This window comes from Ochotona curzoniae, unplaced genomic scaffold, assembly GCF_017591425.1.
Source record: "Ochotona curzoniae isolate NIBS_2020 unplaced genomic scaffold, NIBS_Ocur_1.0 patch273, whole genome shotgun sequence".
NCBI classification, from domain to species: domain Eukaryota; kingdom Metazoa; phylum Chordata; class Mammalia; order Lagomorpha; family Ochotonidae; genus Ochotona; species Ochotona curzoniae.
The window spans coordinates 12943-85031 of record NW_024466832.1 but is presented as its reverse complement, the minus strand read 5'-3'; the positions used below and the strand labels follow the sequence as shown (position 1 = coordinate 85031).

The 72089-nt window shown below is 47.8% G+C and overlaps 1 long non-coding RNA gene and 1 pseudogene across 3 annotated transcripts; one reads left to right on the top strand and one right to left on the bottom strand.

Annotated features, from left to right (window-relative positions):
- Positions 1-15249: 15249 nt before the first annotated feature.
- On the top strand, positions 15250-15702 carry LOC121166971 (annotated as a pseudogene).
- Positions 15703-15810: 108 nt separating this feature from the next.
- LOC121166972 lies at positions 15811-30342 on the bottom strand. Of its 3 annotated transcripts, none has more exons than XR_005885519.1 (6): positions 30148-30342; positions 26220-26348; positions 23555-23576; positions 23379-23467; positions 18065-18190; positions 15811-15904 (listed from the first exon to the last, which is right to left on the bottom strand). It is a non-coding gene; the product is annotated as an uncharacterized LOC121166972 (long non-coding RNA). The 3 variants fall into 3 exon arrangements; XR_005885518.1 differs by lacking the exons at positions 15811-15904; positions 18065-18190 and adding exons at positions 20494-20522; positions 21011-21118; XR_005885520.1 differs by lacking the exon at positions 15811-15904 and having other exon boundaries at positions 17912-18190.
- Between the last annotated feature and the right edge of the window lie 41747 nt (positions 30343-72089).

Sequence of the window (72089 nt, the reverse complement as noted above, 5' to 3'; positions counted from 1 at the left end):
TATTCGACTTCCTTTCATGGGGCCTCACGGAGATGGGGGGCCCACGAGGCAGTTCATCTCCGGCCCCCTTGGCTCCCGTGACCCAGCAGGACCCAGGGGAACACAGGCAGCACCTCAGGGGCTTCCACACCAATGGCTGACAGACAGCACCAGGGAGGGCTCTTGGCAAGGCACAGCGCCAAAGCCTCTGGAGACCTGGAGGGCCTGACCAGAGCAGAGTTGGAGTGCAGGGGCACAATGGAGCCTTCCTGGAACACCACCAGCCTTCCACAGCCCAGCCCGCCGCCACCTCCTCAGGCAGCTGGGCACCACTATATTCCACTCAGGCATGGCCAGCCACGTGCCACGGCCACGGCCATGCACACAAACACATACACTTACCCGCAGTCCACCTTGGTGCATCCTGTCTCAAATGTCAGTAGTTGGTCATCGTGGCCCTGTGGCCCATCAGAGGCTGCAGGGCTGTCCACTGTGAAGCAAGGTAGCGTCAGTGAGACCCAAGCACGCCAGAGTCCACAGCAAGCTAGCCCCAGCAGCCACAGAAGGCCCATGCCTGCAGCTCATGCCACAGCCCATGTGGGCAGCTGCCCCGCACACTGCAGGACCTGGCATGCATGGCTGGACGCATGTCCTCTGGGAGATGGCAGTGCCATCTCTCCCTTCCCTCCCTCCATCCACAGTGGGCATGGTGCTGGACATTCCACTAATCTGCAGTTTTGGCAAACTGGCTAGTGCTCTTGGTGTACACACACAGGCCCTGCAACTGGGCCTGTCGCATGTTGGGCTTGAAGCTTTTCTCATGCACAGGTCCACCGTTCAATCACAAGCCCATAACTATGGCCACACCTGCTCCTGGCCAAGGTCGGGAATCCAGCTCCATATCGCCCAGGGAACTAGCCTTGCCTCATGACCACCTTCCAGCCAGGCAATGCACCCTGGAGCTCAGGGCAAAAGGGGCCATGGGAGAGGCTGAGGGATTTGGGAACAAGTCCAAGCCACCACCAGCACCAAGAATGCCCACCTGGCCTCACCACAGGCTCAGGTCATGTCCTGGGGCTCTGGACATGCCAGGAGCCACGCGTGAACAGCCCTGGGGCCGAGTACACCACCCACATCATCCATGACATGACTCACCTTCCACCGGCTCGGCGGAGCTCAGTGCTGCCTGCACACCTATTCCAAGGTTGGTGACAATGGTCATGGGGGCGGCTGGTGGGGCCCAGCCATCCCCGACTGGCATAGCAATAGACGCACAGGCGTTTGGTGGCGTGCTGTCTTCTACAGACCTGGGCCGGAGGAGACAAGACAGGGGAGAAGTGAGCTGAGTGCTGCTGGGCCTCAGGGCAGGACTGAGGGCCTGCGTCCTCAGGAGCCACCACTGCTGGCGCTCGGCCTCCCTCTTGGGCCCAAGGACACAGGGTCATGGGGGAAGACAGCTTGGTAGTGGCAACCCATCCCAACTGGGGGCCGCAGCAATGCATGCTTGGCACCAGGGCACCCAGCACCTGTGGCTGAAAGCTAAGGAAAGGGCCCGGGGACCTCTGGGGGTCATGGTCCAGGCAGGTGGTGTCTAGACTGCGTGGGGACATGCAGGAGGTTGGTTCTGCAGCAGATGACCCCATCTCATCGCCCGCTCTAAGCCCTGCTCTCTCACACTTGGATTCAATCAGGGTTGGGCTAGAAGCAAGCCCATGCATGCTGGTCAACACCAAGGGGCTGGTATGCTAGGCCTGGGACACTTCCATGAGCCTGGCTATGGTGGCCCCCAGCACCAAACATGCCACAGGCTGCCCTGTCCACCTTTCTCTCTGTTTGGCGTCTGTCCCAGACGCTGGCCGCACCAGCTGCCGCAACAACAACACATATCCTACACCCAAACTTTGCCAAGCACCAATACGGAGACCACAAAGAGGTATTCGACTTCCTTTCATGGGGCCTCACGGAGATGGGGGGCCCACGAGGCAGTTCATCTCCGGCCCCCTTGGCTCCCGTGACCCAGCAGGACCCAGGGGAACACAGGCAGCACCTCAGGGGCTTCCACACCAATGGCTGACAGACAGCACCAGGGAGGGCTCTTGGCAAGGCACAGCGCCAAAGCCTCTGGAGACCTGGAGGGCCTGACCAGAGCAGAGTTGGAGTGCAGGGGCACAATGGAGCCCTCAGCCTTGCCCAGCCCGGCACACCTCCTCAGGCAGCTGGGCACCACTATATTCCACTCAGGCATGGCCAGCCACGTGCCACGGCCACGGCCATGCACACAAACACATACACTTACCCGCAGTCCACCTTGGTGCAGCATGTCTCAAATGTCAGTAGTTGGTCATCGTGGCCCTGTGGCCCATCAGAGGCTGCAGGGCTGTCCACTGTGAAGCAAGGTAGCGTCAGTGAGACCCAAGCACGCCAGAGTCCACAGCAAGCTAGCCCCAGCAGCCACAGAAGGCCCATGCCTGCAGCTCATGCCACAGCCCATGTGGGCAGCTGCCCCGCACACTGCAGGACCTGGCATGCATGGCTGGACGCATGTCCTCTGGGAGATGGCAGTGCCATCTCTCCCTTCCCTCCCTCCATCCACAGTGGGCATGGTGCTGGACATTCCACTAATCTGCAGTTTTGGCAAACTGGCTAGTGCTCTTGGTGTACACACACAGGCCCTGCAACTGGGCCTGTCGCATGTTGGGCTTGAAGCTTTTCTCATGCACAGGTCCACCGTTCAATCACAAGCCCATAACTATGGCCACACCTGCTCCTGGCCAAGGTCGGGAATCCAGCTCCATATCGCCCAGGGAACTAGCCTTGCCTCATGACCACCTTCCAGCCAGGCAATGCACCCTGGAGCTCAGGGCAAAAGGGGCCATGGGAGAGGCTGAGGGATTTGGGAACAAGTCCAAGCCACCACCAGCACCAAGAATGCCCACCTGGCCTCACCACAGGCTCAGGTCATGTCCTGGGGCTCTGGACATGCCAGGAGCCACGCGTGAACAGCCCTGGGGCCGAGTACACCACCCACATCATCCATGACATGACTCACCTTCCACCGGCTCGGCGGAGCTCAGTGCTGCCTGCACACCTATTCCAAGGTTGGTGACAATGGTCATGGGGGCGGCTGGTGGGGCCCAGCCATCCCCGACTGGCATAGCAATAGACGCACAGGCGTTTGGTGGCGTGCTGTCTTCTACAGACCTGGGCCGGAGGAGACAAGACAGGGGAGAAGTGAGCTGAGTGCTGCTGGGCCTCAGGGCAGGACTGAGGGCCTGCGTCCTCAGGAGCCACCACTGCTGGCGCTCGGCCTCCCTCTTGGGCCCAAGGACACAGGGTCATGGGGGAAGACAGCTTGGTAGTGGCAACCCATCCCAACTGGGGGCCGCAGCAATGCATGCTTGGCACCAGGGCACCCAGCACCTGTGGCTGAAAGCTAAGGAAAGGGCCCGGGGACCTCTGGGGGTCATGGTCCAGGCAGGTGGTGTCTAGACTGCGTGGGGACATGCAGGAGGTTGGTTCTGCAGCAGATGACCCCATCTCATCGCCCGCTCTAAGCCCTGCTCTCTCACACTTGGATTCAATCAGGGTTGGGCTAGAAGCAAGCCCATGCATGCTGGTCAACACCAAGGGGCTGGTATGCTAGGCCTGGGACACTTCCATGAGCCTGGCTATGGTGGCCCCCAGCACCAAACATGCCACAGGCTGCCCTGTCCACCTTTCTCTCTGTTTGGCGTCTGTCCCAGACGCTGGCCGCACCAGCTGCCGCAACAACAACACATATCCTACACCCAAACTTTGCCAAGCACCAATACGGAGACCACAAAGAGGTATTCGACTTCCTTTCATGGGGCCTCACGGAGATGGGGGGCCCACGAGGCAGTTCATCTCCGGCCCCCTTGGCTCCCGTGACCCAGCAGGACCCAGGGGAACACAGGCAGCACCTCAGGGGCTTCCACACCAATGGCTGACAGACAGCACCAGGGAGGGCTCTTGGCAAGGCACAGCGCCAAAGCCTCTGGAGACCTGGAGGGCCTGACCAGAGCAGAGTTGGAGTGCAGGGGCACAATGGAGCCCTCAGGCTCCTGGCACACCTCCTCAGGCAGCTGGGCACCACTATATTCCACTCAGGCATGGCCAGCCACGTGCCACGGCCACGGCCATGCACACAAACACATACACTTACCCGCAGTCCACCTTGGTGCAGCATGTCTCAAATGTCAGTAGTTGGTCATCGTGGCCCTGTGGCCCATCAGAGGCTGCAGGGCTGTCCACTGTGAAGCAAGGTAGCGTCAGTGAGACCCAAGCACGCCAGAGTCCACAGCAAGCTAGCCCCAGCAGCCACAGAAGGCCCATGCCTGCAGCTCATGCCACAGCCCATGTGGGCAGCTGCCCCGCACACTGCAGGACCTGGCATGCATGGCTGGACGCATGTCCTCTGGGAGATGGCAGTGCCATCTCTCCCTTCCCTCCCTCCATCCACAGTGGGCATGGTGCTGGACATTCCACTAATCTGCAGTTTTGGCAAACTGGCTAGTGCTCTTGGTGTACACACACAGGCCCTGCAACTGGGCCTGTCGCATGTTGGGCTTGAAGCTTTTCTCATGCACAGGTCCACCGTTCAATCACAAGCCCATAACTATGGCCACACCTGCTCCTGGCCAAGGTCGGGAATCCAGCTCCATATCGCCCAGGGAACTAGCCTTGCCTCATGACCACCTTCCAGCCAGGCAATGCACCCTGGAGCTCAGGGCAAAAGGGGCCATGGGAGAGGCTGAGGGATTTGGGAACAAGTCCAAGCCACCACCAGCACCAAGAATGCCCACCTGGCCTCACCACAGGCTCAGGTCATGTCCTGGGGCTCTGGACATGCCAGGAGCCACGCGTGAACAGCCCTGGGGCCGAGTACACCACCCACATCATCCATGACATGACTCACCTTCCACCGGCTCGGCGGAGCTCAGTGCTGCCTGCACACCTATTCCAAGGTTGGTGACAATGGTCATGGGGGCGGCTGGTGGGGCCCAGCCATCCCCGACTGGCATAGCAATAGACGCACAGGCGTTTGGTGGCGTGCTGTCTTCTACAGACCTGGGCCGGAGGAGACAAGACAGGGGAGAAGTGAGCTGAGTGCTGCTGGGCCTCAGGGCAGGACTGAGGGCCTGCGTCCTCAGGAGCCACCACTGCTGGCGCTCGGCCTCCCTCTTGGGCCCAAGGACACAGGGTCATGGGGGAAGACAGCTTGGTAGTGGCAACCCATCCCAACTGGGGGCCGCAGCAATGCATGCTTGGCACCAGGGCACCCAGCACCTGTGGCTGAAAGCTAAGGAAAGGGCCCGGGGACCTCTGGGGGTCATGGTCCAGGCAGGTGGTGTCTAGACTGCGTGGGGACATGCAGGAGGTTGGTTCTGCAGCAGATGACCCCATCTCATCGCCCGCTCTAAGCCCTGCTCTCTCACACTTGGATTCAATCAGGGTTGGGCTAGAAGCAAGCCCATGCATGCTGGTCAACACCAAGGGGCTGGTATGCTAGGCCTGGGACACTTCCATGAGCCTGGCTATGGTGGCCCCCAGCACCAAACATGCCACAGGCTGCCCTGTCCACCTTTCTCTCTGTTTGGCGTCTGTCCCAGACGCTGGCCGCACCAGCTGCCGCAACAACAACACATATCCTACACCCAAACTTTGCCAAGCACCAATACGGAGACCACAAAGAGGTATTCGACTTCCTTTCATGGGGCCTCACGGAGATGGGGGGCCCACGAGGCAGTTCATCTCCGGCCCCCTTGGCTCCCGTGACCCAGCAGGACCCAGGGGAACACAGGCAGCACCTCAGGGGCTTCCACACCAATGGCTGACAGACAGCACCAGGGAGGGCTCTTGGCAAGGCACAGCGCCAAAGCCTCTGGAGACCTGGAGGGCCTGACCAGAGCAGAGTTGGAGTGCAGGGGCACAATGGAGCCCTCAGGCTCCTGGCACACCTCCTCAGGCAGCTGGGCACCACTATATTCCACTCAGGCATGGCCAGCCACGTGCCACGGCCACGGCCATGCACACAAACACATACACTTACCCGCAGTCCACCTTGGTGCAGCATGTCTCAAATGTCAGTAGTTGGTCATCGTGGCCCTGTGGCCCATCAGAGGCTGCAGGGCTGTCCACTGTGAAGCAAGGTAGCGTCAGTGAGACCCAAGCACGCCAGAGTCCACAGCAAGCTAGCCCCAGCAGCCACAGAAGGCCCATGCCTGCAGCTCATGCCACAGCCCATGTGGGCAGCTGCCCCGCACACTGCAGGACCTGGCATGCATGGCTGGCTGCATGGCCTCTGAGAGCCGGCAGTGCAATCTCTCCCCTCCCTCCCTGCATCCACAGTGGGCATGGTGCTGGACACTCCACCCATCTGCAGTTTTGGCAAACTGGCTAGCGCTCCTGGGCTACACACACAGGCCCTGCAACTGGGGCCCGTCGCATGGTGGGCTTGAAGCTTTTCTCATGCACAGGTCCACCGTTCAATCACAAGCCCATGACTATGGCCACACCTGCTCCTGGCCAAGGTCGGGAATCCAGCTCCATATCGCCCAGGGAACTAGCCTTGCCTCATGACCACCTTCCAGCCAGGCAATGCACCCTGGAGCTCAGGGCAAAAGGGGCCATGGGAGAGGCTGAGGGATTTGGGAACAAGTCCCAGCCACCACCAGCACCAAGAATGCCCACCTGGCCTCACCACAGGCTCAGGTCATGTCCTGGGGCTCCGGACATGCCAGGAGCCACGCGTGAACAGCCCTGGGGCCGAGCACAACTCCCATAGCATCCATGACATGACTCACCTTTTTGGTCACTTCTCTCTAAATTCACCATACTGCAACATGTCTCAGTTCAGCCCAGAGCCAACATCCTTGCCCTACGAGTTTTTTCTTATTTTCCACTTGATACACTGCACCCCACCCCTCGATCAATCTTTCAGCAGTAACATTATCTATATCTGAGCCCAGGGACAACTGCACTGGATCAACCACACTCAGTCGGTGTGAGAATAGCACAGATCGATGAAAATTAAAACCTGCTAATTTCAAGCTGACCATCTCCTTCCACATAGCATCAGCTTCATAGGGCACAGCCTTCCATGTATTACATGCCAGCAAGGTTCCTCCTCAACAAGTGCAAGCATTCATTCTCCTTAAAAAACATCTACACTTCCTATTTAGGAACTCCCAGTTTTGTCCATGGGATACGTAGTGTCTTCAGATGACATAGTTTGAACTCTCTTTCTATCTAACAGAATGCATAATATCCATTAAGTAAACTGATCAACCACGATACTAACGTCCACCATCAGGAGCACTAGCTGCTCTGCTTTTAATCCTGCTCTCTGCTTATACCCTGGGAAAAACAGCAGGGCCTGGTCCAGGTCCTTTGCATGCTGCACAGACATACCAAACTCAGAGGAAGCTCCTGGATCGAGGTATCAGAACAACCCAGCTTTTGTGGAGTGAAGTCGAGGATGCAAGATTGCCTCCCTGTCACTCCTGGTCTCTCTATAACTCTACTTTTCCATAAACCATCAAGTAATCTCAAAAACAAGAAAACAAAACAGACAAAAATATCCCAAATCACAGAAATCAGCAGACCTTCCACCCCCGCGTCTCCTCTCTATAACCCTGCCCTTCCAGGAAAGATAAAATAACCTTAACGAAATACTCTCTTCCTCAAATATTCCAGGGCTTGTCCAACGATACAGAGTATTAAGGTGCCTTATATGATTGCTAACCAACATCCCCTCTTCAAAAACAATCCATCTTTCTCTTGCTATTTCCTCTGATGTGCAGCTACCCAAGAAAGTCACAAGATTTGGGAATCATGAGGCCAAACATGATCAAGGCAGTCTTTGCAGAAGTAGGCTGTATGAAAAATATATGTGGTATTCAGAAAAGTCATTTCAGGCCTGAATTCTTGGAAGACCCAGCTTCCCATAACAGGGACTTATGATATAAATTTCATCTGAGAAGCAATTTTTGTTCACCATAATAATGTTATCACAAAAATCTCTTCAAGTACACCTTCTACTTGCAGTCCAGTTTCCTGTTCATCTATCAGGGAGCAACAGAAGACAATTCAAGTTCTTGGGTTCCTATCAACCACTTAGGAGACTTGAATGAATTCTCGCCTGCAGGCTTCAGTCTGGTCTCTGACAGGAACATTTGCAGACTGAATCAATAAAAAATGATTTCTCAATATCCACCCCTGCTTTTGTCTGTCACTCTTAATTCACAAGAAAAAAAATAAATGCCTAATAAAAAAATCACATTTCTTCATGCACGTATTTATCACTTATAGTTCAGGAAAAAGTATCACTTTCCAAGTCTCCCCTGTGGGCATTAGGGACACAGGTCTTTTCATCTTCCACCTTCCACTGCCTCTCCACATCCCGGACTCAAACATGTATTCATATTGAGGCCAGCACTGCAGGCAGCACCTCCAAACACTGTGCCACAACGCCAGCTCTAAATGTTACTTTAAAAAATAATAAAAATTTTACCTATCCAGGAGCATGGAATGTTATTCCATCTTTTGAGGTCTTGTTCAATTTCTTTTTTGAGTAGTTTGTAGTTTTCTTCGAATAGGTCTCCTACACTTTTAGTTAGATTTATTCCCAGATACTTCATACTTTTCTCTACTATTTTGAATGGTATCTTGCTGGTTAGGTCTTTTTCCGACTTGGGGCTGTTTGCGTACACAATGGCTGTTGATTTTTGTTCATTAATTTTGTACCCTGCCACTCTGCCAAACTCTCATATAAGTTCTAGCAGTTTCTGTATTGAGTCTCCTGGCTTTTCTATGTATAGGATTATGTCATCTGCATATAGTGAAAGCTTGACTTCTTCGTTCCCCATTTGTATGCCTGTGATTTCTTTTTCTTGTCTTATGGCCTCTGCAAGTACCTCTAGGACTATGTTGAATAGTAGTGGACATAGTGGACCTATCATCGGCGGAGGCGGGGCCAGTCAGCACATAAGAGCAGACAGCCTGCCGGGGTCAGGGCCCCTTTCCTCCTCATCTTGGTGTGCACAATAAATTTTACCGCAGAAGGCTTCACTCGCGTCTGCGTCTTATTGCTGGGCAGTAAGACACATGGGCGCGACACCCTCCCCCCCTACACACACACACACACTTACACACACACTCATATACACACACTAATAGGATGAGATAACCAAAGAACAATAAAGATAGGTCATCAAGGACTCACTCATATGCTATTAGATGGAACATAAAGAACAAGTACTCATAACAAGGTAGGAGAGATTTCCCTGCAACACCCCCCAAAATCGTTACACACCTCAATTGAGGAGGTGACATTGAAATAGTTGTAGAAGGTAATCAAGAACTTACATGTAATTTTTACATATTGTCTACTCAATACTATGTCAGACATCTAATGTTTGCCTGGATTTAACCTGTAATTTATGCTTGGTTGATTGTTACTTTTTGAACCTGTCACTGATACTGTCTAAACCCAGAGGTGCGGAAGAATTGAACTTTTTTTTTTTTAACATATTGTTCACTCAACACTATACCAATTAATCCCATAACATTGTATATCGACGCTGATGTTTTGTTGGGGGTTTTAACTGACCGGAACTTTACTCTGTTAGCTCTACCTTCAGACCAGAGAAGGTCTCCCCAAGAGGCCACTGAACTTATCTGGACAATAAGACGCTGGACTTTATGCTAGGTACATGCTCACAATGAAGGAATTTCAACTGAACTTGAACTGTGGTTATGCAGCAAGATGGAGCAATCCACTATGGGAGGAGGGGTGTGGGAGGGGCGGGGGGACTCCCCAGTGCTTATAAAACTGTTTCACATAATACAATGTTAATAAAAAAAAAATAGTATATTGTTCATCTTCCAAGAGTGTCTATATTTCCTGGGGAGTTTTGAGTTGTTGATTTCCAGTTTCATCCCATGGTAGTCTGAGAGGGTACATGGTATGATTCTAATGTTTTGGAAGTTACTTAGATTCGCTTTGTGTCCTATTATGTGGTCGATTCTGGAGAAGGTGCCATGCATTGCTGAAAAGCATGTATAGTCTGTGGCCTTAGGATAAAAAGTTCTATATATGTCTACTAAGTCCAGTTGTTCTATTGTTTGTGTGAGCTCTGCTGTTTCTTTGTTGAGTTTTTGTTTCCTGGACTGCTCCATTGATGTTAAAGGTGTGTTGAGATCGCCTACAAGAATTGTGTGGGTATCTATGTCTTCCCTTAAGTCTGTAAGTAATTGCTTTACTTAACTAGGCATGTTGAGATTTGGTGCATAAACATTAATGATGGTGATTGCTTCTTGATGGATCATTCCTTTCACCAGTATAAAATGGCCTTCCTTGTCTCTTTTGATGTTAGTTAGATTGAAATCTATCTCGTCTGAAATTAGGACAGCTACCCCAGCTTTTTTTTCTCGTCCATTGGCATGAAATATCTTTTTCCATCCCTTCACTTTCAGTTTCTTTGCATCTTTTTTGGCTAGATGTGTTTCTTGTAGGCAACATATAGTTGGGTCTTGTTTGATGATCCATTCCATTAATCTTTGTCTTTTGATTGGTGAGTTCAGACCATTTGTGTTAAGAGTTAAAATTGAGAGGTTGTGATTTTGCCCTGCCATGCGAGTGTGTTTTGTGTGTGTTGTTATCTGTGTAATTGCCCTTCCTTGTGTGGGCTTTAGTTTGAAGACCTTCCTGTTTGCCATCTTTGTTTATGGTTTGCCTCCTTTTTTTCTGGATTTAGCGCATTTCTAAGGAGATTTTGTAGAATTGGTTTTGTGTTGACATATTCTTCTAGTTTTTCCTTGCTATGGAAAGATCTGATTTCATTCTCGTATATAAATGAGATCTTCGCTGGGTCTATTATTCTTGGTTGACAGTTGTTTTGCTTCAGGATTTGGAAAATCTTTGTCCATTCTCTCCTTGCTTATAGGGTCTCTTCAGAGAGGCCAGCAGTGATTCTGATGGGTTTTCCCCTGTATGAGATCTTTTCTCTGCTTCGTACTTGTCTCAGGATTCTTCCTTTGTCTTCGTTGGAGTAGAGCTTGAGTACCATGTGTCCGGGTGAAGATCTCTTTGGGTCATGTCTGTTGGGAGTTCTCTGTCTGTCTTGTATGTGGGTTGGGTTCATGATCCCAGTGTTTTGGAAGTTTTCCTGTATAATTTCGTTCAGCACCCCTTGCATTCCTGACTCTCTTTCCACTCCTTCGGGAAGGCCCATGATCCGAATATTCAATTTTCTGAAGTGATCTTTCATTTCTTCTATCATCTTATTAGCTTTGTTGAGGCTTGTCTCCAGCTGTTTAACGAGCTGGGTATCTGCATTATGTGTGTCTTCAGTTTCGGAGATCCTTTCTTCTGCTGTATTTATTCTGTTGGTCAGACTTTCAATTTTGAGTTCCAGGTCAGCCATTTTGGTTTTGACTTGTTGTATTTCTGTGACTATTTTGTTCTTGAAGTCTTCCCACTTCTTCTCATGGTCTCTGATGAATTTTAGCATTATTTGTTTAAATTCCTTGTCTGGTACATCTTCCTTGTCTTCATCTCGCATCTCCGATGTTGGTAATGGCTTTTGGCCCTCATTTGGTGGGGTGCTGGCTCTCTCAACTGAGTCGTTGCTTTTTCTGATACTTTTTCTCATTGTGCTATTTTTTTCCACGCTCCGGGCAGGTTTTTGTGTTTCCTGCTTACTTTCTCTGGATTCCTAAGTTGTGTGATTCTTCTTGGTTGCTCCGTGTTCATGGACGCTTCAAGCACTCTTCTCTGCATGTTTCTGGTCTGCTGCTCTTCCCTCAGCTATCTTTCATCCCTCTTTTACCAAGTCCTCCTCTATGCTTGCCCTTCTCGGTCAGCCTCCTTCTGTTTCCTCGGTTAGGTATTGTCTTGTGTGTGCCAACAGGGATAGAGTGTGGATGAGAGACTTTGGGTTTCTTGTTTTTGCTCTGGGTGGATATAGAGTGTGCGGTTCCACACCCTGCTATACTCTCACAAATGTACTCCCCTGTTGGGAGACACGCTTCTGTGGCCCACTTGCCTGCACCTCCACCCAGGTCAGCAGACTCTATTGAGCAGTGCCCCACCTCTGGAGTTAAAGCTGAGTACAGCACAGCAGGGTATTCTGCCCCAGTCTCCAGCCACCTGCTGCTCTTTCCAACCCTGAGTTGTGTTGGAAGGTTCTGTGGGCCTGGCCCTAGTGTGAGGCTGCTCTACCTGTTACACTTGCTCAAAGGCGCTGTCCCACTGTGAGGCACACTGTCATCTCCCTCCAAGCCTGCCAGCCTGTGACCCGGCCCGGCTCAGCTAGCTGTGTGGAGCAGTGCTGCCCTGCCTCTGAAGCTGGGGCTGAGCACGGCAGGGGGTTCCACTGGAGCTTCCAGCTGCCTGTGGCTCAGAAATCGCAGCCCTGAGCTGGTTTGGGACCACATGGCATGCCCCAGTCTAGTGAGGGCCCCTGTTGCGCTTTCTGAAAGGCGCTGTCCAATTGTGGAACACACTGTCGTGGTCCTGCCAGCCCTTGACTTGGGATGTCAAGGCCTAGTGAAGATTCCCGCTGAACTCACTCAGATGTGTTCCCCAGCTGTAAGGTGCGCAGCTGTGTCCCTTCTAGCCCTCACCTCCATCTGGGTTGGCTGACTCTGAGGTGCAGTGCTCCCCTTCTGGGGCTCAGGCCGAGCACAGCAGGAAACCCCGCAGCTAATCCACAGTTTGGAGCCCAGTTTCTATGACCCAGACCTCTGAGAGTGGCTCCACCCCCCTCTGCACTCTCTCAATGGTGCTGAGCTGTTGGTGGGCCTTCTGCTGGGGCCCCCTCCCCTGCTTGTCCTCAACCTCTGCAGGGGTTGATGGCCCCTATGTTCAAACCTGTAGCCACCCTTAGGGTTTCCAGGGCTCCAGTAGTCTGTGGCTCCCGCTGGTGCGGGAGCTTGTTTTTGCAGTTGCCCTTGTCTTCCCTGGGTTGGCCAAGACTGTGCAGCCGACCTTCCCCCTGTGTGGGACCGCAACTCACCAATTCTTGCACGGCGACCTCTCTTTCTTTTCTTTTTTTTTCTGACGGTCCCTGCAGGCTGAGTTGATCTTACTTCAGTGCAGTCTAGTGTCTTTCCCACTTCTCTCCCTGCAATTCTGTGACTCCTGGTTTGTTTTTCGGCTGGATCGGTCTTTCTCTCTTTGTTCTCCACCTTATAACAGCTCCTCGAGGTCGGCCATCTTTTTCCCGGCTGATAGCCTGCAGACACAAAAAGATAGACCCACATCTGTCACCATACACTAAGATCCAATCTACATGGATAAAAGACCTAAACCTACATCCAGAAACCTTCAAACTCTTGCAAGAAAATGTTGGAAATACCCTGCAAGTAGTTCCTGACTTTCTAAGAAGGACGCCAAAAGCAATAGCAGTTAAGAACAGAATAAACAAATGGGACCTCATCCAACTAAGAAGCTTCTGTACAGCAAGGGAAACAATCAGTAAAGTAAAAAACCAACCCACAGAATGGGAGAAGATCTTTGCGCACTATGTAGGCGATAGTGGGCTAATCTCCAGGATATACAAAGAACTCCAAAACAACCAAAACACCAAAACAAACAAGCCACTCAAGAAATGGGCACGGGAAATGGGCAAACATTTCAAAAAGGAACAAGTCCAAATGGCAAACAAACATGAAAAAATGCTCCAGTTCCCTGGCAATAAGGGAAATCCAAATTAAGACATCGATGAGGTACCACCTAACACCAGTAAGATTGGCCCACATATAAAAGAACAACAGCGACACTTGTTGGCCAGGATGCGGGGAAAAGGGAACCCTACTCCACTGCTGGTGGAGCTGCAAGTTGGTACAGCCTTTATGGAAATCAGTCTGGAGAACACTCAAACAACTCAAAATCTGCATACCATATGACCTAGCAATAGCACTCCTAGGAATATATCCAAAACACCTGTTTTACGACAAACCAACATGCATCCCTATGTTCATAGCAGCACAATCAGTAATTGCAAAAACATGCAAGCAACCGAAATGCCCATCAGCAGAAGATTGGATAAGAAAGCTTTGGTTCATCTACTCCATGGAATACTACTCAGCTATTAAAAAAACAAAATGCAGTTCTTTGTGGCTAAATGGGCCCAACTGGAAACTATAATGCTAAGACAAATGAGCGAATCCCAAAAGGTTACATACCACATGTTTGCCTTGCAAGAAAATGATTTAACCTGTAATTTTTGTTTGGTTGGTTGTTATTTTTTGAACCTGTCATTGATACTGTCTCAACCCAGATGTTTTGAAGAATTGAACTTGCATTATTTTTAACATATTGTTTACTCAATACTATGTCAATTAATTCCATAACATTGTATATTGATGCTGATGTTTTGTTGGGGCTTTTAACTGACCGGATCTTTACTGTTAGCTCTACCTTCAGACCAGAGAGGGTCTCCCCAAGAGGCCACTGAACTTATCTGGACAATAAGATGCTGGACTTTATGCTAGGTATATGCTTGCAATGAAGGAATCTCAACTGAACTTGAACTGTGGTTATGCAGCAAGATGGAGCAATCCACTATGGGGGAGGGGTGTGGGAGGGGTGGGGGAAATCCCCAGTGCCTATAAAACTGTATCACATAATACAATGTTAATAACAATAAAAATATATATATAAAATAAATAATAAAAATGAAAGTCACCAAAATCGGTTTGAGAACACCGTGCATGGCTTCAGCTAACCCTTGTTTTGGCAAGTCCAGACTGCAGTGGATAATGGCAAAAAATTATGGTGGTGACCCAAAGTAGTGTAACAAATGAACTTAATAAAAATCTTGAGTTAGGAATTTGTGATTTGTGTGGCATTCATTTTTGGAATGAGTCACCTGTTCATTTTTGTGGCCTACAACACAGAGAAAAACAAGCACTGGTCTATGAGGTGTTGAAGGGATTTACCAGGGCTGCTCCAACTGAAGATAAATGCAAAGTGAGACAGTGACACTGTTTCCAACTTGTCAAAGCACAAGTATACTAAGAACATGGCCTCCACGTCCCAGATGCCATCTCGAGTGTGGCCAGTGCTCTGTCAGCTTTGGAGGTGGGAGGGGGAGCGAAGCCACACAGCTGGCCATTCCATTCTCAGCTTGCCACAGACCGGCAACTGGAAGACACTGACATAGTGTGTGTACCCCAAGCAGAGCAACTCACTCCAGGGAGCATGGGTTATACTTGTGGCTTTGCTGCTTCCCCAAAGGTATCATGGCTGCCCTCAGACCCCTGCTGAACCCAAGGTCATCAAGAAGAGGACCAAAAAGTACATCTGGCACCAGGCTCGCCACTATGTCAAAATTAAGCAGAACTGGCAGGAGCCCAAAGGCACTGACTACAAGGTGTGCGAGAGGTTCAGGGCCAGATACTGATGCCCAACAATGGTTACTGGGGCAACAAGAAGACAAAGCACAGGCTGCCCAGTGGCTTCTGGAAGTTCTGGAAGTGCACCACATCAAGGAGTTAGAGGTGCTACTCATGTGCAACAAATCCTGCTGTGCAGAGATTGCTCACAATGTCTCCTCCAAGAACTGCAAAGCCCTCAGGGAAATGGCAGCCCAGCTGTCCATCTGAGTCACCAATCCCAATGCTAGGCTGCTCTGCAAAGAAAATGAGCAGCCAGCTGGGTGCAAACTTTACATCTATGCTCAAGTAAAACCCTGAAACCACCCCGCAAAAAAGTCTAGAGGGGGAACAAAAAACAAACAGAAGAAAAGAACTAGTCACAATTTTAACAAGAGGTGAATACTGATTTAATACCTAAAGGACCACAATTGTTTTCGTCATTCTTCCTGTCCAAGTTTTTCTTGTCATTATTTTTAGTTGTGTCTTCTACAACGTTGAGAGATGAAGACGGGTCTTTCACCTTTAGTAAGGGTTCAGTTAGACATTTGATGTTGAGCAAAAAACAAAACAAAAGAAAAAGGTGAATGACTTACACTGGTGTATTCATTATTTCTTTCAAGACTTCTGTACGTATTTATTTGACAGCCAAAGGACAAATAGGAGGAGACAGATACAGACACACTCTTCTATTCATGGGTTTGCTCCCTAAATTACTGTAACATTGTGAAACCAGGAGTCACGGCCTCCATCTGGGTCTCCCACACAGCTGGCAGAGGTCCACGGAATTGGGCCATCTTTTGGTAGCCTTTCCAGGTAAGTTAGCAAAAAGCTGTATGAGATGCTAATGTATGTGGTAGCTTCACCTACATATGACAATGCCAGCCCAACTTTACAACTTGTGGATGTACAAGTACAGTTTTTGAATGAATCTACATAGGGTGGGTATTTGGCACAGTGGTTAAGGCACATCTTGAGGGCTCAGTGCAGTAGTCTAGTGGCTAAAATCCTTGCCTTGCACACACCAGGATCCCATAAGGACACTGGTTCATGTCGCAGCTGCTCCACTTCCCATCTAGCTCCCTGCTTGTGGCCTGTGAAAGCAGCTGAGGAAGACCCAAAGCCTTGAGACCCTGCACCAGCATGGAAGACCCAAAAGAAGCTTGAAGCTCCTGGCTCTTGGCTTTGGATCAGCTCAGCTCTAGCCATTGTGGCCGCATGGGGTGTGAATCAGTGGACAGAATATCTTTCTTCATCTCCTTCTCTCAGTATATCTGCATTTCCAATAACAATAAATAAATCTTTTCTTTTTTTTTGAAAAAGACACCCCTTGAGACGCTCATTCTCCATCTAAATGTCTGGATTCCCATTCTGACTCTATCTCTTGATTCCAATTTCTTGCTAGTTCCCTTCCATGAACACCACCACCTCACCAGCGGGCAGTTCAGGTAGATGTGTCCCTGCCACTCCTCTCAGATGGAGCTCCTGACTGCTGGCTACAAGGCCCAGCCAAGGCTCTTCTGGGTACTAAAGAGAAACAGCAAGTGGGAAAGCTTTATGTAAGTCTATCTCTCTCTGTCTCTCTCCCTTTCACACAGGTAGAGAAGCTGTAACATATTATTGGCTATTAAGTGCTCCAAGATAAAACCAGAACTAGTGATTCCTACATGGAAGGTCTCATAATGGCTCATTCTTGCTAAATACTTATTTTTAAATGGTAAAATGCTTTATATGACATAATTATCTGCTAGAAATAATAGTGATCATTAACCCAAGGATACATTTGATAGAATTATGAAATCTGTGTTATAAAGATTACAAATTTTAATGTATTCAAAACAAAACAGAACGAAGTGAGGAGTTCAACTGAGATAAAACACATTCTTAAGAATCCAAATTAGAGCATAAGAGGGCTCCCAGTATTGGGTATTTTTTTTCCCTTTGGAAACAGATTTTCGAGAACAGTAACCAAAAAAATCAAAGGACTGAGCCATGTATTTCTCTGGAAAGACCCACCTAAATCTATTCTGCTCTACAGTTGCCATGCTTCCGTCCCTTCACTCTTTAGAATTTGAGGCACAAACAACAGGGCCTTCAGATTTGAGCACAGTTCAAGGTTAGTGTCTCATTTTTGTTGCGTTTATCGTGCATTTCAAGGTCTTTCAATCTTTTACGCTTAGGCAAAGAATTAAACAATACATTTATCATTTGGTGTCCACAAGTGGAAGGTTCCAAGGACCAGCCATCCAACTCCTAAATGCCAACATCCACAGCTACTCAAGGCTCTTATACTCTGCAGTGCAGTATTCAGGTACAATCTACACATACCTATATTTTAACTCAGTTCTATACTGCTACTAATGCTAACTCTGTGACAGAAATTGTGGTAGCACTATCGAGAATAATGACAAGAAAACATTCTGTCAGACACAATTCATTTGGTTTTCAAATATTTCTGATCTATGGTTTGCTGAATCGATAGCTGTGGAATATGTGGGTGCAGAGGGGAAGATTATGACACTAAGAATAGTTTCAAGATCCCAGTCTAGCAATTTAATTCATCATTTCCCATAGCAAGGATTTGTTTGCAAAACTTTTTTTTTGGCATGTAAAACTTTATAAATTTCCATGTTAAAATAAAATTCCAGCCAGCTCAATCATACAAATCAGAGGAGTCATTAACCTCAAAGAGGCCTCGTGCATCCCTCAGAAGTTGTTTTCTGCGTATTTTAGTGTTTTCAAGTCCTATTTGCGCTTCATCAGCAGCTTTCCGTAATTTTTCTTTCCATGGTCCAGGTTCTTCTGAAAGCTGAAATTGAAACAAAAAATTTCACTCATCATGCACGTTTGTAAACAGATGAATTCACAAGGCTGGTGGTGTCATTAACAGACATCCAAAAAGGCAGTTCTGCTACTTCCAGGAAGGAAGAAGACTCCTATTACGAAGAATTTCCAAACTGGGATAGTTCAAACAAGACTAAAGTATTCTTCAACTGACTTACATATGTTTATCACATAAAAGGCTTACTGAGACAAACACACAAGTACCTCAAAGAGTTCATGGAGAAAAACTAGGGACAATATTTGGTCACTAAAAATGCTTTAAAACCCACGCAAACTTTGGATACTATGAATTTTTCCATAAAACTGTTCATAACACTAAGATCAGGCCTCTACTTAAGGGGCCTGCATCCCATGTGGCTATCAATTCAAGTGCTGGCTGCTCTACTTCGGAGCCAGCTCCCTGCTTATGTCTTGGGAAAGCAGTGCAGGATGGCTATGTTCTTGGGCCGCTACACTCATGTGGGAGACTCAGAAGTAGCTCCAGGCTCCTGGCTGAAGACTGGTCCAAGTCCTGCGGTTGCAGCCATTTGGGTAACAAACCAGATTGGAAGTTCTCTCTTTCTGTCGCTACGTGTCTCTCTGTAAATCTCCCTTTCAAATAAAAGTAAGTCTTAAGAAAATGGAATTAAAACAAATCATTGGATTTGTTGACTGGGTGCTAGCTAACACATTGCTGAAAACATGAAGTGACATTCAGTCTTAAAGCATTAGTGAACGATCGTATTACAATGTTTTATTCCAGTAACAATTAAAACCACAGAAAGTAGTTGTAACAAGCGATGTTATATAATTAATTTTTTATATAAATATCTAGTTCTGATTTGATCACAAGCTTAACACAGGCCTGACTTGTTTTTGACACCAAGATGGCAAAAGACTGGTGCTTTGTTATGTTAGAGGCATAAACCCATAAGGTATTATACGAAATGCATCAAAGATGCATAACTCTCTTTGAGAGTTATGGGTAGATAGACAGGAAACAAAATTATTATTAATATTAGAGAAAATGTTGACAGAAGGTAGACAGAAAATGCAATCATATTAAATGATCCAGATAAAGCATTTAGAGTCATAGTAATGCAATTACTGCAAAGTTTCTTGCTGAATAACTATAAATTGATTGGGGGAAAAAAGGAAACGGAACACATGAGAATCAGTGTGTCTTGCCTATATAAACAGGGAGAAAAAGGATACATGTTCAGTCCTCATTTGAACTACCTCCAGGATCCATTTTGCCTCGAAGCCCCGGATAAGCAACAGGTGCTAAACGCTATTTGCTGTGATTGCCTAAGTGTCAAACACCCTGGTTTACTTTCACTCCGAGGAAAGAGAACCAGAAGAATATGCACTTGTGCATCCCTATCCAAAACACACAGTTACAAGAGTGCAATGGAAGTACCCTACCGTGATATTAAGTAGAAAAACAAAAAACAAAAACCACCCTGCTCTTAACATGTGGTTGGTCACAAGGATGCCCAAAGCTCTTCTCATTACATACTTGAAAGCAAGATTCACTTAGAGTACAAACCTGCAGCAGTTCTTGGTGAAGCTGCACATTTTCATTGAAAACCTTCTCTAGTTCTGCCTTAATTGCCTCATGAATAATTTGAAACGGTCTGGTCGTTGTTGTAGCCTAAGTAGAAAAAAAACATTAGGTCAATAACAACATAATACAATGGCTTATCTTCATGGACTCCCTGGAATCTTTATGTGGATAACGGCCAAAGCATTCCAACACATAGCAACATGGCAGTGTACCTACCAACACGGCAGCAAAATGCCAGCAGAGGTATTCCAGAATAGCAGGAAAACAGAGCAAAGAATCAAGTACAGCTCTGCCACTAATCTGCCATGTGACCTTACACAAATGACAGCCTGTTATCAATGGCCACGTATTGCATAGCAGATTTTACCAACTACGTATTCTGTATATCCGCCACTGAAAGTCAAACTCCATGAGGGTTTTTTTTCTGTCTTAATATGTTAAATAGCAATCACCTTCAACAAGCTTAGTAGAGCAACAGCTTTTCAAATATTTGTATACTATTATAAACTTTTCTGAAATGCCTTATGGGTGCGTGCATATATATATATATATATGGAAATTGAAGATCTAACTCTGAAACCCTAACATTATATAGTATTCCTGAAAAATAAAAACAAGAACTAAATTTAAATTATTTCAAAAATAACAGAGCTACAAGTGTTAGACAAATTCAACTTACGTCAGCAATTTGTGAGTTGAGGGACTTTCTTCCATCTTTTACGGCCTGTAACGCTGGTAAAATCTTTGCCACCTGCAAAGAAAGTATCAGTCAAGAGACAAGTATTTACTAAGCCCTTGCAGTTTCCAAAACGCAGTATCTCAACTTTGACACTTCCCAACACTTAACTTACCCAGGGCTCATCACTCCATGCACAGCAGATCTGACTAACTAAACTCACATCATGATTCCCCTTGCTTGTCCTTACCAAACATTTTAAGTAATAAAAACTATCCAGTGTGTATGTGATCATTCAACTTTGTAAAATTATTCATGTAAGCTACATTGGCATTGTTTAGAAAGTTCTGTATGAAAACATGGGGGGAAAGCCCACTTTATATATGGAATCTAAGAAAGGAAAATGGTGGAGGTGGAAAATGTTGCTCTTTCTTTTATGGCCTCTGTATTCCTTACCTTTTCGTACAGTACATGATATACTTTAGTCAATACCATTACTTTTTGAAATCCCATAAGCATTCTTTTTGTAGCATTTTCCTTAAATACAAAACAAAAAGCCTTACCAATTCAGGTCGATCACATTTTTCCAATTCTTGTTCAAATTGTTTTTCAACGGAAAGAACTTTATCGTCCAGCTTAGATTTGCAAATCTTCAGCTGTTCATTGGTTGCCTAAGAAAAAAGCCAACTTGGTAAGACAGATGTGGGAGCTTTCAGTTAGGGGAAGTCAGGTGACTTCAACCAAACACATGTAGTATTAGCTAAATCTGTTCATAGATTCTGATGATTTTCAGAACAGTAAGATCTTAGCAATTCTAGTGGGTGCCAACAATCTTCTTCATAGGCAAAGTATAAACATTTAGGGTGAAATAACCTAATTGAGTATATTAAATAGTGTCATCAAATCAGAGTTAAACACAAATCAAGATTTGATATTTGATATGAATTACAATAATTGTGCAATTAAAAAAAGTTAAGTGATTAATTATTCCAACTGAATTTTAACCACTATACTAAATGTCTCTGCTATTCACGACCCTTCAACGAAGTTGTGTAAAATTGAAAACCAAAATCAAAGAATGTAAACAGGCAAAAATAAAAGGAGAAAAGCTCTATGTTTTGCTGCTGAAAAAAAAACTTGTTTTTCCTATGTCTCTAAATTTAGCTGTTGTTGCAGCAATTCTCTGACCTGAGTTAGAGTTACTCTACTGGTTTATTTGTATCTATAGATTCTACTGCTAAATTTCTTAACATTCTACCACGTACTTTGCGTTCAATTATTACTACTATTCCAGAAAATAAAGACTGTGACTTTTCATTCTGCTATGTTACACAACTGCATCGTCTTCACAACAAGCTGGTATATTTCATTATTTCATTTTGTCTACACATACAACCCAGCTTGAATAAATGTGCTTGCTATTGAGTTTTTTCTGTTCTGTTAGCATGCCAAATGCTTTCTAAAATTCTCCCAATTGATCAAAACTCTAATCAATTACTACGGGGGCAATAACTTTAAGTGGTAAGCAAATACATATGGTTATTTTTGATAGTAGCTAACACAAGAAGAAAGGATTAATACATGTACCATATTTGTGACCCAATTTATACCATCACCATCTTGCATCTGTGCTCTCTGGTTTTGACTTTTCAATCTTTAAGCAGCAGTGAGATTCTCCAGTCACTTAGCTGAATACATCTTAATTTAGCTAAAATCAAATGGATTTTCCTTATAAGGAGTTGAATCACACCAGGCTCAGGAAAGCTGGATCATGAGAATACTCCTCATTCAGTAACCTCAGGTTGGTAACTTGAGACTGGCCAGGTTGGGAACCTTTTTTTTCTTTCTTTCTTTTTTTTCCCCAGAACTCAGCAAGTGATTTTTGGAGAGCCAGTTCTGAAACACTTAGCAGCACATCAATATTTATAATGTAACTTCTGATCCAATTCCGAATAATTCCTAATATTCTTGAGGATTACATCTAGGCCAATACCATGACACAATTTCGATAATTCATTGTTGCCAACTAGTCCTAAATTTGTTTGAATGAATCCTTTGTCTCTCTGTGTAGTAAACTGAGTCCAAAAAAGGAAAGGTCACTTCACAGATTTTCCAAGAAGGAAGAACAAAGAGCTTCTACAGAGCTCTCCTACGAGCTGAATAGGCATCACTCAAAACATGTACTACCAACGGTCTATTTCCAATATTTAACCATTTGTAAGTTATAAAAACTACCATATTTTTTCATATTTCTTTGAAACAGAGTTTGCTGACAACATAGTATCTTTAAAGTCTATGTTAGTCAGCAACACTCCTCGCCCCAGCTTTCAAAATGTAGTCATTTGGTCTCTTTAACTTCAAAGTTTGCCCTTCTTCCGACTCCTCAAAGCTGGCACCTTGCAAAGATCGCTCTAAGCTTTCATACTGAAACAAACCAACACCGTGAGCACAAACTATAAATCATTCAAATAAAGATTTTTTTCATTTGTTTGGAAGGCAGGGCTTCACACAGAGAGAAAATGAAAACGTCAATTTGTAGCAGAATTTGAAACATCATCAAAGTAAGCCAAATCAGAAGAGAACTGAAACACATATATTGAGGGAAGGGCTCCTTTATAAAATATAGAAAAAAAAAACACATAGCAAAAAGAAAAATACAAATATACTTTCTTAAATGTGAAAAGGTAAGTCCATAAAACAGAAAATCAAATGAGCTAAAAAATATAAGAAACTCATTAGGACAACATGGAGTAAATCCACAATGGGACCACATCACTTCTAACAAAATGGCTAAAATTAGTAAGATTTGTTAAGCATTGAAGTGAGGAACAGCATAATGCCCATACACTCCAAATCAACTGTTTACACAAAACTATCTACATATAAATACTATTTCCTGACTCTAATTATTTTTGTTTTCAAAACTCTTACCTCTTTTTCTAGAAAGTTAGGTTTGTCAAGTAGATCACAATTTTCTTTTATTAGTCCAGAGTGTTCTACAGCAAGCTTTTTCTTTTTTACTAAAAAAAAAAAAAAAAGATAAAATGTAATTTTTTAATTTTATGCAGAAAACTGATGAGACCTAAAATAGGAAAAAGACTGCTTACCTACATAAAGCCTGCTTGCAATCTGAAACAAATTTTTAACAAAAAAATATGTTAAGGCAAATATATATATATAGCTAATAAGCATATGTAAATTTAATTTTACCTCTGCCAATTAAATATTACAAGTGATTTCCGCAAGACAAATGCTCTAATGAGAAAAACTACACATTAATGTCCTCTTATCAAAAATTTAAAGTATATATTATGTCAACAGCTCTGAAATGGTTTTTGGTAAAGATTCCTGTTTCATTTCACTCCGCCTATTGTTCCCTAAACATATTTGGCCCTAAGACAAATGTTTTCAGGCAATTCTATTATCATAGCTCCTAATGCTAATACTCAAACCTGAGAAATATTATCAATTGGACACATGTCTCAACTACTCTAAAGAAAACAGTAAAGCAAATCTTCTTCTTCTTTGATCTTTCTCTTTAACAAATAATAAAGCAAGGGAAAAATCCAGTTTAAGAGCTTAGTGAGGGCTGAAAGGTAAGATAAAAGGAAACGGAATTCATCTAGAGAATAAGGATACAGATAAAATTAAACAAGAAAAAGCAGGCTACAATACAATCCTACAAATGTAAACAAATATAAAGTAAACTAGTAAGTCAGAACATTATTTGGGGAAGCTCCTCAAGCTTAAAGGAAAACCAGGTGGCCAAAACGATGGCCCAACTGTCTAATCCTTTGCCTGCTAGAACTCAGCATCCCACACAGATGTTAGTTCTTGCCCTGGTTGCTCGACTTCCCACCCAGACCCAGCTCCATCCTTATGGCCTGGATGCTCGATTCAAACTTCATCCAAACTTAATAAACAACAACAACAACAACAAAAAACAAAAAAAGCACTGAATGATAGTCCAAAGTCTTGGGACCTTGCACCCATGTGGGACGCACAATAAACTCTTGGATCCTGGCTTCTGATCAGCTCAGTCCCTGCCAGCATCACCTATGGTGGTGACACTATTGAGAGTGAACCAGCAGATGCAAAATCTTCCTCTCCCTCTTCTTGTTTCTGCAAATCTATTTTTTCCAATAAAAAATAAATCTTCAAAAAAAGTAAAAACTGAAAAAATAAAAGGAGAGCCAATATCTGAACAATAGTACTTCAAAAAGAGAAACTGACTTTTAAATGGAGAGATTTCTCCAAATTGACATAAAGACAATCCTGAGTCTAGAGAAGTCGAAAAGACAAAGGAATTTTATGGCTAGACACATGATACTGAAATCAGAACATCAAATGCAAAGACGCTCAAAGGGCCGCCACAGTGCCACAGTATGTTACGCTATCACCTGTGATAGCAGCATCTCCTATGGATGCTGGTTGCTCTATTTCAGATTCAGCTGTCTGTGAATGCATCTAGGAAAGCAGTGGGAAGTGGCCCATGTTCTTGGGCCCATGCCACACACCTGGGAGAACGGATGAAACTCCTGCCTCCTGTCATCTTTGGCCTGGCTCAGCTTCACTGGTTGCAGCCAAAATTTGGGGACTGAGCCAGCAACTGAAAAATACCTCCCCTCCCTCTGTCTTCATCCACCCTCCAACTATGCCTTTCAAAGAAATTAATTAATTAATCCTGCTTTCCCCACACCTTTTAAAATTCCTCGCGGTCCTGTTTATGTAAATGCTGAAGAAGTCACAGACACATCCAGGGATAGATGTGCAGAGTGAGGAAAGGGGGAGAGAGAAGTTTGTATTTTCATCTATGTCCATCAGGACAGTGAGTGCACCCCTTCCTGTTGCATGGCTTCTTGTGACCCAGAGAAGGAGAGTGGTTACATGCCAACGCCCTCAGCTCCAAGTGAAGGCGACTGGCTGGGAGAAAGGATCAGCTACTCCAGCTCCAGTCCAAGTCCTTATTATTGACATGGGAAGCAGCTAATGGTTGCTCAAGAACTTGAGTTCCTGTCACATATGGGAGAGACACTGATGCAATTGCTGGCTCCTGGCTTCCTTCTGGCCCAGCCCTCAGTTACTGCAGCCACTTGAGGAATAAATCAGCCAGTAGATTGCTTTTCGCCTCTCGCTCATTTACTTGAAAGCATCAAATAAATAAGCTTTCTTTTTTAAGTGGAAGAAGTTAATAAACTATGCTCGAAGAAACTAAATACATCAATAATCATTCATCATTATGATAAACTGCTCAACTTGACCTACTGATTGAAAACTGTATGGGTAACATGGCCACATCCCAAACTAGAGGGCCTACGTTCAATCTCCAGCTCTACTTCCTGCCTCCACAGCCCTACCAATACAGACCACAGGAGGCACTAGTAGGGCCATGCTACTCATGTGGGAGACTCTGAGTTCTCAGCTCCCAACCACCCTGCCCAGCCCTGGCTGTTGGAGGAATCTGAACAGTGAAACAGCAGATTGGCCATTTCTTTTGGTCTGTCACCCTGTTTCTCTCGCTCTTTCAGCCATTTGAATCAACTTTAAAAAACAACAGGGGAAGAACTCAAAGTATTTGGGTATTAATACCATAGAAAACTTCTCCAAGGACATTCTTTCAAAATTTTATACTTAAAAACTTGCTCTATACCCCTTCTGTTTTATCTTAGACATATATGTGATTTTGCTTTCTCAAAAAATACAAATTTCTTACATTAGTTGTTCAACTTAAAGACACAACGAACATTTTTGAATACAGCATTGTTTACTTACAAATTGAAAAATTCTCCATATAAAAATGCAAATGAGAACATAAGTAATGGCTGGACGTATATCGCAACCCCATAGAAATCCATGGGGATGATCTCTTTGTCCAGCATCCTCAGGTACTGTAGGAACAACCTTCAAGACAAAGAAAACTCAGTTCTTAAAAATGCAATTGAGGCAGTAAACAGAGATCCAAATCTATATAGCCAACTCCATTATTTTCCTTTCAGGAAACGGGCTGTAGAATCATAACAAATAGAAGGCACCACAGGAAATTCTTCTGCAAACTTGTACCTACTATCACTCAGTGAAAAAGAAGCAAGATAGAGAGAAAAGCAGGAATTTCTCAAACTGGATTCAAATACAAGCGCCCCCACACCCTCCAAATGATGGGACAGGAACAGAGAAGGCCACAGAAAGAAGCTGAGTAATGTAAGTTCAGCTACTTTCCTTTTTTTAAACACCAAATTGGGTTTTATATATATATAAAGTATATTATATTCTCCGTGAAAAGATTTCCCTACTGGAAAGGAAAAAAAAAAGTTATCTGAAGCTTTCAAATGAACTTTGAGGTGTGGTTCTTTTGTTTAATGATTAAGATTACATTCCACAGAATTGCCTTGCTCAGTTCCCAGTCCCAGCTCCTGACTCCAGCTTGCTGCTCATGCAGAATCGAGGAAGCAGCAATGGCTCCAGTAATGGAGGTCCTGCCCCCACAAGGGAAAGCCAAGTTGTATGCGTGACTCCCTGACTCAATCTTCACAACTCTCAAACAAATATTTCAATTAAAAAGTCTAAAAGTCACTGACAGTACTTTGGGTTTAGAGTTCTTGTTTAAAAAGAGTCATTTTGTTGACTTGGGAGGTAGAGTGAAAGAGAAAGAGTCAGAGACTTCTCTCCACTTCCCCAAATGGCAAAAACTGGCAGCTAGGTCTGGTCGAAGACAGGTGCCTAGGACCAGATCTAGGTCTCCCACATGGGATGCAGGAGTCCAAGCCAGCTTGGACATGGCCAGCTTCTGTTGCTCTCCTAGGTGCATCAGAGGAAGTGGATCAGAAGTGGTGCAGCCAGTATTGCAGTGTGGGAGGGCAATGTCATGGGAGGTAACTTTATCAGCGATGTCACAATTCTGCCCATGCGTTTAGATTCTGAAGCCCTGCACTCCAACTCTATAGGTTTCTCCTGTTATCTAGGAGGGAATGATCTATTTTCACACCCGGGAAATTGAAAGGGAAGCTCTATTTTTGGCCCTTCATGGTTGTGATGCCATAACTGTGACCTTGGAAATCACTTCTTCTCTCCCATTGGTCTTGAGCAAAATACAGCTCAAGACTTTCAACCTGGTTCTGTAGTTCAACTCTCTCTGGATCAAGCCCCAGATGCCACTTTACGAAAAATAAAGCACACAGGCAGGGAAAAGAAGAAGATGACAAATGCATTTTAAAGAGCAATCTGAACTACAGGCTTAGTTCTTTCTGGGCTTCAATCCAAAATCTCTATAGCAAATTTTCCTTCGGTAGACAGTAGACCTTTCTGCCTAAGGGGGGAAAAAACTTACCAAGTATTCTCCCCTCCAAGATCTTTTTTATAACTCTAATCCTCGCAGCCAGGCTGCTCTCTATATATTTATTTAATATATACCAAGTAAATAAGCCTGATAATTTTTTTGAGAGGCAGAAAAAGAATTAGTCCTCTCGTTGGGATGCCTAGATTGCCAGAGCCAGAAAGCTGGCAGTTACTCCAGATTCCTTCTTTCTCTCCTCCTTCATATCTAATAATGAAGTAATACTCATTTTAACTTTTAGTGCCTAACTATGTGCCTACTCACTATTTCCTCCTCTAGCCCTACCACTCTGTTATCATTCACTTCAGTTCTATCTTGAGTTTTGCTTCTCTGACATCTAACCTACATCCTTACCTAGGCTCAGGAAGGCCCAAGTCTAACTCCCGGAAAGGCTTCAACCAGCTCCCCAACACCTACAGCACTTGGACTCTATGTCCCTAGCAAGCACGCCAACACATCAGTTCCTGAGCCCACTCTCCACTAACACAGCTGCTTTTCTCTTCATGCACCACTGTGCTTCATGCCTCCACTGCTTAAACCAGCTCCTCAGCCTAAAGACTTCCCTCATCCAAGAAAATACCATCTCTTCCAACCTTCAATTTCCCTAGCAGGTTGTGTGTATGCTTCAGTAAGCATTTGATTCTTTATACTAGTGTTTTATACTCATTTTTGTCTTCTCTCCCCCTGCACAGCTTGATGCTGGTGCTCAGACAACAAACACACACACACACCTACAGTACAATAAATGAATAAACAGAATAATTACAACTGCCTCAATGTTTAAATGGTCTTTTAAAAAAATAAGAGTGTGTAATAAAACATGGCAAGAGAAATACCACTTAACATGCCAACAACTACTACCATGAATACTGAAGCAGGAAAAATCTATTACCTAATAATAAACTGAAGCTAACAAACAAACAAAAAAACCTCTGGGAATTCATAATCGCTATCCTTTAACAATATCATCTCTGTTAACAAGACAAAGATAAAAGAGGGTAAACAATCTCACTTAAAAGCATCTCTCAGGGGCACTCTTTATTGGAAGATGATGAATTATAATCCCAAACTCTGAAGCTAGCTCAGCTGTCCTTTGAAGACAAGAGGTTTCATCACTACATGGATTTAGGGATTTCTGCCCTTAACTTTGTCAGAGTTGGAAGGACCATGTGTCACTGACCCCCGCTCAAACTTTAAAACAAAAAGGCTACTTCATTTGGAACTCAAGAACCATTCCCATACTTTGTGTTGTCCAGTAGACCAAGTTCCTGATACCCAGGTCCTGCTCTACCACAGGAGCAAACCACACAATACACCTGGCCACAGTGAGGGCTGGCCTCAGACCCTGAGACCACACTGGCTCAGATTACATAACCCTGAGGGCACCCAGACTCACTTCACGTAGCTCATCCTGGAACCACCCCACATATAAATGTGGGGTGGCCCCGGGGGGCTCCATCCACGGAGAAGAGGGTTAAATATCCACTACCACCATCCACAGCCTCCGTGGGAAGAATACTGGCTTTGTTTACAATCCACTCCTGGCAACTGGAGCGTACCACTGCAGAGCCAGCTATGGGGGACCAGGGAGAGCCAGGGAACATGGATCCCACAGGCCTGTGGTGCCACAACACACAACTGCTAGGGCATCATGATGGCCCCTTTGGTACACTTTCTATCCCAGCATAATACAGGTCTGAACCCATCCCACCAGAGCCTGTGACACACCCTCTCGCCACCAGCTCACCCCTCCTCATAAATGGAATAGTCCAACTGCCACTGGGAGTCACCCTCCATCTTGGTGGAAGGCTCTCTGAAATGGGCAGGTGCTATACCTGGGGAGGCCCCACACACCCAGAAAATAAAAGTGTTTGGGCCTGGAGAATGGAACGGGGCCTCAGGCCCTGTGCTGTAGTTTGGGCTATACTTGGGAAGCTGTGGTGCTCACTGCCAAGCTCTTCCCAAGGTCCTCATGGTGCAGTTCCATGAGGTGACTGCAGTGTGCTCCCTTGACCAGGCAGCTAGCCAGCCCAGGCCTGAGCCTCAGCAGCTGATCCACGGTAACGGAGGCAAATCATGAGGATAGCCCGTCAGTGTCCAAGTGCCATCAGGCAGCTAGCTGGTCTATCATGACACTCAAAGGGTGGGAGGAATCTGGGAGCTCCATTCCACATGTGCCCACCTGGGAAAGAGGCTGGAAGGGACCACCCACTAACAGGCATCCTCTTGCCTTCTGAGGATATGGCACCTGTGCACTTCCACTCGGAGCCCTGACCCAGTCCAGGGACCATGCCAAAGGACAGAGGCAGGAAGCCTCATTTCTGATGCAAAACCCTGGTCTCTCCAGTCCTGGGTTCTCACAGCACTCACCTGCCCATTGCCTGTCCCTCTGTACAGATCAGGACCCAGAAAACTCTACTGAAGAAGTGGCTGAGAGAATGTGGCATGCAATGCTTGCTTGCTGGACTCCCTGCAGAAACAAATGAGGTTGGTTAGGGACACTTTTGTCCACCGTGCCTCCTTATTCGATCCATTCCCTGAGACACTTCTTCATCCAAGGTGGACATCCCACTTGGCCCAGCAAGCAAGCAAGCGTGATCACCTGCTCTGGGGGTTGCTGGGCCAGGTGCGATGCCCATCCCAGAACTAAAAGGCCTTTGGCTTGAGCCATCCCTGTAGCCAGAGAACATGGACTCAGGAGATCATCCTTTACCCACACATCCCTGTAACGTGAGACCATCCCCGCATCCTCATGCTCCGGTCACACAAGGTTATCTATGGAACTGAAGGCCAGTGTCATGTGAAGTCATCCTAAGCCACAGTTCTGTCACACAAGGTCATCATTGTACTCACAGACCCAGTTGTTAGAGGCCACCCTGCATCTACAGATCGCACACCCATCAAGTCACCTCTGCATCCAAACGACCTGTCTGTCACATGAGGCTATCACTGCATCCAAAAGCCACTCTCATTGTGTGGCCCTCCCTGCACACACAGGTCACCATCATGTGAGGCAATGCCTGCACACAAGACAAATGTCATGTGAGGCCTTCCCTGTATACACAGGTGCTGTCACATAAGGTCATCCTGATCCAACAGCCCCTGTCACATGAGATCATTTCTGCACAATAAGGCCCCTGTTGCATAAACCCTTCCTTGCAACCAAAAGTTCATTTCATGCAGGACCATGCCTGCATCCAAAACCCCTTTGGGTCACTCAAGACTGTAACTGATCCGACAGACACTTGCTTTCTAGGCATTCCCAGAAAACACAGGGGCCAATTTTTGATGCCATGCTGGATCACAGCACCAAGTTGCAGGAAGCCATCAGGCACACACAGCCTCTGTCAGAGGAGGACACATCTACAACCAATGGCCAAGGTAGTGCAAGGCCATGCTGCACCTACAGGTCCTTCTCGCAAGAGGCCATCCTGGCACACATAAGTCCATCCTGACTACATGGACCCTGGACCTACAAGGTCATCCAACAACCCATTAAGACCTCTCATGCAAACACAGGCCACAGATATATAAAGATGTCACTTCACCCACAGGCCTTGGACGTGTAAGGCCATCTCCACAAGAGACGTCCCAGATATGTGTTGTAATCCCTATACCTACAGCTCACTGTTGCATGAGGCAGTCTAAGCACCCAAAGACCCTGCATACACACAGTCATCCCCACACCCACAGGCACCATTTGTTTGAGGCCATCCCTGCACCCACAAAAATGATGGGTGAGGTCATCTTTGACCCCACAAGCCCTGCACCAACGAGGCTATCCCCACATGCATAGGCCCTGGACACATGAGGCCACCCCTGCTCCCTCAAACCCTTGTCATTGTGGCAGAACCTGCACCCACCCATGGCATGAGAGGCTGTCCTGTACCCACAGGACCCAGGTGGATTAGGTTGTCCCTGAACACAGAGGCCCTCAACATGGGAGCTGTCAACACATGCATGGACTAAGGTCTTACTAGCCCTACCCCACACCCACAAGATTTTTAAAAGGCAAGGCTGTCCCTGTACCCAAAAGTCCCTTACCCTACAGCCCACAGGCTCCCATCACACAAGGCTGTCCTGAACATACAGGCCATGCACACAGAGACCGTACTTGCACCTATGAGCCCAACACATGAGGCCTTCCTTGCACCCAAAGGCCTCTGTGGCATGAGAGGCCAACCCACACCCATGGACACCTTTTGTACAGTGCTGCCTCCCTCCCCTCCCCGCCCCCGCCCGCCCCAGGCCTTTAGCATGTGAGGCCACCCTGAACCCAAAGGCCCCTGTTGCGCAAGGCCATCTCTTCATCCACAGAACCCTGTCAATGCAAAGCCATCTCTGAACCCACAGGCACCAGATGGTGAGCTAATCCACACACGGGCCAAAATCACACCAGGGCTGCCCCGCACCCCTAGGCCCTGGCATGGCAACGCCAACCCACTTCCAAAGGAACCTGACACCAAACTCCACAGGCTCATGTGGTGGGATACCATCCCATACCCACAGGCCCGTGTCATACAATGCCATCCTTGCAAGCTCAGATCCCTCTTCTGCGAGACCACATCTATACTCACAGGACCCAGATGGGTGAGGCCATTACTTTACCCAAAGGTCCTGTTGCATGAGGCCTTCTCTGCCCCCATAGACCCTTGTCTTAAAAGACCATTTCTGCAACCACAGGCCAGGAAGCCTGAGGTTATCTTAGTGAAGATCTCTTCTGGTCAAGCCTGTTGGGAGTTCTCTGCCCCTCCTAGATGTTGTTTCCCAATTCTTTCTCTAGATTAGGGAAATTTTCCTTTATTGTTTCATTAAACACATTTGCAAACTCAGCTTCTCTTTCTGCACCTTCTGGGACTCCCATACCTCTTATATTTGGTCTCTTAATAGTGTCTTTCTAAAATTCTTCCGCAGTAAAGAGAAGTTAAAAGAATTTGCCTCTTTCAAACCTGCCCTACAAATGACACTTCAAGATGTTCTCTTGACAGAGAAGAGGCCTAGCACCAAACAAAACCAAAGGCAAATGGGAAGAATATCCCAGTAAAATGACAACAGAAGACTAAACCAACGAACAGCCCATTCCTAAAATGACAGGACCAAAGTACCACCCATACATATTAATCTCCGAATATAAACGGTTTAAGCTCAATCAAACATCATAGATGAGTAGACTGGATTAAAAAACAAAACCCATCTATTTATTGTCTGGAGGAGACACACTTCACCAACAAAGATCAGCAGAAACTATATTGCATGGGTTTTGTTGTTTTCTGTTGGTTTCATCTCTTCAAAACACTTTCTTCTGATTAAATCATTCAATGACTCGTAGAACATGCAGTGGCATCATTTTCTTCAAGAAGGTTCTTGATTTTCATTTCTTCAGCTACATGTTAGTCATTTAATAGCATGTTGTTTAACTTCATGGTGTTGTTAATATCCTATTTCTCCCTGATGTTGATTTTGTTTTGTGGCTCTTCAATTAAGGGGCTGTACAGTAGTTGTGTAATGGAGACAGTCATATCCAGTAACATGTCATTTAACTTCCTGGCATTGTAAACTTCTATTTTTTCTATTGTTGACTTTGTATCATGACTTTCTATTTAAGGGGATGTACACTAGCTGCGAAATGGAGACTAACATCCAGATGTGAGGATGCAGTGTAGGATGCATTTCTGCCTCCAGTCAAGGATGGACTTAAAATGAAACTGTTTTACTATATCTTGACAATAGGATTCTGGACTCTGCCATTGTCCATGCCTGCAATGATGGACATATTACTGTGTAGGAAGAACTATATGTTAGCAATGATATAGAGGAACTAGGTGGGGGGAGGGAGTTGGGGAGGGGATACACCTGCACCTGGACATGCCGCCATCCATGCCCTGCACCTGTCACCACAGCTGGCTGCTCGCAGGTGCAAATGGACCTCCATCCATATTACCCATTTAAGGCTGTGGGGTATGTCTCTGTGAGGGGGCAATATCACAGCATTAGGTAGGCATCAGTCTCAGTGAACAGGCTATGTGAGTAGGAGGGGCCAAGAAAATGGGAAATTTAGAAGGAAAAAAAAATGACTCTTTCTATGCTGGAAGGAGGACCCAAACCTTGAAGCACTATAAACATTTATATAGCGGAAATCTTGTCATTGCTCAGTGAGCTGAGTGGATGGGGTCCAGCCCTCTCTTGGGGGTTGGGAGAACTTTACACTAATCTTCTCCCCAAGCATCGCATGCCAGATGAATCCTGGGCAGAGCTGGAAATTTTATGTGTTGTAAATTTTTATATACACACATACATACATATACACACCTACATACATATACACACATATATCAGGAGGTTAAGCTTATAATAGAAGGATGAAGGAGTATGCCATTGTAATAAATTAGGAACAAATCACAGAAGGGGGAATGGAAGGGAATGGGGGAGAGTGGTGAGACCCTTCACCTAAAAATAAGTATCATTAAAAAATGAATCCTTTTAAAAAATGACATGGTAATCCCATGATGGTGCAAGAATGTAACAGACAAAAAACAATAAACGAATGAGCAAATGCAAATAATATCCAAACGGCTCATAAAGCAGGAGACTGTCCAGCTGCACCAGTGACTTTTCTGCAAGGACACACAGCAGAAACTTCTCTCATGAATGCGTACAGAACCTCTTGCAGCATAAATAAGATCCACTGCTGCAGCTCTTAATACAAAGGACAAAAAAGATGCCCAAAAAACGTAGTCCTATACACAATTTCAGCAGGTAACAACCCTGATGTTAAAATGTAACATGAACAATAATTATAAAGAGAAATTTTACTAATCCATATATAAAAACACAAAAAGTGTTACTGCTGATATGGAATAACAATAAAAGGATTGTGTTACCCACCAGTAACTTTTAATGATTTGGCTTGACCCAGCACTCCTCACTTGACATTCCAGTATGAATTTTTCAGTAAGAATTTTATGACTGCCTACTGAAATGTGCAGCCTGGGGACAGCCTTGTGGCACAGGTTGAACTAGGGGTGCTGCCAGTAAGGTACAAGACCAGGATGGAGAGGCTGGCTCCTGGCTTGGGCATGGCTCAGACCAGGCCACCAGGGCCAGCTAAGGGATGAGCAGAATGCTTTCTCTCTGCCTTCCTCAATCATTCTACGTTTCAACAAATCTGAACACAACATGAGTCTAACTATTCCACCATTCCAAGCCATTTCTTTCTCGACGTTTCCTATTTCTCACTAGAAAAATTGTAATTGCCGAGTCTCTTCAGAACGCTCTGTTCCCACAAAACGCTCCTTTCCTGCCATGTTGCCTAAGGTTTTTCTCCCTCACCCCATGGCAAGGCTAACACTCTTGGGCTGTCACTGCTCTATCAACCATATCCTTCACTTGTTACAAACCTTCCTCTCTTCCCTCAAGAGACACACACATTACCTGCTCTCAGCTTCCAGTACCCAAGCATCTCCTGTGCCCTGGCTCTTCCATGGCACCTAATCCTCCAGAGTGTTCCTTCCAAACCCTTCACCCTTAGCGCTGCACTCCAAACCCTCTCACTCTCTCCACACAAACTCTAAATCCAGACCTCCTGTTTTTCCTCTACCAACAGCACGTTTTTCCTCCCAGGTCAACCCACCAGGTTTTCATGTTCAATCCACTCCATGGCTCCTGACTCTAGCCGCAGCCAGCTCTTGGTACCTGCCCCATGCCTGCAGGACTCTCCCATTTGCCCCTAGCCCACAGGAGGGCAATCCCCTTCACTGCCTTCCCAAGGAGGTTAACTCAGCAGGTGGAAGGAGGGACAGCTAGCAGGTTGAGGCAGAAGCTGCCAATGCTCTGCACTGGACGCTGCTTCACCACTGTCACCAATGCACATCCACACACAGCGGAGATCCAGGAGCGCCGATGCTGGACTGCCATGCTGAAGCCTCTCAGAACAGGAGCTTGTCCACTGCCACTGACGTCCCAGGCCTGGGAGGTCTGGCCTTCATCTCTGCATGTGCTCTCCACCGCCAACACCTCGGATCCGGGCTTCATCCTGTGCTTCACCTTGCCGCCAACACAGATCTGCGCTTTTCTCCTGCTGATGGAGGCCCTCACATCACTGCTGCCTCCCTGAACATCTCCACAAGCACCAAGATGGGCCTTGCTTCTGTCCCACTGAGAAGAACAAACCCGCACTGCACTGCCACCTGCTCCCTGCACTTTGTCTTCGCTGCTGCCTCCTCGGGAACCTGTGCCCAAAAAGCATGTCTGTGCTGCCTTAGACCACCTCCTGTATGACCTGAGCTCACCACCTGGGACACAGAACCTACCACCTGCACTGCCCCTGCTCGCAGGTCTCCACCAACTCCAAAGCAGAGTTTCACTTCACCTCAGCTGCTCAAGACAGCATCCTCCCTACCTGGGGTACCAGGTGATGCTGCCTCAGAGCCCAGCTTCCCTCCCTACTCTAGGCAGACCCCACACTTCCCTGCCGACCAGATGAAGAACATACTTGCTTCACACCCCAAGGAAGTCCTGCACATCCCTCTAGTGCCTACCACCAGCTCCTCTCTCCCATGCAGACCTGCGCACTTTATCTCCCCAAGCCAACCTGTGCTTCCCCAGCACCAAGGACAAATCCCGTGTTTCCCCACCAGGGTTCCCAGTCCCTGACCGGGTTTCCAGCCAACCCTGCATTCCATGCACACATACCCTCCCCACCACAGGCACCCATGGAAGAACGCCCCTTCCTGCTTCCCCTTCCCAGCCCTACCATGGACTGGCCCCTCCTGGTGGCTTCCTCAGGGGTCTCCACCCACTGCCACACATCTGGGGTTCACCTGGGAACTCTGCAACCACCACTCCTGCACGGTGACCCATACTTGCTTCTCCACTTGTGCGCCGCGTGAGAAAGCGTCATCTCCACGTGGGGAAGATTTCCTCATGCCACAACTTGGGGTCTCTTGCTGTCCCCACAGAAGACTTTTCTGGTTTCAGATGCACGCCACCCTGACAGGCCCGGCCGAAACACAGACCCATGCTGCCCCACCCTGCCACCATGCAGACCCATGCCTGCCCTCCCTCTCCACAGCAGCACACCTGCGCCACCCAGCCAACCTCTCCTCTCGTGGCTGCACACTGGACTCCGGAAACTCACGACTACCACCATTGGTAAAGTCCCGGGCAGAATGTGGGTGACACACTGGGCCACCACAGCCAAGGCAGGCATGGGAAGTTGATGCCTGATGTTTCTGCCCATGCTCTCGTTGGACCAGCTCTGTTTTTGGGGAGAGGCAGAGCCCTGGAAATAGGTCTCATCAAGCTACATGATTTTGCCCTAGTCCAACAGGGAGCCCTGTAAATTAGGCTCCTATAACCTCCTCAGTCCCACAGACAGCGTATTATCATTTTCTCACCCTGATAGTTCACCCTCAACAGACTGCTCACCAGTGGGCTCTGCAGGGCTGGGTCTGTTCTGATGGCCACCTGCAGCTCCAGCCCACACAAAATGAATCCCCCACCCCCCAGAGCATGCGCACATAGTGCCTTACCTGCACTTCCAGCCCAAAACAGTTCTTACGGGGGCTCCTGCACTCTCAACCCTGCTCCCTCAGCAAGCTGCTGGCCCACAAGACACTGTAATCCTGGTGCTTTCTTAGGCAACCCTGCAGCACCAGCCCACAGGACCTGAATCCCCTGCCCCACAACATGCCCATACTGCCATCCTGCCTGGCAGTAAAGGGCCAGAGGGGCTCTGGCAGGGCCTTCCACACTCCCAGGTTGTCTACCAGCCTCTCCAGAGCCGCTAGAGCTCAGCTGCCATTCCACAAGCCTCAGACCACTGCCTCCCATATCCACTGCAGTAGGGCAAGGTGGGCTTCTCAAGCAACCCACATCCATCCTGCTCCCACAGCCACCTGCTGCCTCCTCCAGGGAAATTCCGGCTTGCCAGTGCCCCTGCACATTGTGCAAGCCTACCACATGCCCCCTTGCTGCCACAGGGCCACACCTGCTTCGGCAGCAGCCATCACATCCCCAGCCTTTCTGTCCTTCACTGCAGTACTTGGCCAGTTTGGCCAACAGGCCCTAGACACAAAGCACGCCTGCCTGCCATCTGGCTTGGTGCTCTAGGCCCAGGCTTGGTGAGCTGTTGCCAGAAACACCTCTAGCTTGGCGTGGACGCTACCCTGCTGCTACTCCAGGGCAATTGATATTGGCCTGTCACCCCAATCCCTCAGCTGACTCCTTGGCTGTATGCCTCCCTAGGGCCGGGCCAGTTCTTCTGGTGGCACTACAGTCCCAGCTGGCATGCCCAACCACGCTCTACTCCAGACCCAGGCTCACTTGCCATGGGCCAACCACATCTCCAGCACTCCCACTGTGGCCACTTCAAGAGGCACAGGCCAGCTCGGCCTATGAGCTCTGTCTGACTCTCCAGCCCATCTGCCTAGATGCTTGCAGGCTGCTCCATGGCCAGGGAGGCTCACCAGACACTCCACACCACAGCATGGCACCCTGCTGCCCGACTTGCTTCTCAGCCACACAGGCTCCTGCAGCACCTCTTACACACACAAGGCCACATGCCAGCTGACCTAGGACCAGTAAAGCTCAGCTGCCTGGCACCAGGGATCCCAGGTACACCCATTCCATCGGCCTTTACACTGATCCAGGGCCAGTTGGCTCAGCAAGGGACCTCTCCCTCACATGGCTGATTGCAAACCAGCCTCTCTGGGGACAGTCCCATTCTCCTGCGTCTCTGGAGCCCCAGACAGTATACCCTGAGGTCCTGCTTGCCACTTACTCCAGGGTCAACTTTGATTGGCAAGTGCCAGACATGCCTCTAGCCTGCCAGGTCCACCACCCTGCTGCTCAAGGGACAGTTGAGTTTGGCTATCTACCCAGTTTCCTCAGCAAACCACATGCTGTATGTGCCACTCTAGGGCTGGGGCCATTCTGCTGCCAGCACTGAGGCACCAGCCAGCACGAACCTCCAATTCCCCAGCATCTCAGGGCCAGGATAATGGGGTCCTGGGTCCTCAGTGCCACCAGCACTCATGGTGTGGTCACTGCAACAGGCACAGCTCCCTCAGCAGGTGACCCCTATGCCTCTAGCTCACCCACCCAGCTGCCTCATCAGCAGCTCAAGGTCCACATGGCCTCAGCCAGTGCCTCCCATGCTCATGGGCCAGGACCCACCCAGGAGGGTTCAGCCGACCCCACATACTTCCAGTCAGGACACACCAACACTCTGATTGCTGTTCCAGGACCAGGTAGGCTCAGCTCATGCAGTGCTCCAGAGCAAGTGGGGATCAGCCAGCAATCCTACTCCCTCAGCAGACCACTCAGCTGCCTGCTATTCAGAGCCAGCCCATTCTGCCAGGGACCCTGTGGCCCCAGTTGGCACTCCCTGTCACTCAGCTTGGCACTCCAGGGCCAGGCTGACACTGGACCTTCTGCACTGTAACACACTCCCACAGACTGATGGTCATGACAACTGGGCCTCTAGGGCACCATAGTGCTCCATACCAACTACTTTAGGACCAGATCCCTGCACTTCTAACCCACAGGCTGATCCAAGGCCAGGCAGACACAGGTGGCGTGTCTAATGTTCCTAGATCCTGCCTGCCTGGCTGCCCTGCAGGGTGTTCCAGGACAATGCAGGCTCAGGAGGTTCTACCCTCCCCCCAGTACCCCAAGCCTGTCCACCATCCACTCTGGAGCCAGGCCAGCTGGCTGACACCCCTCCAGTTCCCAGCCTGCCACCTGGACTTCTAGCCAACCCACATCACTACCCCACCAACTGTTCCAGGCACATGTACACTCAGCCACCCACCTGCTCCCTCAGCAGGGGCTGCCTATTGATCTAGGGCTGGGTCCATCTGACAGCAATCTGTAGCAACAGCCCATAGGATCTGAATCCCCGGGCCCAGAGCATGCCCACATCTGAGGGGAGCAGGGTGCCAAAGCACGTCCCAGGAACAGGAAAGGCCCTCTCAGGATGGCAGCCTCCCCAGGGACAGGAGGGGGGACTGGTCTCACCAGCAGGCAAACAGGAAGTCACAGGGATAGGCTGATGCCCTCGCTGCAATTATGTCATTGCTACTGGCCTATCAGGTAGCACCAAGTGGACCCACAGGGAGAAGTGATTGGTGGAGAACAGTATAAAAGCAGCCGCTAAAAGCTATAAGATGGACCAGTAAAAGAACCACGGATGGAATGAGAAGAATGGGGCAGCAGAGAGGGGTAGAAAAGCTAAGCGAAAAGCTAAGGCATAGGAGGGAGAAAAAGCAGCAGAGAGGGGTTACAAAAGCAGTAAGACCTATGCAGAGAAAAGTACAGGGACAAGAACGGGGGGGAAAAAGCATCAGAGAGAGGGCTAGAAAAGCAGCAGAGAAGAACTACAGGGAAAAAAGCAGTGGAGAAAAAGTATAAAAGCAGCCGCTTTTGGCAATAAGGGGTCCAGTTGCGGTTCCGGCTTTTCCCAGACCCTCAAGAGTGTGCCTCATAGGTAGTGTTACCGAAGGTCAGCCACACATGTCCCCCTCACTGCCCTGCTTACCTGTTTCAGCGAAAAAATGGCTCTTGTGTGGCCTCCCACATTCCCAGCCCACCTACTAGCCCCTCTACAGTCAGCGGGACTTGGCCAATGCCTCATGCACAACAAGCCGCTGGCCCCTGCTGCTCTTGGGGAAGGCAAGCTTCTCCATCAGCAACTCTTCCCACCACACCCCTTGCCTACAGATACTTGTCACCCACTCCAGGGACATACCAGCTGGCTAGCACCCAGCCACAGCCAGCATGCCCACCCTGCCACCATGTCCACCCTGCCACCCCACTTGTTGCTGCAGAGCCACACCGGCTTGGGCAGCAGCCATCGCATCCCCAGCCCACCTGTTCACTGCAACACCTCAAGGCCAGCTCTGCTGAAGGCTGCCCACACAAAGCAGGTTTGCATACTGTCCCATTTGCTGCTTCAGGGCCAGGTTCTGCTGGTGTCACTAGGCCCAAACCCTAGCCTGCCAGCACCACACCTCATCAGCTGCTCCAGGGCAGGATGGGATTGCCCAGTGACCATGCTCCCTCAGTAGGCAGCATGGCCACCTGCTGCTCTAGGACCTGGCCCATTTTGTCAGAGACCCTGGGTCCTGGCTGGCATGCTCTGTCATTCCTCCTGGCACTTCAGGACAAGGTTCACTCCTCCAGGGACTGCCACACTTCTAATATTCTAGGCAGCCAGGCACAGGGCAACTGGACTGGAAACCCCTATGCCTTTAGCCTACCCACCCAGTTGTGCCATGAGTTGCTCCAAGACCAGGTGGGCTCTGCCAATGCTTCCTAAGCTCCTAATGTCCACCTGTCCCACCACCATCCCCTGCTGCTCAAGGACCACTCCACAATGGCCGGTGCACCTGCCACCCTCCATCCACCCCAGGGCCAGGCTGGCCCACAGAACACCCCTCTCTTTCCCAGCTTGCCTCTAAGCTGCTAAAGGGCCAGGCAGGCTCACCTGTTGCCCCACATGACTCTAGCCCGCCTAAGCCACTCTCCCACCCACTGCTCTAATGGCCCGCAGGAAGTTCCCCTAGCACCATAGGCATACCTAGCATGCATGAGGTATGCTTCAGGGCCAGGGGGTGCTCAACCAGACAGCCCAGTCCCCAAGCCATCTGCTGGCTGCTCCAGGGCCAAGTCTGATAGGTCAGATCACCTTGTGTCCCTAGCCCACCCACTACCTGCTTCATTGCCAAGCTGGCTCCGCTGGTATCCCTGCACCCACAGGACTATCATCATCCATTGCATGGAAAGCTCAACTCTCCCAGGACCCCTCCCCACTGCACTCCTATCCTGCCCACCTTGCCACCCGCCCACCCTGCCAGCTGCTCCAGGATCTGCAGGGCTAGCCCAGTGACCCAGCATCCCCAGCACACCACTCACTGGCCTGCTCCTCCAACACCAGGTCCACTTGTCCTGTGTCCACTGCACACCTTGCACATCCATTCCACAGCAGCTTTCCCACTCTGGGGACAGGCCAGTTCAGTCAGTGACCCTCCTGCCCACAGTGCAATATCCCTTGTCCCCAAGACCAGGCTCCCAAGCTCAACTAGCTTGCTTGCCCTGCCACCACACACCACAGCCAAGCCAGGGCTAGGCTGGCTTTGGTAGCGCCTCCTAAGTCCCCAGCTTGCCTGTTGACCATTAGTGCCAGGCAAGTGCCCACAGCTACCCTCTGGCAGCTGGCTGCTCCAGGGTCACGTTGACTGAGCTGGCACCTCCAGCTCGCAGGCATTCCACAGTCCGGCTGGCGCTGGCTATGACTCCTGTGCCCACAGCCTTTTTACCATCCTCTCCAGAGCCAGCTTGCCAGCCTCCCCATACCCAAACTATCTTGCCTGCCACTCCAGGGCCAGAAGGGCTTGGCCAGTTCCCCCAGCACCCATAGAGGCTGGCTGCTCATGGCTCCATCTTACAAGAGTTGCTCTTGCTCCCCTCCCCACAGTGCAGCACTTAAGTGTTCCAGAGTTGCTTCCTGCTTCTTCTGCTTTGGGCTGCAGTCTTCATACGGCAAAACTAGGACTTGAGATAATAAGATTGTTCTTCAAACAGTCATCAAAAGATGCTGTTACTTGCAAGTGTCACTGTGTCAGAGCTTCGTCCGTTCACATTCCATTCTTCTGACTGCGGCAACTCTGGCTTGAAAATCTTACATTTTTCTACACGTCTGTGCTGCATCTCTTGCAAGACTATGAGTTTCTCTTCAGCCTGGGCTCAAAGGGGGCATGAAGGAGACTGGTATGTGACATACTGCCACTTCAGGTCCCACGTGCAGAGAGGCATCCCTGGAAAGGAGTTATTTCACAAGTGAGCAGATAGCATTACATCGGTGGGCAAAGTGTGGCTTCCAATTTAGTGAACCCACACAAGCTGCTGACTTAGGACATTTTCTTTAACAAACAGTGAAAAACAAAATTCTCTACAAGTATGTGACAAAAGTTTCTTCCAAGAAACAGTTCAGTTTAGCTAAGTATTTCAAATGGAAAAATAATAAGTAGATAATTCACAATGAAGGAGGCCAGATGCACTGGAAAACTTGTTACAAATCCTTATGACAGAATTACCTAGTTAAGAAAGTAAGAAAGTTAGTAAAGTAGTTTTAAAATGTTAACACTAAGGGCCCGGCGGTGTGGCCTCGCAGCTAAAGTCCTCAGCCTAGAACGCGCTGGAATCCCATATGGGTGAAGGTTCTAATCCCGGCAGCTACAATTCCCATCTAGCTCCCTGCTTGTGGCCTGGAAAGCAGTCGAGGACGGCCCAAAGTTTGAGACCATGCACCTGTGTGGGATACCCAGAAGAACTTCCTGGATCCTGGCTTCGGATCGGCATAGCATCGGCCATTGCAGTCACTTTCAGAGTGCATCATCGGATGGAAGATCTTTCTCACTGTCTCGCCTCCTCTCTGTATATCTGACTTTCCAATAAAGAAATAAATCTTTAAAAAAAATGTTAACACTAAGATACTCACTTTTGCCCATCACAAGTGTTTTCTTTCTTCAGGTCTTCGAGGTTTCTTTCCACGATATAAGCTGCCCACTTGAAGTAATGGGAAAAAAAAATTAAAAGAAATGTAAGAAAGGAGGAAGAACATATGAGAGAAGGAAAAGGGTGACCATACCGTCTTCTTAAAACCACGTGTTTCAAATATATTCACCACATGGATGTTAAAAGCTTTTAACAACATTTTAGGCACACCAGGGGATGGCATCATCCTGTTGCCATGCTCCCAGGGCACCAGGTGAGGGGGTGAGCGGGCTGAGGCTGCAGGCTTGGGTTGGGGGAAGGCTAAGGGCGTAACACCGGTGGGCATTGGGGAACCAGGAGCTCATCGCTAGGCAGGTGGAGAGAACCTGGGGATTTCCTTATGTGTCTGGTCCTGGGTGAGGTGAGGAGAGCTGAAGAAAGAGCCCCAGGTCAGCACACTGCTCTGGTGTGCTGGTGGACCAGGCCTGGAACCCGCAATGGGCCTGGACCTCAGGTGTGTAGAGGGGTAAGACACCAGGCCAGCACATATGACAGGAGCTCGGGACCCTGGTGGATGGCAGAATACAGGACCACCACACCACCCACTGGGCTTCCGAAGACTGGGCTAGGCACAAGGCTTGTGGGTTGATTAGAGAAAGGAGCAAGGAGATATGGGGTAGGAAGGACCATCCTGGGAGTATTGTGTGGATGAGGAATGGATCCTGAGGGACTCCCAATGACAAGGCCACTGTACTGCAGGTAAGCAAGGGGAATGAGACTCAGTGGATCGGAGGGGAAGAGACCTAAAGATCTTTAAGGGTCAGACTGATGTACCAGCCCACATGGGAAATTTGGGCTGGGCTTGTTAGCATGGAACACTGCTGACCACCACACAGCAGCGCACATGAAATCCATGGCTGGGGACCTGTCTGACAGAGCTAGATCTCAGTATCTGACAGTGAGTGTTGGATAAGGGAATGGGTCACATTATGCTAAACCATGACAGCAACCAGCATGCAAGAGAACCAGGGCCACGGGTGAACCTAAGCCTACGGAATTACATTAAAAAAAAAAAAAGCAATAGTTTGGAATTTAACATTAAATATGTCCACATAAAATGTTGACCTGAGGGGCAGGCAATTGGCACACAGCTTCAGTTGCTGCTTGGAAGGCACACATTTCCTTCAGACTCCCCAGGTTTGACATTAATTCTGATCCTGCTTTCTGTTAACATGTAATTCTGGGAATCGCACGCTTAGTAACATAGGATAGGCTGCTGCACCTGCTGGAAAATGTCAAGACTGCAAGCAGACTCTAACAAACTGGTCACAGCACCAATTGGCCCATGCAAGACCTGCGGCTGGGAACAGGCCTGGTAGGGGACAACTGGAGAGAATTAGAGCTGAGACTTGGGGTGGGCTAAGCTGAGGCAGGCTGTAGCATCTGATGGCAAATGCCAAGTCCTGGGACAAACCATCTCAGACTAGGCCGCAGCACCCATTGGCACATGCAAGACCTGGGGCTGGGAGAAGGCCTGGCTGGAGAACTTCAAGGACTCCCTGTTGGCTACTGCTTCCATTGGTGAGTGTGACAGCTGGGACTGTGGGTGTGCCAGGTTGGGCTAGGCCGCTTCACGCTCTAGTGTGCATGAGAGACAGAATGGGCCAACCTGGCTAAGCTGCAGCACCAGTTGGCATGTAAAATGCTGGGTGCAAGTGCTTCAAGAACTGGAGATTGGAGCATGCCTGGTAGGGGAACTGTGGGCACACCTTGGCTAGGCTAGGCTGCATCTACAACCTGTCAGACAACCAGAGCTTGGGGTGGACCAGGCTGAACAAGGTGGTAGCACCTATCAGCACATATGAGGGTCATACTGTGCTGAGCTAAGCCACAGCACGCATGGGTGTGCATGAAAACTGGATGGGATATGGGCTGGGCTGCAGCAGATGTGGCATATGCAAAAACATGGCTGTGGGGTAGGTCTGGTGCAGGTTACTCAGGATTGCCCCAAGTAGACCGTGTGACACACTGCTATGCTTGAGGACCCGGTCTGTGGCAGGCTGGCTGGGCTGGGCCTTAATACCTATCAGTTTGCATGAAACATGGAGTCATGGGTCAGCACTGATGAAGCAGCTACATCCACCAGCATGTATACTGGCTGGTGCATGCTAGAATCAAGTCTGAGCTCCCCCCGATGAGGTTTCCTGGGGGAGTCCCTGACTAGACGGCTGGACTCAGACCCTGGCCACAGTGAACTACCAAAATCACTCAAGAAACACCTTGGAATACTTCCCCACAATGGGGCCTGCTTGATCATCAAATGATCATCTCCCTCATCACCAAGGACTGATGTAGTTTGACAGCAAGGAGTGGCCCTCTTGCCCTCTTCCCCAGTGGACACAGTAGAAGAAAAAAAAAAAAGGAAACATTTGTCTTAGCCACTTTCCTCAATGTCTGAACCTGAACCTCCCCACCCTGATCAGAGGCTCACGTGTGAGTTCATCCCTCAACTATGTAAACATAACAAAAAAGAATATAAGAAACTAAATAAAAAGGAAGGTAGCTGGGCTGGGTCCCTGCCACCCATGTGGTGACTCAGGATGGAATTCCTGGTTCCTGGCTCCGGCCTGGCCCACGTGGGGACAAGTGGAGAATAAACTAGCAGATGGAAGCACTCTTGCTCGCTTGCACACTCTCTCTCCACCCTTCTTTGTCTTCAATGGTTAATTCTACACCAGCATAAAATGTCAGTTGCAAAATTTGAAGAGATACCAAAGGAATGTATTGCTTAGAATTTTAAACTTTCTAAACCATAAATGCAAATACTGACAATTCAGAAATGATGGAATCATACTAAAATTTACTTTAGTAAATTACACAATTTTACCCTCATTCCTGAAGGTCCTGATGCTGATCCCCCACTCAACATTACCACCACATTAACTCCAAGTATCCTTCAGAAGCATCTTCCCAGAATTCCTTGGACTTAACCATAAAATAAACAGTAAAAGACAATCTGACTCAGCAAAAAAAAAAAAAAAAGAAAAGAAAAGAAAAGAAAGAAAGGAAGAAAAACACCAAAATTGGAATCCAGAATAAAGAGGTCTGTCAGGGACTAAAAGGCAAAAGTTGGACCTAGAGCCAGGATGACACTGTGTTGTAACCCCTAGGCCTTTGGCGATATCTGCTCATGAGCGCTCAACCTCTTCTGTGCCTGCTGCTGAACTTCACAGCTCAGAGCTCCTGAACACAATGGCGCACACATCAAAACATACAGTTTTCATGTAGGGACTTGTAGAATCTCATCCAATCCTATTCTATTTACGATTACTTATTATGTTACTTACGACTCCCAAATTGATATTTAATCCCAACTTTCATTTTTCTTATAATACTGTCTTGTAAAGGTCAATAAATTCTTATTTCAACGCACATTTTTTAAAGATAAATCATGTTTGAATAATAACAGCTGACTTCAATACCATTTGAGCATCTTACCACTTTTAAAGTACTTAATTCTCACATTAACACATTGAATAGGTACCATTACCCAATCTTTTAGGATGAGAAAACTGAGTCAAGGGCTATTTCAGAAAGCTGTCCACCATCACACAGATGCAGAGCCTGGCACCAGGAAACAAGGTACAGTATCACATTAAAATTATTAAATAGAAAAATCACAATGAAATACTATAATAAGACTTGGGTGAACACATGATGACCTCTCTCAAGCATATCCAAATTGCCAACATCACTGCTGTTGTATTTTGGGATCATTTCTGTAAAATAAGAGACTATCTGGGGGGCCTGATGCAAAAGCTCAGTGGCTAAATCCTCACTTTGCATGTGTCAGGAGTCCATATGGGCACCGGTTTGCGTCCTGGATGCTTCACCTCCCATCCAGCCCCCTGTTTGCGGCTTTAGAGTCTTTGGGACCTGCACCCATGTGGGAGACCTGGAACAGGCTCTGGGCTCCAGGCTTTCCATCAGTTCAGCTACAGCTGTTGTGGCCACTTAGAAAGTCAACCTGCATACAAAAGATGTTTCTCTGTGTCTCTACTACTCTGCCTTTCCCCCCAAAATAAAAATCTTACAAACAAAGAAAAGAAAAGCATATCTGGTTACCAGCATTGGAAAGGCTTGACAGCCAGTCCGATAATTAAGATAGATGCTAAACAGGGGCAAAGGCATAAATCCCATTCCAGACAGGACAGTGACCCACACAATAACATTTCTTCACACTAATCAGAATACCACACAACTACAAACTTACAAACTTCTTAAAACTGGAATTTTCCATGCAATATTTTAATGCAACTGACTGCAGGTAATCAAAACCACAGAAAAAAATCTATGAAACCATAGACTGACTTACGCCTGGGGGTAAGGGAAAGACCATCGCAATCCAATACAACAAAACAGCTCAGAAAGAATACTGTACATTCATGGTCAGCTGATTCTCAATACAGCTAGCCTGGTTAAATCAACAGAAAAACAATGCTGTTTACACAGTGCTCATCACAACTGAATATCCATATGCCCTCCACCCCCAAAAACTAACCTGCCTATGTACCTCACATTTTATACACATAGAAAAAGAAACAGTGCAAGCTGCACCATCAACTTCAGTGTGAAAGCCAATAGTTACAACCCCACTTGTGAGACCCACACCCCACACGCCAGTGCCTGAGTTCAAGTCCCAGCGCCACTCCTAACTCAGCTCCCTGCCTGGCAGACAACAGATGACTATGTAAGTACCTGAATCCCTGCCACCCACAAAGGAAATCTGGATTGAGTTCCTGGCTTCACCCTGGCTGGGAGGGAACCAGCACATGGAAACTTCTTCTCCTCTCTTTCAAATAAAATGAAAATAAGGGAATAAGTCAACTCAAAAGGAAATGCTTTGTAAATAAACCTAAAAACACAGAAATCCTACATGGAGAAAAAAAAATGACTATAGTCATAAATAAGGAAAAATACTTCCTAAATGATACGAAAACTACAATCCATCAAAGGAAAACAGGAATCTACAAACCATTCTTCAAGCAGATACTATCAGAAAAAGGAAAACATGAATTAAAGACAAGAATAAAGTTTTTGCAAATCATGTCTCTGATTCAGCACTTGTATTTAGTATAACAAACTCTTACAAGTATACAAAGCCAACCCAACAAACACTTCATTCAGGAAGATACACAAACAACTAACATGAACATTAAACAATGCAAAGCATCATCAGTAGCCTTTAGGAAAATGCAAATGAGAACTACAAGGAAATACCAGTGCGTACCTAATATAATGGCCATAACCAAAACAGTGACAACACGTTTGCCAGGACATGGAAAATCGCAAGCTCCACATTACTGGGCATAATATAAAAGCAGTTCAGCCATTTTGAAAAACATTCTGACAGTTTTCTTCTTAATAAATATAAATGTAACACAACACCTAGCAATTCCACTCTGTTAAGAGAAATGAACACATATGTCCACTGGAAGCGTTATACCTAAACAGGCATATTATTCTTCCTAACAGCCAAACACTGGAACTATCCACTGTTCATCAACTAGTAAACAAGCAAAAAGGTACATATATACAAGGGAATATTACTCACCAATAAAAACAAATGAAGTGGGGCCCAGCACAGTAGTCTAGCAGTTACATCCCTAACTGACAAGCTCCAGGATCCCATATGGGCACCATTCAGGCCCTAGCTGCTCCAGCTTCCCATCCAGCTTCCGGCTTGGAGCCTGCGAAAGCAGACAGGGATGGCCCAAAGCCTTGGGACCCTGCACCCAGGTGGGAATCCCGGAAGAAGATCCTGGCTGCTGGCTTCGAACTACCTCAACTCTGGACACTGTGCCCACTTGGGGAGTGAACCAATGGATGTAAGAGCTTTATCTTTCTCTCTAAACTTGCCTTTCCAACAAAAAACACTTTTAACACATTCTCCCACAACAAGTTTCATTTTTATTGGAAAGCCAGATTTACAGAAAGATCTTTCATCCGCAGGTTCACTCCTCAAAAGGCCACAACAGCCACAGCTGAGCTGCCAGAAAGCAGGAGCCTCTTCCAGGTCTCCCATGTGGGTACAGGATCCCAAGGCTTTGGGCCATCCTTGACTGCTTTCCCAGGCCACAAGCAGGGAGATGGAAGGGAAGTGGAGCAGCTGGGACATAAAACGGTGCTCATATGGGATCCTGGTGCATGCAAGGTGGGGTTTGGGCCACTAGGCTACCACACCAGGACCAATTGATCCACTTCTAAGAACAAGGAAGCAACTCACCATTAGACTGATACCACCAGACTGGAACAGCTCATATGAGTAGAGAATTCTTTCCTAGTGAGACTTTGAAGAGAGATCCAGCTTCTTTTCCTGGCAGATATCCCAAGCAGATATCGACTTTGGACCATTTCTTTTTCCTTGGTGACCATTTCAAAACCTCCTTTGCTGGCAACAATCTGAATTAAAAAAGTAAAAATTATTATTTAAGTAGAGGCAAGCATTATCTGATAAATACATAAATTACTCTGGGCTGGGATTTTAGAGTTCCACAAATAAATGACAACAGTGACATCTGTAATGTTCACAGGCAAACAAGAAATCAGACAATTACTGAAGCTTCTTTGTTGATTTTGTTGCTAAGATTGATTTCTTGCACCCAGCAGACTGGCCTAGTGGCTAAAATCATCGGCTTGAACGAGCCGGGATACCATATGGGTGCATGTTCATATCCCGACAGCCCCGTTTCCCATCCTATTCCCTGATCGTGGCCTAGGAAAGCAGCTGAGGACGGCCCAAAGCCTTGAGATCTTGCACCCATGTGGGAAAGCTGGAAGAGGTTGGAGGCTCCGGACTTCAGATCATGTAGCCCCAGGCATTGCGGTCACTTGGGGAGTGAATCATCAGACAGAACATCTCTCTGTCTCTCCTCCTCTGTGCATATCTGACTTTGTAATATAAATCAAGAATCTTTTAAAAATGATTTATTTACTTTGGGCCCAGAGCGATAGCCTAGTGCCTAAAGTGCTCCACTTGCATACGCCAGGATTCTATATGAGCACTGGTTCATGTCCTGGCTGCTCCACATCCCATCCAGCTCCCCTGCTTGTGGCCTGGGAAAGCAGTCAAAGATGGCTCAAAGCCTTGGGATGCAGCACCCATGTGGGAGACCTGTAAGAAGCTCCTGGCTTCAGATTGGCTCAGTTCTGGCCGTTTCAGCTACTTGGGGAGTCAAACAGCAGACAGAGATCTTTCCCTCTGTCTCTCCTTCCCTCTTTATATCTCACTTTCCAAAAAAAAAAAATTAATTTAAAAACTTCATTTTTTGGAAAGGCAGATCAGATTCACAGAGAAAGAGAGGCAGAAAAGATCTTCATCCTCTGCTTCATCACCCAAGTGGCCATAATGGCCACAGCTGAGGCGAGCCAGAAGTTTCTTCTGACTCTCCCACAGGGAGATAAGGCCAAAGTTCTGAACCACCCTCTTCCTCTTTCTCAGACCACAAGCGGGGAGCCAGATGGGAAGCAGGGCCGCCAGGACACACACTCAACCACAAGGGATCCTGGCTCTTCCAGGTGAGCATTCAGTCATGGAGTCGTCATGCCAGTCCCTCTCAAGGGGTTTTTTACTGTTTGTTTAAGGTTTATTTATTTTTATTGCAAAGTCAGATACACAGAGAGGAGAGGAGACAGAGAAGATCTTCTGTTCATTGATTCACTTCCCACGAGGCTGCCACGCCTAGAACTGAGCCAATATTCTAAAGCTAGGAGCCAGAAGCCTCCTCGGGGTCTCCCATGTGGGTGCAATGTCCCAAAACTTTGGGCCGTCTTTGACTGCTTTCCCAGGCCACAAACAGGGGAATGGGAGGCAAAGCTAACAGGAGTACAACTCGCACCCATATGGGATCATGGCACATTCAAAGCCAAGACTTTAGCTACTAGGCTACCATGTTGGACCCCCTCTCTAAAGTTTTAAATGCTAAAGTTTAATTCATGTTAGAGTGCCTACACTGAAACTAGACATTTAACAGATTTACTCAATTTGGACCTCTTGCCTGGTTTGAAGAACAGACTAATTTCTGTATCTAACTAAATTCTTCAGAATATGTAACATAAAAGGCAGCAGATGAGGCTCAGCTGCCAGATTCCACTCGCATGGAAACCCAGACTGAGTTCCTGACTCCTGGATGTGGCTGGGCCCTGAGCTAACAACTGCAGACATGTGGACAGCGATCAGTGGAAGGGACATCTCCATGTTGCTGATTCTCTGCCGCTCACATAAATCACAATGCAATAAGAATTAACATGCACTTGCAGCAGAAGCAATAATAGAAACAAAGAAACAAATAACCTTTCCCATCATTTTACTAAACTAAAATGCTCCATAATTGAATTTTTAAAATTTAGACTCTTATTTGAAAGTGAAATGAGAAGAGCTCTTCCATCCACAGGAGCTTCATCCAGGTCCCCCATACAGGCGACAAGGGCTCAAGAACCTCCGCCTTCTTCCGCTGACTGTCCCAGGCCATCAGCAGGGGTTGCATGGAGTACAACAGCCAGGACCTGAGCAACGGGCTGGCGGCTGTGCAGGCAGCAGCTCTACTCATCATGAAACCAACTCAGGCTCACATCATTTCAGTTTCTAAACATCACCAAACTAAGGACAAAAGCTCTCCACAAAATCAAGATTCTTTTGACGAAAAATAGGCATGTATGTGTATATTTTAAAACTAAAAGCAACACACAGGGAAGAGACAGACACGTTTCTTCCATCCACTGGTCCACTCCCCAGATGGCCACAACGGCCAGGCCAAAGCCAGAAGCTGGAACTCCGCCTGGGCCTCCACATGGGTGCAGGGATCTAAGGAACTGGGCCATCTTCACCATTTCCGCTCAGGTCATTCTCAGGCAGCTGCATGAAGGCAGAGCAGTCAGGACTCACACTGGCAACATAGGCAGCAGTTTCATCCACAACACCACACAGGCCCCGAACCAAGTTTCTAATTCACTTCCCACTGACCTTCTTTCTCATTATACTAGAAGAAACCATCCAGCAAAAACATCATAAACCAAGGAAAACAAAGACTTGCAACAAAGGAAGAAGCAAAAGGAAAGCCCCAGAGGGTCTAGGCTAATAGCTGACCTTAAAAACAGCTGGTCTGGAGTGAACAGCAAAGATAACTCCAGGAAACAGCCACATGGCCATGTGGGATGTCGGCACTACAGATGGTAGATTAGCGCACTGTGCCACAACACTAGCCCTCGCACACACTTGAACCAGAATATTAGCAGAAACTCTGGCATTTCACTACTTATCTCTACAAAACCACTCCTATCAGAACAAGAGAGAGAATGAAATTTTCAGTGAAAACAAATCACTGGAATAATTGACTTAATCAAAAACTCAACAAAAATGTGATAAATTGGGGGCCAGCATCATGGTACTGCAGGCTAAGCTTCCACCTGTGGCACAGGCATACCACTCAGGTGCCAGCTGGTGTCCTGGCTGCTTCACTGCCCATCCAGCTCCCAGCTTGTGGCTGTGAAGGCAATAAAGGACAGATCAAGTCCTTGGTCCCCTGCATTCATGCAGAAAGACTGGAGACCCAGAAAGGCTGGCTCAGCCCCAGCTATTATGGTCATCTGGCAAATTTGATGATGGATGGAGGATCTCTGTCCCTCCTTCTCACTGTGTTACTCTTTCCAATAGAAGTAAAAGGATCTTACAAACAGAGAGAGAGATCTACAGTACAATGGCTGATTGCCTAAATCCTCACCTTGCAAGCACCGGGATCCCATAGGGCTGACAGTTCCAGGTCCTGGCTGCTACACTTGGCATCCAATTCACTGCTTCTCTCTTTCCCTCCATTCCTCTCTTGTTACAAGAGATTGGTAACTTCTCTTAAAAGGAATCCAAAACAACAAGCATTAGCTTACTCAAAAGCACAGAAACAAACACAAGAAAGCACAAGAATGGGGTCTGGGCCTCCTAGGTATTTAGGGCTCTGCCAAGTTTGGGCAGTGTGCCCCATTGCACATGGGGGACAGGGCAGCCAGCTCATCTCAGCCAGATGGGGATGTGCCACAGCAGAAAATGGAAAGCAGAACAGAACAGACCATTCTGCTGGCCAAGCTTACAGCAAGTGCCTGGGCCGGTGGATGCACTAAGGTGGACTTGGTCAGCCAGTGGATCTGGAAAAGATCTTCTCAGCCCTGATGCAATCAAGTCAAAACTGCCCAAGCCACTCAAGCAACACCCTGGGATGGCAGATGGCCAACACATAACCTCACCTCCAGGAACCTGCACTAAGTGCTAACCACGGCCACCCTGGTAAACCAAGCATAAAGGCAAGCAACAACCTCCCCTCCTGCACCCCTGCTCATGGCCAAGCTACCCTTGCCATCAGGGACCTCAAAAAGACAGCAATCCACCAGCAGCCATAATGACTCCAATATAACCCCAAGGACAGGCCTGTGCTCAAAGACACCAACAATGAACAACACACCACCTGCCCTCAAGGACCCCGGGCCAATGACCAAGCCACTGGATGACTTCCCAGACCCAGCACCCAGGGCCAAGCTGAGGCTAGCCCTGCTGGACCACACACAGAAAGCAAGCTGCCGCCTCCCCACCCGGACCCCATGCTGATGGCTAAGCCACTGCCTACCCTTCCTCCTGTACTGAAGACCAAGCCAACGCCTGGTCTCCAGGAACACACACTCAGGGCTAAGCCGGGTATCAGCCTCCTAAACCCCACAGGAGTGCAAGTGGACATCGCCCCTCCTGTACCCCTGCTGATGGCCAAGCCACCGGCTCACCAGCTGACCCCACACCCAAGGACAAGCAGCCACCTGGCCTGCACTCCGGACATGGGCTAGGGCCAAGCCGCCACCTACCCTTCCTGGACACCGGAACATTCGGGTGTCTTACCTTGTAGATGTCCGTGTTCTTGGTCACAGGTCGCATGGTGCTGGTGAAGTCTAGTGGGTCTGTGAACTCCTCCAGGGAGGGTCAAAGTCCAGGAACTCTGGGGGCGGCACCAACTCCACCTGGAACCCAGCCAGCCCCAAGTGGGTCCACCATGGCGGCCACCACTAGGCCTAACCCAGGTGGGGTGCAGGTGGACAGCAGGTGGGACGAGGGTCAGCTGGAGTCCACGAGCCACGTCACGTCCTCTCACAGAGCCTCACCACATCTTCCAGCACGAGAACTGCTCCCGATGGAGAGCCCAGCGGTGCAATCTCTTCCTCTGCTGCTTCTTAGCTGACTAAGGGTACAGGGCCGCAGCAACTTGCAGGAAGTACCTTGCAGCCAATTCCTCCACGTCAGCACCACGCAGGATTCCTCCGGAATCCAGGACCCTTTTCTTCCTCCTCCCCGACCCCAGGGCGCCCAGCTGTGCTGCCTCTCCAGGCCCAGGGATGTTCTGCATGGCCGGACGGGGCCGGGTGCTTCTCGCTGCACTGGGCCCTGGAGGACAAGGGGAGAGATGCAAGTGCTTTCCTGTCAAGCAAGAAAAGTACCTACACTGCACAGGCTACACCAGTCAAACCCCAGGAGCCACGAGCTCAACTCCCTACTGCCAGGCCTGGGGCATGGAATAAACTCTGTGAGCTATCACCTGTAGGCTTCCATGTTGAGCATTATCAGAAAGCCAGGCTTGGGAATAGAGCCAGGCACTCCACCATGGCATGGAGGTGTCCAAGGCAGTATCTCCACCATTTCACTAATGCCTACGTCCTTCAGAGAATTACTATCATGTGAAGAAATGATGGGGCTCACTTAAATCCAAAAGAAATTCCTTGAGAATTTAGTGTGAGAGGAAGAAGTAACAAATAGGGAATGAATTTTGACAAAAGAACCAGCGCAGACTTGAAAGTGGTTTGGGGAAGATGGGAGAAATTAAGGTTGATGACAACAGCTGTCCAAACTAGCATTGTTACAGAAATCATTAGGGGGAAATAGTTGGAAATATTTAACATATAGAAATGCATGGATACATGCATTGGTGCATAAAAGCAAAGAAAAAAGGTAAAAACATTTTTATTTCATATCAAGTTGCACACCCCGGTGCAGAATTTCATTATAATTCATAGAAAAAAGCAAGACTATGTTTAGATTATTGTGTGTGATGGGGTTGTCAGCAATGGTGAAGTTTGGCATTGTTGTGGCATAATAATGGAGATTATGGCAGGATTAAATGGGGACCAAGAGAGCTGTCTGGATTACAGACATGAATTGTGGAGTCATCAATTGCTATCACAACTAAATTTGAAAAATGATAGAGGGAGCAGATGCTAAGGCAAGAAAAACCCTTATCAAACTATGATCATTCTGGCAATCAAGATGATATCTGGAGGAAGAAAATGTTCTTTAGAATAGGTGAGATTTCAGTAGACAGTGAAAAAAATTGTCTTGAATAGAAAATTATGGAGGATACCATAACAATATAGCATTAGGAAGAACAGGCTAAAAATACCCAGTGCTTTCAAGTGCTATCTAAAATGAAGTAACACAGTGGCTAAACATTTGTCCATCAATACGGAATGAGAGAAGAGAGTAACTGTGTCTCCTGGAGTAGATTCAGTGCAGTCATGCACACAGTCAAAGGCAATTTGTAATAGACACAACTGGGCCTGCAGGATAGCGTAATGGTTAAGGTCCTCACCTTGAACCAAGCTGGATCCCATATAAGCGCCGGTTCTAATCCCGGCAGCTCCACTTCCCATCCGGCTCCCTGCTTGTGGCCTGGGAAAGCAGTCGAGGATGGCCCAAAGCCTTGGGATCCTGCACCCACATAGGACACCAGGAAAGAGGTTCCTTGCTCCTGGCTTAGGATCAGAGCAGCCCCAGCACTTGTGGTAACTTGAGGAGTGAATCATCAGACAGAAGATCTTCCTCTCTCTCTCTCCTCCTCTGTGTAAATCTGCCTTTCCAAGAAAATAAAGCTTTAAATAACAGATAAAATTACGGGAAGATTAACAAGAGAAAGCGTGAATATAAGTATGTATTTTTAAAGTATAGAGAGAAAACAAAAGATGACTTCTCTTCACTCCTGGCTCATTCACTGTCGAAATGAGCCATGAGTTTTTTCTGGGTTACCCAAACAGGTGTCAGGGATCCAGGCTCCCCAGCAGGCAGCCTGAAAGGATGTGAGGCAGCTGGGACTCAAACTGCCACTCTATGAATGCTGGTGGTGTGAGCCATGGTTTCACCCACTGCACCACAGCAGCACTCCCATGCTGCACGAGTTCTAACCACCACACAAACCAAAGGACATGCTTAGCTACAACCATGCACATCTAAAGTAATCTCAGAGCAGTGCAGTTCTCAGTAACAAATATCTCAAAACTATCCAACTTCAACACAGTGAATGACATTTCTGTGATAAATCATGCTGCTTCCAAATACTTCTGGAAGTTGGAATAATGTGGGAAAACTTTGCTTGGTTTAATAATTCACATTTCCATGAACTTTTTGCCGATTTTCATACACATTGACTTTAGTTTTTTTTCGAGAAAATTGTAGTTATTTTTCAATTCATTTTATTCATGAACTTTTACAACAGATTTATTTATTTTTTGGAAAGGCAGATGTGTACAGAGGAGGAGAAACAAAAAGGAAGATGTTTCATTCGATGATTCACTGCTCAAGCAGCTGCAATGGCCAGAGTTGCACCAATCCAGAGCCAGGGGCCTGGGGCCTCTTCTGGGTCACCGATGCAGGTGCAGGGTCCCAACTGCTTTCCCAGGCCACAAGTAGGGAGCTGCATGGGAAGTGGAGCTGCCAGGATTAGAACCAGTGCCCATATGGGATCCTTCTCGGTTCAAGGTGAGGACCTTAACCACTACACCCTAAAATCAACCAATCAATCTCAACAAAAAGCTTCTGCCCTTCCCTTCAAAGACATGCAAATAAAGGAATAAACTCAATCACCAATTCATTGCCCTTTCTTCATACATACCTTAGAGCTGTGTCCAGATGTTGCCTGTCTGTGTGTATTCTGAAATGCTCTTTACACAGGCCTGGAAGGAAGGCAAGACAAGGAATTTAGCCACTAGACTACCACGGTGGGCCCATGGTTTACTTCTTAAAAAACTGTTCAAAAAGGTGGAGGGGGCTTATCTTCCCCATTTGAGGGTTCATACTGCAAATGTCCATTAAAAACTCCCAGGTCACAAGCAGGGAGCCATATGGGAAGCGAGGCCATCGGGATTACAACCGGCACCCATACGGGATCCTTGTATGTGCAACAGGAGGATTTAGCTACTAGGCTACTGTGCCGGGTCCCAAATTTGGTTTTTGAAGTATCAAACTATTCATTGTCTGCCTTTGGGCTAATCCTCCTGAAATAGTGATCAACAGAATGCACTGACTCATTATTTTAACTTGTTTCTTATAAATTATCAGACATTAATGAAAATCCAGACTCCTCTTGGATCCACTAATCCAGACTCTAACCTTGGAAAACGTATCCATGTTCAGTTTATTTCTCATCCCTTGGTCCAATGTACAGAGTCTAAATCAATTGGTCTCAGTTACTTTTAGCATCATTGTAAATGTAAAACCAAAATTAAGTGTCCATGTACTAAGACTCTGTGTTTGGAACATGTGGTTTCTGAGCAGGCATTTGTTCTAACAACTGAGATGCTGCTTCACCTGCATCCCAGATGGAGAGCCTGGCTGAGGTCATGGATCCTCACCATCCTGCTGATGCAGACCCTGGGAGCCAGCAGGGGATAGCGCATGGAGTAGAATTAGTGTCACTCATGTGAGAGATTGGGATTGGCTCCTGGCTTTAGCCTGGCCCAGCCTTGGCCACTGCAGGCAGTTGGGCTAACTGAAGGGAGCTCTTGAGCTCTCTCACTGGAGGGCATCTGACTAAGAGGCTCCTGTGCAGACAGCAATGCGAATAGTTACACATACACCAAGTTAGTTTCTCAAGAGCTACTGGAGTCAGGCAGGGGAAACAATGCCTCACCTTGTTATAATCCTATCATGATAAGAGTCACATCAAAGAAAGCAAAAACAAGAGCTGTCCAGGCATGCCACCCTTCCCCCAACCCAGGGACAGATGCAGAGAGAGTTGCCTCCTGAGTGGCCACGGGGGGACCAGGGCAATTGTGAAAAGTTTACATGGCAGCCCCTGTCCTGGCACCAGGACCACACCAGGGCAGTGAGTATTGGGAACTTCTACTGCCAGTTGGCCTCTGACAGCCTGCCCCAACCACCAGCAGGAAACAAAACTACAACTGCACAGGACACACTTCAGAGCTCAAAGCCGGCCCATTATACTGAGACCGGCACCTAATAAAGCCTACAGGATTCCAGTTCCTCACCAGTGCTCCCAGACTGGCATCATGCAGAGCCCTGAGCTCTGGAGGTTTGGACTCATTTTGCCATGTGTCACTGCTCGCCTCTGGTAGATCAACAACCCTGGGACTTTGCAGGGACCTCTGACTAGAGGACCCAGCCTGTGACCCGCTCAGGCGGTTAGAGGCCTGCTTTGTCACTCTCTTCCATCCTTAGGTGAACAGCAACAGGTCACAGGACTGTGACTTTAGGTTCATGTTGCACTAATAAAGCAGAACCTAATGGCTTCCATCTCAAGGTAAGTGTCAGCGAACCTAACAGGCACTTCTTATCTGGTGAGACAGACCTGTGCAAGTACCATCATTTGCCTCTTACGGGCATTTGCACCCTCAAGATCACAAATGACCTGGTGACTCTGAGACTAAGAATGAACACCTAGGACTGCTGGAGTAGTTGGGGGCTTTCTCATCATACCGACTACCACTCCGGAGAGCCAGCCAGGAGTCACAGGACTATTCCAGCCAGTACTAGGTCAATAAAACCCAGCAACGAACAGCTCCTAACAGTCCCTGGCCCCAGAGCACAGCAGAGTTCTCCACATGAGCAGTCTTCTACCTAAGCCAGCAGCAGCAGCAACAGCTGACAGGTGCAGCCCAGGCAGTCAGCCCTGCAGCAACACACAGGTCTAGTCCTATCTCCAGGTTTCACCTGTCTTGGTGACCAGAAGGCCCCAGACATGGTCTAGCATTGTAGCATTCATGGTCAAAGCACAAGGACAGGCTCAGGAAGAGGCTTGGAGGAAGGCATGGCCCCTTTTAAGGCATACCCCCAGTTCACACTGAACAACACATTTACAGCAGATTTACCTAAATCTGAGTTGGAGAAATACCACCCATCAACAGCAGCCCTGGGGCAAATCGTGGCTTAGGTGCTTCCTGTCTACTGCTGAAAAAACAGAAGTGTCCAGAGGCTCAGAGAAAACAGACTACCTAGAATTGCTAGGACACGCAGAAATGAAGCCAGAACAGTGTAGTCAACCCTTCAGTGTACAACACTAGGTATCAACAAGCATGGAGAACTTTCAGGGAACCTTGCCCAAATAGCAAAACGCATGCCACAAAAATCAATCATCCTGAAATTCCCAAATTCCTGGATGATGATTTCAAAATAGCTGTTTCAAAGAAGCTCAACAAATATCAAGAGAACACGAAGAAATAATGCAATAGCCAAACAGAGATGTGACAGGTATGAATTACATAAAATCAGGCACAAATCCTTCAACTGAAAATCAGACTTCAGTGGTTTTTAAACATGACAAATGGCACCATACCAAAACAGACCAAACAGAACAATCGCTGTACCCAAAGACAGGATATTTGAAAATATAGAACTGGAGGAGAAAAAATTTAAAAGGAATAAAAAAAAGTTACATACGATAGCATGAAAAGGGCAAATACATGGATTATTAGAATTCAAGAGGATTCAAGAGGGATTTGAGAATGTCTCAAAGGAGAAGAAAGTAGATTCCAAGAAGTGATGACAGAAAACTTTCCAAAAATAAAGATACAACCACATCAAGTACAAAGGTCACCAGTTGGATTCAACCCAACCAAGCCTACCCAAAAACGTTATAATCCAGCTCTCCAAGAGGATTCTTATAGTTACAAGACAAAGGAAATCACTCCCATTTCAATCTCCCACATGGGAAGGAAGAAGCCCAAATCCTTCCTCGCAGGGTCCCATGACATCGGACAATTTAAACAAATGTGTAGGAAATGCACACTATGAAAAAACGAAGCAGGAATTTCAAAATTGTTTTGTACTAGAACAGACTTATTTCTAATTTCACCTTTTCCTCAAACTTTCTGAAGTAGTATTCTATGTCCACAGACCTTACTCATGTGATAAACTGAGGACAATCATTAACTCAGCTGTCACATCAGCTGGCTTGGCACCCAAGGACCCCGCACCCAAGGACAAGCCAGAGCCTCCCCACCTGGACCCCGCACCCAAAGACAAGCCACACCCTCCCCAGCTGGACCCCGCACCCAAAGACAAGCCGCACACGCCCCACCTGGACCCCGCACCCAAGGACAAGCCGCACCCTCCAAACCAGGACCCCGCACCCAAGGACAAGCCGCACCCTCACCAGCTGGACCCCGCACCCAAGCACAAACCACACCCTCCCCAGCTGGACCCCGCACCCAAGGACAAGCTACCCCCTCCCCAGATGGACCCCGAACCCAAGGACAAGCCGCCACCTGCTCTCCTGGACACGCGGGAGGGCCAAGCAGCACCCTCCCCTTCCCGGACCCCTGTGCCCTGGGGGTCTTACCTTGTAGATGTCCGTTTCCCCTCAGAGTTCGCATGGTGCTGGTGAAGCCCAGTCGCTCTGTGAACACTCAGCAAGGCTCAAAGACCAGGCACTCTGGGGCGACACCAACTCCACCTCTTGCACTGCAGGCACCCATGTGGGTCCAACATGGCGGCCACTGCGAGGTCCTCCTCTGGTCAGGTACAGGTGGACAGCAGGTGGGTCGAGGGTCAGCTGGAGTCCACGAGCCCTTCATGTCCACTCAAGGGCCAGCAGCGCATCTTCGGGCCGGAGAACTACTCCCCACAGAGAGCCCAGCAGTGCGTCCTCTCCCTCTGCTGCTTCTTTGCTGACTGAGGCTGCAGGGCCGCAGCACCTCGCAGGAAGTGACCGTGCGTAGGTCCCTGCGCGTCAGCACCACGCAGGATTCCTCCGCCGGACGCCCCGCCATGGTCGGGACCCTTTTCTTCCTCTTCCCTGACCCACTGTACCTGGCTGTGCTTCCTCTCCGGGCCCAGGGAATTGGCTGGAGGGGACTGGGGCTGCTTGCTGCGCTGGGCCCTGCAGGCAAAGGGGAGAGATGCACTGAGGACCTTATTCAAAACCTTTTTAAATAAAGATTTATTTGGGCCCAGCACGATGGTGCAGTGGTTAAGGTCCTCGCCTTGCACGCCCAGCATCCCACATGGGCGCCAGTTCTAATCCCGGCAGCCCCACTTCCCTTCCAGCTCCCTGCCTGTGGCCCAGGAAAGCAGTCGAGGACGGCCCAAAGCTTTGGGACCCTACACACACACACACACACACACACACACACACACACACACACACACACACACGCGTGGGAAATCTGGAAGAGGCTCCTGGCTTCAGATTGGCATAGCATCGGCAGTTGCACTCACTTGGGGAGTGAATCATCAGATGGAAGATCTTCCTCTCTGTCTCTCCTCCACTCTGTATATCTGACTTTCCAATAAATAAATAAATCTTCAAAAAAAAAAGTTCAGACAATAGCAGCCCTTATCCTGGCACCAGAACCACACCATGCCAGTAGGTATTCGGAACCTCTACTGCCAGGTGGCCTCTGACAGCCTGCCCCAACCACCAGCAGGAAACAAAACTACAGCTGCACATGACACACTTCAGAGCCCTTTACACTGACACCGGCACTTAATAAAGCCTACAGGACTCCAGTTCCTCACCAGTGCTCCCAGACTGGCATCATGCAGAGCCCTGAGCTCTGGAGGTTTTGGACTCATTTTGCCATGTGTCACTGCTGGCCTCTGGTAGGTTAGATCAACAACCCTGGGATTTTGGGCGAAATACACACTATGAAAAAACAAAGCATCAATTTCAAAATTGTTTTGTAGTAGAATAGACTTGTTTCTAATTCCTCCATTTCATCGAACTTTCTGAAATACTGTTCTATGTCCACAAACCGTACTCATGCATCATAAACTGAGGACAATGATTAACTCAGCTGTCACATCAGCTGGTTTGGCAAGGAGGGTAACCATGAGTGACATAAAAAGTGACAGCACATGTACAATGGGCTGGGTTATCAAAATTAAGTATGACAAATAACAGAATTACGTGTGTGTGTGTACATTTCCACCATTCATACACACACACGTACATACACACATATATACATAAAGAAATAATAGTTTGGAGTCAACCCCATGGCATGGCTGGCAAAGCTGCCACCTGTAGTGTTAGACTAATACATAGATGTTACTTTGACTTCTGGCTGCTCTGCCTCCGATCCAACCTTTGATAACTTTACTATAAGGACTAAAACATTATAGCCATGGGCTGGCATGGTGGTGTGCCATCTCTTTTGGGCACCAGTTCACATCCCAGCTGCTCCACTTCTAAGTCCTGACTAATGGTCTGGGCAAGCAGCAGAGGATGGCTCAAGTCCTTGAGCTCCTGTGCACATGTGGGAGACCAGGAAAAAGCTCCTGGCTCCCAACCGTGCTCGGGTCCAGCTCTGGCTTAGTGGCCATTTGGAAGGTGAACCAGTGGAAGGAAGAACCACTCTCTGCCTCTCCCTCGCTCTGCAAGTTTGTCAAATAAAACACATCAATTGTTTAATAACAACAACATTAAAGCATCCCAAAGTTGGGCCTGTCACTACAGCACAGCATTAACTTAAGCTGCCACCTACAACGCCAGCATTCCCTGTCAGGTCCTGCTTCAAGCCCCACTGTTTCACTTCTGATTCCACTTTCTGCTAACACATCCTGGGGAGCCAGAGAAGACAGTCCAGGCGCATGAGTTCCTGCCACCAACGCGGAAGACCAGAAAGGAGTTCCTGGCTCCTGACCTCAGCCTGGCCAAGCCCTGGACGTTAGAAGCCACTGAGGGAGCAAAACAGTCAATGGAAGATAGCATCCTTTCTCTGTCTCACTTCATTGTTCTCCCTTATAAATAAAAATAAAATATTTCTCAATTCTTTTTTTCAAAATATGGGTAGGGAACAGTGTATAGAAAATCTTAAAAATATTTACCTCTTTGTGTTTTCTGTTTGTTTCCTTCTCTATGATTAGTTGTTTATTACAGTCAATACAGTTTTTTTAAGCCTCAAACTAACTACAAAATAAAACGTACACACAGATTTAGCAAGGAAATCAAAGGACACCACAATAAAAACACACAGGTCTTAAAACAGCAGCAGTAAGACATAATCAATCAACAATGATCTTAAATATCAACAGACTCAATACTGCAATTAAAGGCACAGACAGAGGGGTGTCAATGTTGTGGTGGCAGCAATGAAGCTGCCACCTGGGATGGGGTGCCAGCTCATGACCTGGCTGCTCCACTTCCGACCCAGCTCACTGTGCATGTACCTGGGAAAGCAGTGGAAAGGGCCTCAGGCTTTGGGTCCCTGCAGTCAAGCAGGAGACCCAGTCAGGGTTCCAGGTTCCTTGCTTCAGCCTGGCCCATCTGCAGATGTTGTAGACATTCAGGGAGTGAGCCATGCTCACGTGCGCTCTTTCATTGTCTTTTTCTCTCTGTCTTTCAAAGAAATCTCGAACACAAAAACTACTGAGAGAAAACACAGGGGAAATTACTCAGGACACTGAAATGAATAGTGATTTTTCTAGATCAGACTGAAAAAGCATAGAAAGTGAAAGCTTTTCCACTGTAAAAGAAGTAAAGCAAACTAGCAAATAAGCAACCTACAGGATGGGAGAAAATATGCACACTACACACCTGACACGGGACTGGGAAACAGAAACTGAACCAGTTACACAGCCAAAACACCATCAATAACCCAATTAAAACAGACAGGAGATCTACAGGTAAGTCACCATCAATATGCTATACCATTTGAGTTCACTTTTGGTCCAACTTCCTGCTAATACATCTGGGAGGCTAGTGCGAAATGACCCCAACTATGGGAGCCCCTGCTACACATAGGGGGACGAGAATACAGTTCCTGACCCCTGACTTTAGTGTAGACATGGATGCTGCAGCTATTTTAAGCATGAACCAGCAGTTGGAAGAGATACACACTCCCTGGACCCCCACCCCCTCCTTTTAAGAAAGATTTATCTAGCTAGCTCGCTGAAAGAGCTACAGGAGCGGGGGAGGTAGACACAGTTCAATCTTGCAACTGCTGGTACATTCCACAAATGGTTCCAATCTCCAGGTCTGGACCAGGCCTAAGCCAAAAGAGTCTGGGTCTCTCGTGTGAGTACAACAGCCCAAAGAATGGGGCCATGCTCTACTGCTTCCCCAGGCTATCAGCACAGAACTGGAGCCAAAGTGGAGCTGCCAGGATACAAACCACACCCATAAGGGATGCAAGCTGTTCTGGGCAACAGCATCACTTACTGCCAGTCCCCTACTCTGTCTTACAAAAACTGATGGAGAAGATATAGAGAAAAGGGAATCCTTGCACACTGTTCGTGGGATGATACATAAAACAGTACAGAGCTGCCTCAACAACTGGAAACTAGAATCACCATACGATCTTGCAGTTCCACTAACTGGGAAAATTCCAAAGGGAAATGAATTTCATCCGTGGAGCTGTCTGCACTCCACAAGAGCCAAGACATGAAAACAATCTAAGGATCCCTGTACTGATGAAAGTCTAAAGAAAATGGGTGTGTCAACATGGAAATGTAACTCAGTCATAAAAGGATGAGATGCTGTCATTTACAACACCTTGACTGAACCCTAGGTGACAACATCAAGTGAAGCACGGTAACACAAACATCACATGATCTACTCACATGTTGACTTAAAAACAGAACGCTCACAAAACCTACAAATCTACTTGCGCTTACCAAAGCTGGGTGGCAAGTGGGGAGGGAAGGATGGGCAAAGGTTGGTTCATAGATGCTGGATTGTAGCTAGGTGGCAGGAGGTTTTGGGTTCCACCACACAATAAGGTGACTATAAAATCCTTCTCTCTCACTTGCTCTGTCTCCCTGTAACTTTCCCTTCTACACAAAAATAAATAAATCTTTACTATTTATTTGTAAAACTTTTCTAAAACAATTCAGAAGACTCCCCCTGCCTTCATTTTACCACACATTTTTCCCATAGGAAACTGAATGCTAAAGGACTCACTCTGCTTAGTGGTTTCTGATTGGTAATGACCAAATACACAGCATGGAAATGAGAGGATACCGCCATCTTACCTTACACACAAACTCTTCCATTCTTCCCACAGCATGATGGGCTTGCAGGAGAGGGGACATGCCCATAAACTCCTCATCTTCATGGGAAACTTCTTCACTGTACTCATGTTCTTCAGAGCTCTGTAAGGAAACCAGAGAAACGGTGACAGAATGAGAATCAAACAATACAATAAACATTTCTTCCCCTTCTGCTGATCATAATTAAACTTCTTTTAAGATTTACTGTTACCGAAAAATCAGATATACAGAGAGCAAGACAAACAAGAAGATTTTCCGTCTGCTGGTTCACTCCCCAAGAGGCTGCAACAGCTGGTGCCATGCCAATATGAAGCCAGGAGCCCAGAGTCTCTTCTAGGTCTCCCACACAGCTGCAGGATCCCAAAGCTTTGGGATGTCTTTGACTGCTTTCCCAGGCCATAAGCAGGGAGCTAAAGAGGAAGCAGAATTGCCGGGATATGAACTTGTGCACATATGGGATCCTGGTGCATGCAAGGATCCGCATCGGGGCCTATGATCAAACCCTCTTTCCGTCAAGTAGAAGACCTCAGACAAGTACCCACACCCTAATGAACAGAGTCAGCTTACTACCCAGCTATTGCTATCACACATGAGCAGTTACTATTCTCTCCTGCTGACACACGTGGGGCAGGGAGCGAGGGACTGCCAACCATCCCACCACCCTCCATGCCAATTCAACAGGCCCACAGACTCACTCCTCACTGTCTTGGCTCACACTGCATGATGCACGAGACCCCACCGAAACCTACCTGGAGATCACTGGATGCACTGCAGCACCACCCCCAATCCTGCCTCCTTTGAATTCTCAGTCTGCTCCTTCCCAGAACCCCACCTCTTATCTTAAAAAAGAGGCAAGCCCAGCCCAGGTGTGGGCAATCCTTCCTCTCAAAGCTGCCAGCACTCACTCAGGCTTGCATATGTACTATCCCCCCTTCCCATAAATCCTGCTTTTCTGCTCACATTAGCTATGTTTCCATCTATACTCTTAAATGCGAGAAGACAAGAACATGGCTAAAATTTAGCTAGGGGTCTCAAAGGCTCTTGCCCTCCACAGCACTCTGAGCAGCCCACCCCGTATAACACGCTGACAGACAAGAGGATTCTCTACTACAATAGCTTCCCTCTGTCTCAGCTGTAAATTCCTGGAGCAGCTTCACTTGTTTTCTGCTTGAAGAATTATCTTCATGGAACACGTTGTATAAAGTTCAGAAAGCAGACTCCCTTTCTCACAAACAAATATCAATCATTGTCTCTGGGGCAATAGAACAAAAGAAAATCTAACCTTTACTAATCCTTTTAAAAACTTTATAAAATACACAAAAACAATGCCTTATATAGATCATCTAACTTAACTGACCACTCTTTGTAAGTTATTCGATAATTCATTTAACATACAATCATATTAGGCAAAGAAGTTAACAAAGTTGTTCAAGGTTAAAGTTAATACAGTATAGAAGCAAAAAACAAAACAAACAAACAAAAAAGAATTTATTAACTTGTGGAAAATAAACAAGTGACAATGTGGTAGTATCTAAAAAAATGAATCACTCAGGGCCCGGTGCCGTGGCCTAGCGGCTAAAGTCCTCGCCTTGAACACACCGGGACAATGCTGGTAGTCCCTGCTTGTAGCCTGGGAAAGCAGTCGAGGATGGCCCAAAGCTTTGGGACCTTGCACTCTTGCGGGAGACCCGGAAGAAGTTCCTGGCTCCTGGCTTCAGATCATAGCAGCCATTGTGCTCACTTGGGGAGTGAATCATCGGACAGAAGATCGTCCTCTCTGTATATCTGACTTTCAAAAAAAAAAAGAATGAATCACTCAAAGACTGCTGCTTCCAGAGCAAGTTGCACAACAGTTTAGACGGCATGAGACTGTCAGAGAGCAGTGGATGCGGAGGAAGCGCTGAGAAGCTGGACCAGGCAGGAAGCTGCAGTCAGCTCATTACCACAGGTGTCTCACCTTGGAAGCTCCAACTTTCTCACCCATACCTAAGAGCAAGATTTTCAATGATCTATTTTTTAGAAACCTCTAGTCATGTGTCTTTCATTCAACATATGGCAACCGCAATGCCCTAGTTAAATAAAAATCTGCTGAACAGTACTGCTGAGGCTGACACTATGGTGCAGTGGATGAGGCCGCCAGGTGCAAGATCAACATTCCAAATGGGTACCAGTTACAGCCTGGCTGCTCCACGTCAGGTGCGGCTCCTTGCTAGTGCTCCAGGGAAAACGTGCAAGATGGCCCATTTGCATGAACTCAATGCTTCTGAAGGGTCACTGTGGCCATTTGGAAAGTGAACCTGCAGATAGATATTTTTTCTCTCTCTCTTCCTCTCTCTCTCTCTGCCTTTCAAAGAAATAAGTTAAATCCTGAGAGAGAGAGAGATAGCATAGTTTCATAGTGATCCTCCACCCTGGACCAGAAGGCAACGGTGGGAATGAACATGTAGAGATGGCAGGGAATCTACCATAACACCCTGAATTGGAACAGAACATTTTTAATCCTGAGATTTTATTATCCCACTCTTTATTTTACAAACTACTGACTAGGGGCCTTGCATGCAGCATAGAAAGTATATTGACAACACAACCGCTTCACGTATTTTAAAATCTACCTAGAATCTGCCTCTTCACTGTTGCCACCAGTAAGACATACTCATGGGCCCCGTGGACTAAGCCTGTTGCCTGCAAACACTGGCATCCCACACTGAAGCTCTAGTTGGAGTCCTGCCTGCTCTGCTAACAACCCAGCTCCCTGCTTATTCACCTGGAAAGGTAGGGAAAGGTGGCCCAAGTGTTTGTCCCACCTCCCACCCCTGTGGGAGACCCAGAGAGAACTCTGTACACTCTAGATTGAGCCTGGATCACGCCTGGAGAGTGAACCAGTATACATAACATCTCTAAGTCAGCCCTATCATCCTGCCTTTCAAATTAACAAACTAAAAAAAGAAAAAAGTTTAAGAAGCCCTTTTATACCTAAACTTACTTGGCCCTCACTGTCTAACCCATAGTTTTCCCATTTAAAACCCTTCCCTTACTCCCCTAGCCTAGTATTTCTGAGCCTTTTTCTCCTTACTGCCTGCCCCTACTCCAGGAACATTTGTAGGTTTCTTATCCCACTGCTCTGAAATTTTAACAACACAGATATACTGCTCATGTACTGCGGCCCTTGGGAAAGCTACAAATTGTTATAGTGTTTTCCAAGAACCATTCTGTACCAGAGAACGCATGCACTATCCAACCCATAGCAAGGCTTCCTATTTCAAACCTCTGTGTGCTATTTGTTTGACAACTCACATACGTGTTTGATTATTCCTTTTGTGGCACTGACTTCAAGAGTTTTATTTAGTATTTGACAATCAGCACAGTGGTCACCTCTGGGAGTGAGGATAAGCTGGGAGTAGATCCCACACAGGTGCTAAACCAGCTCCTCTTGTCCTCTCTCTCTGCCTGTCTTGGAATCTACATTAAGGCTCCTGGCTACAAAAAAAATTCCCAAATTCCCACAGCAGAAGTTGATTCCACTCCTTTACAGAGGCCTAGAAGATCGGAACTGGAATGAACCTTCCCTGGCACAGCAGCACCATTTGCAAGCACAGGTACAAGGGGCAAGAAAAACACTTTGGACCGTGATTAAGTCACTCAACCTTGCTGACCATTACCCACCACCCTGACCTTCCTCACCAACAAGGAGTGAAAGAATCTAATCCCCTTACCTTAAGGATTTAGGGACGTGTGTGTGTAAAAGAAGATTACAATTACCTTTGAAAAACCCAGTTACTCTGCAATCATTGCAATTCTGAAGCCTTTCATCCTTCTGTTTCTTACACAAGGAATTCAATGGTTTGTTTTTCACCTCCAATATTGAATAAAACTTCTTAAAGTAGCATAAATATATACATAGACAAATATAATTAGAAAAAAAAAATGAGGCTCCTTTTCTCATCCGCAGGGAAGAATTCCTCAGGGCAGCAGTGGTTAGTACTGACACCATCCTGAGGGGAAAAGCTGCAGCTCAGCCTTCCACTGAAGCCTGACCTGGCGGGGAGAGGCCAGTGTGTCCACCTGCTTGCACTGCGTGCAGACACCACTGTGTACCCCGCCAAGCATGACGAGACAGAAAGAGACAGAGACAGAGACAGGAAAGGAAAGGAACAAAGAAAGAAAGGAAGACAGAAACACACAAACAACGGGAGGGAAGGAGGACAGACATATATTTACATAATACATCTCCCAAAGCAGAAGGAGCCACATGCCTCAGAACCAGACGCTCAAGCTCAGGGGGAGGGCTTGACCACCAACCCCGAGGCAGAAGTGCAGCAGGCCTTGCAGGACAATATGAACCTGAGGCACCTCTGCCCTCTATACCCAGAGACCACACTGAGTGCCAAGACCCAGCCTACCCTCTCCTCCCTGCACCAAGGACTCCAGCCTTCCTGGACAACACACAAAGGAACAAGCCACCGCCTGCCCTCCTAGACCCAGCAGATGGCCAAGTCACAACCTTGCCTCCTGGAACCTGCACTGAGTGCTAAGCCATGGCAAACCTCGTAAACCAAGCACCAAAGGCAAGCTGCCACCTCCCCTCCTGCACCTGTGCGGATGGCCAAACTACCGCTTACCTTCGGGGACCTCAGGACCATGGCCAAGTCGCCAGCTGCCCTTAACGACACCAGTGGAGGCCCAAGGAAAGGCCTGTGCTCAGATCACCAATGACTAAGACACCACCTGCCCACAAGGACCTCACAAAGATTACCAAGCCATTCAATGAACGCCTTCCTGGACCCCACGCCCAGGGCCAAGCCAAAGCCAACCTTCTTCAAACAAGCTGCCGCCTCCACACCGAGACCCCTTGCTGATGGCTAAGCCACTGCCTACCCTTCCAAACCGTGCTGAGGACCAAGTCTCCGCCTGGCCTCCAAAAACTCACATTCAGGGCTCAGCCACGACCCACCCTCCTAAACCCCGCAGGAGTGCAAGTGGCCACCTCCGCTCCTGCACCACTGCTGATGGCCAAGCCACCCCCCTCCCCAGCCGGACCCCGAACCCAAGGACAAGCCACCCCCTCCGCAGCTGCACTCGCACCCAAGGACAAGCCGCACCATCCCCAACTGGACCGAGCACCCAAGGACAAGCCACCCCCTCCCCAGCTGCACCCTGTACCCAAGCAGAAGCCGCACCCTCCCCAGCTGCACCCCGAACCCTCCTCAGCTGGACCCAGCACCCAAGAACAAGCTGTACCCTGCCCAGATGGACAGAGCACCCAAGCACAAGCTGCACATTCCCCACCCGAACCCCGCACCCAAGAACAAGCCACCCCCTCCCCAGCTGCACTAGCACGGAAAGACAAGCCGCACATTCCCCAGCTGCAACCAGCACCCAAGGACAAGACGCCCCCTCCCAGTTGGACCCTGCACCCAAGGACGAGCCTCACCATCCCCAGCTGGACTCCGCACACAAGGACAAGCCACACCCTCCCCAGGTGGACCCCGCACCCAAGGACAAGCTGCACCCTCCCAAGCTGCACTAGCACGGAAAGACAAGCCGTACATTCCCCAGCTGCACCCAGAACCCAAGGACAAGCCGCCCCCTCCCAGTTGGACCATGCACCCAAGGACTAGCCGCACCCTGCCCAGATGGACCCAGCACCAAAGCACAAGCCGCCCCCTCCCAGTTGGACCATGCACCCAAGGACTAGCCGCACCCTGCCCAGCTGGACCCTGCACCCAAGGACAAGCCACACGCTCCCCAGCTGGACCCAGCACCCAAGAACAAGCAACTCCCTCCCCAGCTGGACCCCGTACCCAGGACAAGCTCCGTATCCAAGGACAAGCCGCCCCCTCACAGTTGGACCCTGCACCCAAAGACAAGGACAAGGTGCACCCTCCCCAGCTGGACCCAGCATCCAAGGACAAGCCGCACACTCCCCAGCTGCAACCCACACCCAAAGACAAGCCGCTCCCTCCCCAGCTGGACCCCTCACCCAAGGACAAGCCACAACCTCCCCAGCTGGACCCTGCACCCAAGGACAAGCCGCACCCTCCCCAGCTAGAACCAGGCACCCAAGGTCAAGCCACCGCCTCCCCAGCTGGACCCCGAACCCAAGGCCAGCCACACCGTCCCCAGATGGACCCTGCACCCAAGCAGAAGCCGCACATTCCCCAGCTGGACCCCATACACAAGGAAAAGCCGCAGCCTCCCCAGCAGGATCCCGAACCCAAGGCCAGCCACACACTCCCCAGCTGGACCCTGCACCCAAGTAGAAGCCGCACATTCCCAGCTGGACCCCGCACCCAAGGACAAGCTGCACCCTGCCCAGATGGACCCAGCACCCAAGCACAAGACGCACCTTCCCCACCCAAACGCCGAACCCAAGAACAAGCCACCCTCTCCCCAGCTGCCCTAGCACCGAAAGACAAGCCACCCCCCCAGTTGGACCATGCACCCAAGGACTAGCTGCACCCTGCCCAGATGGACCCACACGAAAGCACAAGCCGCACCTTCCTCACCCGAATCC